This window comes from Trifolium pratense, linkage group LG2 (assembly GCF_020283565.1).
Source record: "Trifolium pratense cultivar HEN17-A07 linkage group LG2, ARS_RC_1.1, whole genome shotgun sequence".
In the NCBI taxonomy this organism is placed as follows: domain Eukaryota; kingdom Viridiplantae; phylum Streptophyta; class Magnoliopsida; order Fabales; family Fabaceae; genus Trifolium; species Trifolium pratense.
In genome coordinates, this window is record NC_060060.1 from 70,600,599 (window position 1) to 70,661,546 (window position 60,948).

Consider the following 60,948-nt stretch of genomic DNA (forward strand, 5'->3'; position numbering starts at 1 on the left):
TGTTTTGCCACCCGAACAACCTTTGGGTTTGGGTTTGGGTTTGGGTGATAATTTCGGGTGTGGGTTTGGTAAGTGTCAAACCCGCACCCGTGGGCACCCGTTGCCATCCCTATTTGTTGATTTTCGTGATAGTCTCAACATTCGTCAGCCTCCCGTTTCGACTACAGGGGTGTATTAGAATATTATCTGTCATTATAAGAATATTCTGGTTATTATTAGTCATGATTGTATAGCAAATAAATATAGAAACAAACATTGTATATATATCATTGCATAGTCAATAAAAAGGCAAGGCCTATTATTCTTACAAAAATGAACATTAATAATGCAAAGGCTAAAATGCATTTTTGGCCCCCTAACTTTTTCAAACTTGCGATTTTGGCCCCCTAACTTTGAAAATAGCAGTTTTGGCCCCTTGGGTTTAGCCCATTTTGTAAAAGATCCGAGTCAATGCTGACGTGACAAATTACTTAAGTGACCCAGATGCCCCGTCATGACTGCTTGCCACCTAATAACTAACAAAAAAAAAAAAAGTAGCAAGTGCATTATCTATTAAGTTCATCATCATCTTCTTTCCCAAATCAACATCTCTCCCAAATCAACTTCAATCAATTAAAGCAAAGAAGGTGTTTTGATCGTGATTGTGGTGTTGAAGTGTAGAACAGGAACTGAGAAGCAGAGATTCTTCCACATCTTCTGCCATTGAAGTTGAAACGGGTTACCTCGTTGATTTTGAGATAAAGGGGAGAAGATTTTACGGATTGGTTTAGCCAAACTCAATGTTCTACTTCATCACTGAGTTTAATAATCGCAGTAGTAGATTTGTCCACACCACAAGATTTGTGATGAACCACTAACTTAGAAATATCATGCAACAACAAATGAATGTTAAGCCACATTGAACACAAAAGGACTTATCCTTTTTACAATTCGGACTTATAAACCAAAATTGAAACTTGAATATATTGAATTTTTTACATGAATTAATTTGCCATAAGAATTAATAGCTGAAGCATAAGAATTTTTTGAATGAAATAAAAGATTACTGTTCTCACATTGGTTTATATTACTGCACCTAGTATGAGATTTGAGCAAAGTTTTTTTTTTTTTTACGGAAGTATCGTCCTTCAATTGCTTTTTATTTATTTTTTGTCAAAAAAAATTGCTTTTTATTTATTGTTATTATTAGGTGGCAAGCAGTGATGACATGGCATCTGAGTCACTTAAGTGACTCTCGACGTCAACGTTGACTTGGTCAAAATTGGTCTTTTGGAAAATGGGCCAAATATAGGGGGCCAAAAGTTCTATTTTCAAAGTTAAGGGGTCAAAATCGTAAGTCTGTGAAAGTTAATGGGTCAAAAATGCTGTTTAGCCTAATACAAAAGAAAGTTAATTAAAATGCAATTATGATACAAATATGGACCGTCCCAAATTATCTTTAGCGTCTAGGAGCCCTAGTGTGGCTGCCTCAAATTGTAATAAATAGATCTATTTGCAATGAATAAAGGCAAGAATTTTCAGTCATTATGTAGTAGTAGTAGTCTTAGATAGAATTCTGTGATTTAAATCATATAACAAATTATATAAAATACATTACTAATATTATACATTTTTTAACAAGAGTAGAAAAGAGGGTACACTTTGACCATTATTATACAATTTATTGTAATGGGTAGTTAAGAATTTAACTTTATTTATCCATGACCCTCTTTCACTAAGCCACCCAAATACAAGGAAAATAAAAGTAGAAAAGACTAATAATTTTCATTGAATTTAAGAACTGCTTTTTCCAACTTACTCCACTTTTGCTCCAATGTTCCAATATATCCAACAGACATCCTTATTAGTCCAGGTGTGATTCCAGCAAGTTTTTGTTCCTCCTCATTCATCTCACTACTTGTGCTACTACCAGTGCAAGACATTAGGGTCTCATAGTACCCTAAACTAACAGCCATGAAACCAAATTGACTATAGTTTTGCAAATAGCTCATGAATTTGTTAGCCTTCTTCACTGTCCCCATGTCAATGGATAGAATTCCACCATATCCATAATCTTTGTTGCCAATTGATTTCAATAGTTCATGTTGTGGGTGGTCTTCAAGGCCAGGGTAGATCACATTCAATCCTAAATTCTTAAGTCTGGTTGCAAACTCCAATGCACGGTTGCTATGTTCTTTCATCCGAAGACCTAAGTGTGGGATTCTTTGTGCTAGATCAAAGGCCACATTTGCATTCATTGTTGGACCCAAAAGCATTATGGTCCCTTGTTGAGAGTCCATCAAGGAATTTACAAAGCTTGCAGACCCACACACTGCTCCTGTTAATTTCAAGGAATAAAATCAAATTTGTATACCTATAATTATTATAAATTAATTAAAATTGTGTATTACATAATGCATAGTTAAAAATATAAGGTCAGATACTTCTAGAATTAGGCGTGTGTTGATGTCGAACACAAGGGGAAACATGCAGCTATGTGCAAGGTTTCCTACAGAACTCGGCCTCCGTTTTATGTTTGGCAAGTCATAATATTGTGGTTATGATTATGATTATGTGAAAGGAAAAAGAGAAAAGGAGGGAAACCTGCAATAACGTCACCACCACCACTGATAAACTTGGAGACACTATGAACAACAACATCTGCACCAAGACGAGCAGGAGAAAGCACCATGGGAGCAAATGTGTTGTCAACAACCACTGTCACTCCCTTTTTGTGTGCAATTCTAGCCAGCTCCGGAGTATTCGCCACCTTCAAGCTTGGATTCGCAATAGACTCAAAATAAAGCACTTTTGTCTTCCCTTCCACAATCACATTCCCCACCGCTTCTAAATCCGCAATATCAACAAATGTTGTGGTTATGTTGCATATCCTTGGTAACAAATGTGTGAGGAGTGAGTGGGTCCCACCGTACAAGCTACTAGAAGCCACCACGTGTCCGCCGCTACTTAAGAGTTGCAGCAGAGAAGACGCAATGGCAGACATGCCGCTGGCCGTACAGTAGGCGGCCTCAGTGCCTTCGAGTGCCGCCATCTGACGGCCGAGACTGAGGACAGTTGGGTTAAAATTGCGGCTGTAACTAAAATAACCATTTTCTGGACCAAGCTCTTTGGCGATAATTCGGCTGAGAGTCTCTGGTTCCATGACGGTGAACATGACGGAAGCCTCAATCGACATGTTGACACCGCCATGTTCACCGAATTCGTGGCGGGCATTGTCCAGTGCGTTGGCTGGATCCACGCCATGGTGCCCGCCACTTAATTTCATCAGTATTTTCTCGTCGTTGCCATTGACAACCACGTCTCCGTTGCTACTTATGTTGTTGGAAACATTAATAACCACTGTATCCGCCATTTGCATGTGTTGAAATGAAAAAATGGATAAAGTGAGAAAAATGGATAAAACGTAGAGAGAGAGAGAGAGAGAGAGAGAGGATATTGTGAGCAAATGTGCAATGGAGTACTAGGAATATACCCCTATTTATCTTTAGTTTGAGAACAAACTGATGAAAACCAACACTTGATAATCCAAATGGAACGTTGGTCCCTGATTTCATTATCTCGATGCTTACCCATGTGAGTGAAAGAGATTGTTTTTGGCGAGACATTCATTCATCTTGGTTTTAAGCATTATGATTCACATGACGCATTCATCTATAACATTGTTTAGTTGTGTAATACTAGTACTTTTCTCAATCATAGTTTTTAAATCAAGTATTGGAAGACACAGAAAAACAAGGACAATGGACCACAGCTATTAAAATGGTCCATGGTGTTTTCAATACCTTTAACAAATATCACGTTACTCCCTGTGAACACATCATCAAATTTAAGCAAAGACTTAGACTTTGAAGCATTGCCTTTACATAGTTAGAGGGTTTTCTAACAAGATTAATAGCAGCATAAGATGATTGATCATCAGGATTGTCTAAACCATTAGGACTTTCATGTTGAATAATTAACCATTCCAAAAGTGGAATTAAAAGCGGGAACCGGTTCCATTAACAAGATATGTGAGTGTAGCATATAGTGATCACTTAAACGAGTGTGAAAGAGCAAAACCAAATCCTCTTCTTTTAATTTCTTGGAATTAGGCATTACATATGACAAGAATTCTACGATGTTTTTATATAGTTTTTAGGTTAGTTATTAGTAGTTTTTATAAAGTTGTATCAAAGGAACGAAGTTACTTGAAAAAGAAGCAAGAGTAGAAGAAATTACATAACTTGAGGTAAGACTATCAGATTGAGGCTCGTGACCATGCATTGGAAAGCTAAGACAAAGAGATACAACTTTTATGTTGGAGCCAAGAGCCAATTCTGAAGTCAGCATCGTGCCACGATGGATTACATCATGCCACGATGAGAAGAGAACTTAGTTGCCAAGAAACAGAAAAAGTGTGTACTTGTTAAGCAAGAAAGCTGAAGCCATCGTGCCACGATGGCTAGACGTGGGAAAGCCCAAACTATAAATATATCTCTCATTCTCCACAATTATTCATTCCTCTCATTCCACAACAAAGCAACTCTCATGGAGGGGGAATCACTTCAAGAGGAGAGGAATGAGGTCTGAAGGGAGGGAAACTCCCCACCATAGGGAGTCCTTACTCTAGCGCGTCAACGAGGTTACGATTTATGTGTAATTTCTTAACTCTTTTGTTTTGTTAATTATGCCTAGATCAATTGATGAATTGTGATACCATAACAAAGAACACAAACTCCATTGATAAAGGAGGAGAAGCTTGAAAGGAGAAAGAGATAAAAGTGAATTTCTATAGATTGAAATCAAAATTACAAAGTAGTTATATAGATATATAGATAATCTAGCTATTGCGTGGTAACAAATAATTAACTCATCTATTCTAGAATCAACAATCATAACTAAATTGAGTTACAAGATAACTAACTAATTAACTAACAATAAAAAGCTAGTTAACTAAGATCAATCTATATTTTGTCACTAAGGGGGTAGTGAAGAAGAAGGCTGGAGAAGATGGCAAGTAAAGATGAAGGAAGTGATTCAAATTTCATATCAGAGTTTAAGGAGATGAAGACTAATTTAATTTGTTTTATTGATATTTTATTTTATTTAAGTAAAGTCAAATTTGGTCTTGTAGGTAGATTTAGATAGTATATCTAGATTCAAATATCATAGACTACGATGTAATAAAAATATTATTTAAGAAATTAAAAATAATAATTAAATATGATTTTGTAGTCACATAAACATATAGTTCACAGTACAACATCATTAAAATTGAACTGTCAAAAAAAAAAAAATCATTAAAATTGAAATTGCGGATTTTACAAAAGAGAGTGATGAAATCTGAATTTAAACTTATTTTTAATTAATTTAAAATTAATATAGCCAACCAACATAATGTGCTACATGGAATATCAGATCTCCCTCCCTCCCCCTACCGAGCTAAAACAAAAATAATTATTTTTTCCTTATTCATAATCATAACCCCATTTTGTCGAACATCTTTCATCATCACTAATTAAGCCACCTAAAAGCATGAAAAATGAACTAATGTTTTTCATTAATAAATTTAAGAACTGCTTTTTCCAGCTGACTCCACTTCTGCTCCAATGTTCCAATGTATCCAATTGACATCCTTATTAGTCCAGGTGTGATTCCAGCAAGTTTTTGTTCCTCTTCATTCATTTCACTACTTGTGCTACTCCCAGAGCAAGACATTAAGGTCTCATAGTACCCTAAACTAACAGCCATAAAACCAAATTGAGTATAATTTTGCAAGTAACTCATGAATTTGTTAGCCTTTTCAACTGTCCCCATATCAAGGCAAAGTATTCCACCATATCCATAATCTTTGTTGCCAATAGATTTCAACAATTCATGTTGTGGATGGTCTTCAAGGCCAGGGTAGATCACCCTTAATCCTAATTTCTTAAGCCTAGTTGCAAATACCAATGCACGGTTGCTATGTTCTTTCATTCTAAGACTCAAATGTGGGATTCTCTCTGATAGTTCAAAGGCTACCTTTGGATTCATTGTTGGGCCCATAAGCATTATGGCCCCTTCTTGAGTGTGCATCATTGAATTCACAAAGCTTGCAGATCCACACACAGCTCCTGTCATTTTCAAGGAACAAAATCAAATTTGTATACAAAATTATCTATTAAGGATATACTCCCTATGGACTCAATTATAAGCAAAAAAAAAAAAAAAATCCATTTTTAGGTTCATTGAAAAAGTAATGTATTTGGTCAATAATATAAACAGGATACATTATTATCTAAAAAGTATTTTTTACTTATCATTGTGTCCGGAGGGAATATATATTAGTGTAAGACGGGACAATATATGCCCATAAAACATTAATAGTTCAGTTGGCAGAGGAGGCCATAGGCCCTCGGCATATTCCCACATCTATATCCGATACATCAACTTTTAACAACAAGGAAATATTATATTTTTTTAACAAATAGTGAAAGGAAATATTACAATTTTAACAAATACTAAAAGGTAATATGTTTGGTAATTCATAATTTTGGTTATGATCGTGTGAAAGGAAAAAGACAAAGAGGGAAACCTGCAATAATGTCAGCAGCACCACTGATAAACTTGGAGACACTGTGAACAACAACATCGGCACCAAGACGAGCAGGAGAAAGCAACATTGGAGCAAATGTGTTGTCAACAACAACCGTCACTCCCTTTTTGTGTCCAATTCTTGCTAGCTCCGGAATATTTGCCACCTTCAAACTTGGATTCGCAATAGACTCAAAATAAAGGACTTTTGTCTTCCCTTCCACAATTGCATTCTCCACCTCTTCCAAATCCGCAACATCAACAAAAGTTGTGGTTATGTTGCACGTCCTCGTAAAGAAATGTGTGAGGAGCGAGTGAGTCCCACCATAGAGGGTACTCGAAGCCACCACATGTTCGCCATTGCTCAAAAGCTGTAACAGAACAGCCACAATGGCGGACATGCCACTGGCCGTACAGTAGGCAGCCTCGGTGCCTTCGAGTGCTGCCATCTGACGGCCTAGATTGAGGACAGTGGGGTTGAAATGACGGCTGTAAACAAAATAATCATTTTCAGGACCAAGCTCTCCGGCGAATATTCGTCGGAGAGTATCTGGATCCATGACGGTGAACGTGGCGGAAGCCTCGATCGACATGTTGACTCCGCCATGTTCACCAAATTCATGACGGACTTTGGCTAGTGCGGCGGCTGGGTTGACATCATGGTGGGTACCACTCAATTTCTTGATGTCTTTGTCATCAACAACGTTGTTTTCGTGGCTACGTATGTTGTTGGAAAAATTAACCAATGTATCCGCCATATGTTATTGGAATGAAAGACGCAAAGAATGAACTGAAAAAAGTTAGGGAGAAAAATGAGAGAGAGAAACAGAGGAGAATGTGCAAATATATTGGAACAAACCCCTATTTATGTTTTTCTCCTAGGTTCACGTTTGGTTTCAACGTTCTGAATCTGGACGTGATATTTGTGTGTGGGTGAAAATCTTTATCAATTTTGGTTATATGGAAATTTTGTTAGGGATAAGTGTAACCATCAAGGTGATTAGGATCCAACGGTTCTACAAGGTGTGTCCGATGCAGAGAATCATGACTTGATTGTTTTTCTTTTTTTCCTCTTTTGAAACATTCCTTATATGATAAAGTTGGATTTTTCTTTCTGATAATTAGTTGGTCTTTTTAACTTTTCTTTCATATATGTATGATGTATCACCTAAAAAACAATACCAGTTGGTTTTTCTCTCTTTGACAATTAGTTGGTTTTTTTAACTTTTCTTCTATATATATTTTTTTTTCCTATCACTACCAGTTTAATCTGATTCAGGGTCAGTTCTAACATCAAGTAGTTTCAGCCCCTCCCAATCACATCTCTTTGACAATTAGTTGGGCTTTTTAACTTTTCTTCCATTCATTCAACTAAAAAAGCTACATAGTTTTTTTTTTTATATTTTTTCTTTCATTATCAACCGCTCTATCTTTTCTATGCAAGTAATACAATCAAAATCAAATTTAATTAGTTCTCGTCGTCAGTTTTTCTCCACACGCCTCAAATCCATAAAATAAACACAAATGATATTTAATAAGAATTTCAATAAATTTTTTTAGAGAAAAGTTGGATTTGGAAATGGATTAAGAATGGGCCAACCCGCGGATTTAACCCGCATAATCGACGGTTTTAATTAACGGGCCAACCCACCCAAACAAAAATATAAACGGACCAAAAATAATTGGTCTTAAGTCCAAATTTAAACTATTTTTTATAAACAGCAAGGTTTTTTTAAAATAGTGTAGTGGCTAGAATTCCACCTTAAGATAATTGGGATGATCGGGTTCGAACTCCGACCCCTTACATATATAATGTAATGTCCATGCCAACTGAGCTAAGTTCACATGACAGTTTTTGTTTTTATCCAAAACAAATATTTGCACAATGTTTTGTATAAAAAAAAAAAAACAAGAAGAAGATTTGAATAAGAAAATGATCTACGTATTCAAAACCAATTAAAACTTGGTAGCCACTTTTTTCTCTTTACAAGAAATAGATAGTCATTTTGCATAACAAAATGTGTAGCTTGTTTCCATTTCTACGGATTAAATAAACACTCAAGAAGAAATCATGAAAGTTTCTGAACATTTTTGAACATTTAGCAAGATCATTTAAGAAAAAAATAAAAAAGGTAAAAAAAATATAAAAAAAATTAAAAAGTAAATGAGACATAAATTATTAAATTTATTGATGAAAATGTAAAATAAAAAGGTAGCTTTGACTATCATAATAAAAATACTAGTGCATGCTTTTCCTTTATTGAATTTTGAGGCACCATTTCATCACCCCTACATTTTTTCTTATAAGAAACAAAAAACTAGAACATAAAACTTTAAAGGTTTGAAGCTATGTTGCTCGGGTGCGGGTGCGGGTACGGTATCGGTATCTGATACGGGTACCGGTACGAGATACGTCATTTTTAGAAAAATTAAGGTACGGGTACGTCCCTATAATTTTTTTTTAATATAATTATATATATTAAATAATAAAATTATATTGTAAAAACAAATAATTAAACGTAAAAAGTATCACACCACACTTTAAAAGTAATTTAAATTGTTCAAAAAATCAAAATATGAAATTAAAAAGCAATTAGCTCAAAAAAGTCAATTGTTTCCTCTCCATCGTCACTAAAAAGAGCGACCTCTAGTTAGGTTCATCGCGAGAAAGACTAGCAATTTTAAGAATATTAACTATATATTAAATAAATCTCATTCATCTCTACAAATAACGCACATTTTTGTTGCACTTTAATTATAAGTATTACTATTTCTCTTTCTCGAGAGAAGACGAAGATTGGTATGAATAAAAATTAGATCTTCATCTCTCTTTAAATTGACCCTATTCATTTTTAATGAATGAGTGAATAATTTCGGCGGCTACTTTGTTATTGTTTTTTAGCAGTAGTTGCTACCTTTATATTATAAACAAATAAACCACACTTTATTCTCTCAAGTGTAAACTACACATGAGAGAATTCATTCCCTATTTATATTTACAATAATATATCGTAAGAAATTGCAATCTAAATTAACGTGTGTTGGCGTTACAATAAAAGAAGTGGAAGATATAATGTTGTTGTACTTTGAGAAACATAGAAATGAAGGCATTGCATCTAACATTAATATTGCCAAAAATGTCTTGCATTTGATATATATTGATATATAGGTCTAGAGTCGACACTTCCAACAAAACGTTATAACTTTAGAATAAGACAATATGACGAGAATGATAATGATAATGATGAGAAAATACAATCATCCGATGAATAATTTAAAGTCAATTATTTTTTTGTGGTTTTCAAACCCCGATTATTCTATTTATCCACTTTAAGTGTAGAATTTCTAACCTATTGAAGGAAGAAAAAAAAAACTATATACACAAATTTATAAGCAAAAATTACTTTTTAGATTTATTGAAAAATCAATGTATCTAACTTATATTTAAGCTAAATATATCAATTGTTCAATAAATTTAAAAGTATTTTTTACTTATATATAAGGCTGAAGAGAGTAGATTGAAGGGTGTTTTGGGTACTGACAGAAAAACAAATTTTGTAGTGGGGACTTGGCCCAAGGAGAAAAAGGATTGGGCTACAAATGAGAACACCTGCAAAAGATTTACACATGGAGTGCATGCGAAACAAAATAGGGCGGCGGCTTTGTCTTTTCTATGACCATAATACAATGATACAGCTAATGCTATCCTCCGTGTGTCAACAAAACTGTGTGCTTTCAGTTTCAAGTTTCCAGTGTCAATTTCGACGCGCAAATAGGAAGGATCCCAATATTTTTCCATCAAAGGTGGAAATAAATTTGTTTTAGCCGACTATACTTTTTTTTTTTTTTTTACGAAAGCCGACTATACTTATAGGTGAATTCTTATGATAGTAAATGAAATACTTCCTTTGATAAGTCATTAAATTTGATCTAGATTTAACCCACTAGGTTTGATTTAGTGGTGAGAGATTTGGATAGTATGTTATAGATTCTGGGATCCATCCGCAACTCAAAAAAAAAAAAAAAATTGATCTAGTAAAATACACAAGTTCGATCCCCAGCATGATGTGTTGGATTCGATTCTCCGCTCTTTTTTAAACCAAAACAAATACTTCATCACCAAACTAAAAAAACAATAGAAAAATAAAAAGTTACTTGTTGGTTCCATTTCCGCAAGTCTAGTTCAATTGATATAGACATCCCTTATATATGCAAATGTCGTGATCCAACTCAGGCACTCAATTATGATAGTCTTGATTTGTTTTAGTTTTAAAAAATATTATTGATCGTCATTAAAAATTTTAATAATTTTAAATATTGTTCTACATTGAATTGAACCATTTATAAAAGTGGTTTCTCGTAACATTATAGTAAAATACACAAGTTCAAAAATACACAAGTTCAATACTTATTTACTTTATTTAGTTTCTTAATTAGTACTTTAAATAGTTCACAAATTTTATTTCAACTAAAAAAAATATTAAAATTATTAGTTTGCCAACTCCCTAATACTTTGCCTTTTTCTATTTATTATTAGTGCAGGATTCTAGAAAAGAAAACCGTGGACAGATTTGAGACTAAAAAATTTGAATGGTGCGGTCTGTGGGCGGGGCTAGGCTGTTAAATAAATACTTGCTGCTGTTTTTGGTTTCACACTGCAAAACAAAATAAATATTCCAATTTCATTCTCAACCATCAATCTTCTTCTTCTTCACAAAGCAAGCACAACATGTGTAGATCTATCGATTATCCTGTTGGAGATAGAAACCCATTCACAATCACCAACTTTGATTTTGATGAACTCATTCCAATCAAAGAAAACACCATCTTAGTCACAAAGATAAAGAAAACCAAACACAAGACCAATAAGTGTATGTTGGAGAACATTCCAGAGGAAACAGAGCTATATGCTGATAATGATAATGAAGATACTTGTTCAGAAGAAGAACTTGAAGAAGCTTGTAATCACTTGGAAATGGATTTGCAAGTACTTAGAAGGTCCCTTGATATGGGACTTTGTGTACTCTGTCTTGGTGTTGGTTACATAGTTTCTACTAAATTTCGACGACGACCCATGTTTTCTTCATTTTTATCTGCATCCTCTTTCTTGTTCTTATAACATAGTGGATAATTTATTTAGTGTCCGTTTGAATTCACTTATTTTTAACTTTTTGTGTATTACTTTTGTTAAGGTAGTTTACGAAAACTTATTTGTTTACCTAACCTCAAAAATAACTCAATCCAAATTCCAAACGAGTTCATTGTACTACTGGTTAATTTCCTTTTGTGCATATATCCATTTTGTTACAATTGCTTACTAAACCCAAAATTAAGTTTTGTGACTTAAATGAGAAAGAAATTTCAAACAACACTAAGATGAGAAAGAAAAAAAGTTGTGACAAAAAAATTAGAATAAGATATAGTTATGCTTCCTAAGAGTTGCATTATCCTCTTAAGAAACAAACTCAGATGTAGCATGCATAAACGTAGTTAACCAATGAAAAAATAGTAGATTTTGTAGAAAAGGCAAATATAATAATGCATCAGTTGAAGAACTATGAGACATGAAAATATTTGATTGTATCAGACAATATTTGATTGTATCAAAAAATATTCTATAAAACATGCAATATAACAGGTTCATATCACAAATCAACACAGCAGTTACCAATTGATTGTATCACAGACATCACAAATTCTGATCAATAAACCAACACAGAAGTTCCCAATTGAAACAAAACCATGATAAACTAAGCATAAATGTGTTACATTATACAAATTGTTAAATAAGAGGCCGAAACAAATCCACAGAAACAAAAAGAGACAGAAAGAACAACAAGCCTTTTGGTCTCACTGGTGGAACCAAAGACAAAACATACTGCAAGAAACATGACAATGTTGAAAGATACAAGTATTCTGTTAGGAACCCAGAGAATTGAATTCAAAGGAAGAATTATTTCATTGAAAGATTAAGAAACAATAAAAGATAGAGTGAGAATAGGATAAAAATCTCTCCTCCCAGTATTTCCCCTTCTACAATAGTCACTACTCTATTCACAAAATTTACAATTCTCAATAATAATCTGTATCCTATTTATACCAATATTCCTCTAACTAACTGACTAACATATTCTCTGACCACTCTTACCTACTTTAATTCTCCTTAATTCTATATTCTAACATAATCTATATGTAATTTCGTTTTAGGTCACGTGAAAATGGAATTAATTTCAATAATCTCAGACCACAGCAAGACCCTTGAAATTTAAACAAGTGTAATCCATGTTAAATATACATTTTCACACTATGCTTGAGATTCTTAAGCTGCAGAACCTAAGATATTCACTTCAAATGATTTATGACCATATTAAACTTGTGAAAATGCTACCAGTGGTCAGAACAAGTACAGGTCCCATCACGAAAATGATGGAACCGGCTAGCATCTCTAACAATTATCAACCTGTTTGTGACCTTTGATATTAGTTTTACAGCAGTGTGACAATCATCACATATCCGAAGGTTTTTAATTACGTGGATGGGTGCCGGAGAAGGTATTTTCATGAGGCCATATGCTATGGCGAGCTTCTCACTGTGATAATTAAGATAACTTTCCTTCTGTTCATCTTCCACATCATGCAGTACAGCTTCAATATTCGGCACATATCCCAATTGCTTAATCATTTCCAATAATATTTGAACCTTTTTGTAAATTTGAATACACTCTGGATGACTGCTTCCATCTGAAGCAAAGACGTGGACAACATTTCTTATCTCTAACCAACTTACTCCAGGTTCCTTCTTAACATTTCTTTCCCTCATCAGTTTCCTAATTGTTGTGACCCCGTCCCAGCTACGTGCCTTTGCATACATATTTGATAGCAATGTATATGTCCCCACATCACGAGGGTCCATCTGTAAGATAGTTTCTGCAATTTGTTTCCCCAAGCTATAATTTCGATGAACATTACATGCATTAAGCAATACTCGCCAGGAAACAACATCCCACTTCACTTGTGTTGTCTTCATGAAATTCTCAGCCTCTTCAAGTAGACCAGCTCGGCACAAAACCGCGACCACACAGGTGTAGTGCTCCAAGCCTGGCTCGATCTTAAAATGTTTCATTAGCTGATTCAAATAGTAAAATCCTTCTTTCACAAGAGCCAAATGAGCACAGGCGGATAGAACACCAACAAAGGTTACATGGTTTGGACATTCTCCAGTAGAAACCATGTCTTGAAACACTAGCAAAGCTTGTTTACCAAGTCCATGTTGGGAATACCCACATATCATAGCATTCCAAGTGATAATATTTCGATGCATCATATCAAAGAACACATTATATGAGGAATCAATGCTGCCACTCTTGGAATACATATTTATCAAAGTGTTTCCGACAATTACATGATTCTTAAAACCTAACTTCTCAACCCTACCATGCAATATATCGCCATGTTTGAGTGCTGCTATACCTGCACAAGCATTAAGCAAAACTGCAAAAGTGAACTCGTTGGGCATAGTACCTTCTTGATCCATACATGTAAGAAGATTCAACGTCTCCTCAAAATCGCCATTCTGCAAGTAAGCGGTCATGACGGATGTCCACACCACCACATTCCGATTTTGTAAACCGTCAAAAACTTTCCTCACATTCAAAACATCGCCACATTTTCCGTACATGTCTACCAACATGCTACCAACAAATACATCAAACACCAAACCTCCTTTCAACAACTGTGCATGAAGTTGCAAACCCAATCGCAAATCTCTAATCTGACCACAAAGTCCCATGACACTAACATATGTAACATTGTCCCAAACCGCACAGTCATCCACCATTCTCCCCAAAACATCCACGGCTTCGGCCCAACGCCGAGACTCCACAAGCGCATTCAACACAGAGTTATAACAAAATGCATCATTATTACTACCATGCTCACTATCCAAAACCTGCAATGCTAAATCAACATGAAAACACTTCGAGTACATATGAACAAGAGCGCTTTTCACATAATGATGAAAAACCAACCCAAATTTAAACAAATACCCATGACACTGCATCCCTTCAAAAACTCTCCGACTATGAGAACAAGCAGAAAGAACAGTGGTAAACACATACTCATTCGGTAAAACATCATTTTGAAAGGACGAAACCATATTTTTGAAGAGTGAAATAACTTCCAAGTGTTCACCACTATGTAAATAACCACCCATTAAAGCATTATAAGAAACAACGTTTCTAATTGGCATTTCATCGAACAGGTAACGTGCCAAACAGAGTTTGGAACATTTAACATAGAGATTGATTAGGGAGTTAATTTGAACAATGTGAGATTGGCGGTATGAAGATTGGTTGCGAATGAGCAACTGGGTATGGATGGTTTTGCCAAAGTTTAGATATTTAGCATCAGCAGAGAATTTTAAGAGGTGTAAAAGGTCTTCAAGTGATGCATACCTTGAATAAGAAGCGACTGCCATAGCTATTATGCTACTTTGTGTTATTGGCAATAGGTGAGAGGATAATGGTGAACGCGAGTGGAGTAATGATTCGCCGGCGAAGTGTTGATGGTGGCTCCCAACCAGGAAACGGATCTCTGACTTGAATTTGCGGATTGGGAAGGCCGGAAGGTGAACCACAAGCTTGAATATTTGCGCTTTCAATGACGCAACGATGACGAAGCTCGACGGCGACGATGAAATGACCGACGAGAAACACGGTCGGAGGGGACGAAGCTCAAAGGCTACAACGGCGACGATCAACGACAATAACGAAACTGGAAGTAATGGATTTTACAGTTTTTGTTTTCTTTACACGCCGTTTTTTTCAGTTATTTTCTTTTTCAACTATTTTGTTTTTTTTCAATTACTAGTTGACCACGTTTCAACTAGTCAACTATCAACTATTCCCTCTTGTAATTATTATAAGGAACACTTTGAAAAAATCACACAGATCAATGAAGCACATTTAACATAGTTATTTTCATTTCATACTCTTATAAATTTTAATTTATTTCATGTATACCCTTATTTAATTACTCTTTATTCAACTAACTTACTTATTTTTAAATTCTCTCTCATAATAAATAAGGGCATAAGTGAAATTAAACATTTAAAACATTTGAAAATTGGTCAAAGTTTCTTATAAAAAAGACCAAATTTTTTGCCCTAAGTGTTACTTATAAAAAGGACCGAAGGGAGTATAATCTATACTAATCTATCTATATCTAGCTATTCTACCTATACTAATAAAAATGATAGATGAGTTTGGGCTGAATTTTTATTATTGTCAATTTTATCCTTCAAAAACTTCCACCGATCAATAGTGAAAAAAAAACTGCTCTCAAATATCAAAATTAAAACTAACTTCGGTGCTGTTTACACTGATTTTTGGTAAACAACCGCTAGTTTTATTTTCTTTCTTACTGATAAGTGCACCCAAGAAGAAAGTTAAAAATATCCTAATGGAACCACAAGTGAGTAAAAAAACTCAAAACATTGAAAAGAAATATATCATAAGAAAAGACGTTTAGAATTGGTATATGACATTAATTCTTAATTTTCCTTTCAAACTTTTGGTTAGGTTCTTAGGAGTAAAGATGTCAGCTCAAAGGTAAAATAACATGTCATAAAATCTGGATTGTAGATATTTATTTTAAGTAGTTAGAAATATTTTATGATATAAAGATGTGGTTGATATTCAAAAAAAAAAAAATTTAGACAAACAGGAAATAATGAATAATGTTTTTGCTATATTATTCACATGGTATATTGGTACAATGAGGAGTGCTAGTAACACACTCTTTAACAAACACACTCTAACACACTTTCTTCTATTGGTTAAAATTTATATGGGTCCCACAAAAATTATATGGGTCCACATTTTTTTATGGGACACATGTGAATTTCAACCAATAAAAGAGAATGTGTTGGAGTGTGTTTGTTAAAGAGTGTGTTGCTAGCATTATTCTTGCTACAATATATAGTTTTGTTTGTGCCAAAAAAAATAAACAAAGGAAGAGGTTTTTCTTTTTTACAAAAAAAAATAAAGAGGCTGTCTGAAATCAAAATCATTGCTTCCTATAATTATTGTTTCATTTCCACCAACTAATTAAAATTTGATTTCATTATTTGACCCTAAAATAACTGTCATTTTTAATAGTGAATCTCATAATATCTCTTAATTTGAATGTTTTGATCTTGTAACCTTAACAAGGTTGCTGGGAGGAAGTTCTCAAACAATAGGTAAAATATTTTCTTAAAGTTGTTAACCAGTAATGTTTTTTGTTAAAATTATATTTCATCTTTTTAATGATATTTAAGTACTTAGGTTGTTGCGACTGAAGATGTTAGCTCAAAGGTAAAATAACATCTTATCAAACCTTTATTCTAAGTACTCTTTTTATAGGGTGTTAACTTAAGTTGTTTTTGTTGATATATTAGGCCGACAAAACTTTCGATCCTGTTAAAAAAGTTACCAACAAGATGGAAATTTGGAGACTAGGTGTGCTTCTCGATGATATGTGGATTGTATACAAAGGAGAATCTGAAGATCACGTTGATTTGTTACTTAGGAATGTCAAGGTACTTGACAATAATCAAGTTTTTTATGACGAATTTAAAATTTAACTCGGTATAATGATTTTGTAATACATGCAATGTATTTATTTGTAGGGAGACATTATCCAAGCTACGATTATGCAGAATGACATTAAGAAGTGGAAATCAAAACCCACACAAGGAAAAACCTACTACATGCATAATTTTAGAGTTGTTGTGAATGATTCAGCATATAAAATGACTCCACACAAATTTAAGTTAACATTTGCTGGTGCGACAATGGTTGATGAAGAAGACATACCTGGAATTCCCTTTACTGCATTCAACTTTAAGGATTTTGCGGAAATCCAATCTGGGAAATATGTACCTAATCAATGTGTTAGTAAATAGAATTAGCTTTTAAAACATGCATGTTTCATTTTTTTATGAGTATTTAGTACTTTATAATTAATATTTTTTTTAGATGTCATTGGAGTTATTCACACTATAGGGAAGTCTGTATCTCAAAGTTCATCAAAAAAATGAAATATTGCATTTACTCTGAAGGATCTACAGTAATAGGTTTATAATTTTGTTGTAAATTTATTTTTAATAATAATCTATGCCACTAATTCTTTGTTCACTTTTTTTTTACAAAATTCTTTCACTACAAGAAAACAGCCATTTATTGGCGGCCAAAAGCCCTCAGGAAGAGGCAAAAACTGCCAGAAACTGCATAATTAGTGGCAGCCTACTGGCGGCCACGTTACGCCAGTAAATAAGGCGTCGGTAACGTTCTTGGCGGCCTAAGCCGTCGCAAACCGGCATGGCGAAACATACTGGCGGCCCAGACCGCCACAAGTCAGCAATGGTCAATTCAAGGACCAAAGCCATTATTGGCGGCCTAGACCGCCGCAAAATAATAGTGTCGGAAAGGACAGTTCTTTGCAGGTTGCAGCAGAGCTACTGGCGGCCTGGATCGCCACTAACATTTCCCATATTTTGACCAGTTAGCGACGGCCTGAACCGCCACTACGGCCTATTCGATTTTTTTAAAAAAAATGTTTTTAATTAATTATTTTGTTTTAAAAAAAGTTTTTTTAAATATTAATTGCTTTAAAAAAACATTTTATTTTATTTAAATATAAAATTTAATAGTTTTAATTATTTTGTTTATATTTATTTTTTTAAAAAAAATTTATTTAATTTAAAAATAAGACATGCATGTGGTTAAGTTAAATATTAATAACTATTTTTCTTTTTACACGATCTAATAATTTTGTTAAAAAAAAATTAATAATATAACTTTTAAACATACACGATCTAATAATTTTTGTAAAAAAAATTAAAAATATAACTTTTAAACATACACGATCTAATAATTTTTGTAAAAATAAATTTAAAAATATAACATTTAAACATCACATTAAACATATAACCGGCGAGAATAACTTCAAAAACATCACATTAAACATATTAACCAACAATATATTTTAATAATAACAAAACAAATACTAAGCTTAAAAGATCACACAAACATATATATTATACAAACCAAATAATATTACTTACTTGTTGTGCCGGGTAGTGTCTGACTTTGAGTTCTTTAGACTAAGCTCTCAACCACGACAACCGACGAACCAACCATGAATCTCTAAATAAAAAACAGAAAAACAACTATTAATAAAAATATATATAACATTAAAAAACAACTCATAAAGTTTTTAAAAAAAAAAATTGAACTTACATTATTATGCTGAGGAAGAGTGATGTCTACATTATACTCCTATGTACAAATCGCCAAACAAAATAACACTTGCTACATTAAAATTTTAAAAATATCTATTAGCATAAACACAATTTATTATATCAATATAAACATAAAATATTAAACTTTTAAACTTGCATAAATATTAGAGAAATACTTACCAAAGTGAAGAAGAACAAGAGTGAAATGATAAAGAGTTAGAGAATTTTTAGAGAGATGTTGGAGAAATTTTAGATAGAGAATGGATTGTGGGAAATGAGAGTTGTGAAGTGAAGGAAGATATATATAGATGGGGATGAAATTCGTGAAAACTGGTCTTGGAGCTTATTGGCGGTCAAAGCCGCCACAAAGCCCAAGGAACATCTTCCAACGCTTCCAACGGTCATATTTTTTAAATTCCCAAAGAGTTTGTGGTGGGACAGGCCGACAGTAATGGCTGGCCAGATATCAAGGAGCTTATTGGCGGTCAAAGCCGCCACAAAGCTCAATGACGACAGCCAATGGTCATTTTTTTTAAATTCCCAAAACCTTTGCGGCGGCCAAGGCCGACAATACTGACTGGGCGAATTTTAAGGCGTGTGACAGCTTTCTTTTTTTGGATTCTTGCATAGTTAGTGGCGGCCTGGGCCGCCGGTAATTGAAAAGACAATTACAGACGGCCAGGACCGCCGGTAATGGTTTTCGTTCGCATACGTTTATGGCGGCCTGGACCGCCACTAATAGAAAACCCAGTTTCTGGCGGCCAGGTCCGCCAGTAAGTTTTAATTTTGTTGTTTAAATAATATTTGTTTATGTTGTGGTGGTTTTTTATACTTATTGGGGGCTTAGGCCGCCAGTAAGCTACAGAGGGCCAAAATCGCCAGTAATTTCCGCCGATAAATGAATGTTTTCTTGTAGTGTTTGTTCACTCTATGTGACTATAATAACATACCACATGTACAAAATTCTTTGTTCACTCTATGATGGATTGCACTCTATGGGAGTCTCTTTCTATTCAATTTATAGACTTTTACAACAAGCTGATTGATATCGGTCATGTGGTTTTAATTATCAAACATGTCCGTGTGAAGGAACCACAAAGGTATACTAATGAATTAAAATGTTAGTTAACACTTTTAATACATTTTTAATAACTTTTACTTTTTTTCCTAATTGTAGGGAACTATCCATTACAACTCACTAATGTTTGGGCTGAAACTCGACTTTTTTTTATCAGACTATTCCTGAGATCAAAGCTCTCTTGAGCAGGTTTAACATTATAACAATCGATGCATTTCAATTATTGAGTTATTTCTTACGCCGTACATTTTTGATTATGTTGAACTTATAATACAATATATTTCCTTCATGCAGTTTGCCAAAGGACATTACTTATTTGACACAACATAGTGGAGTTTCAAATTCATCTCAGTTCTACACCCAAAATTCTTTTGCCTCTCAATTTAATTCTGATGAAAACTTCATGGAGCAAGCTCGTGTTCTTAGTTTGGGGGTATGAAAAAATTGAAGCAAGTTATGGTATTAACTCAACAAAGTTAATTAACAACAATTGTTGCCTTACTAATCCTTGATGTATTTGGTATCTTTGTTGTAAATTTTTTGTGCGACTGTTGTTACTGAAGGAAAATCGTAGCAAAACAGAGATGTAAAACGCAGCGGAAATTAAAATTTTCCTTCGATGGATCCTTGCGAATGGACATGATCAGGGTTTCGGTTATTACCTTTGAAGAACAAATTCCTCGATTCTGAGTTGATCACAAGCACTGCACGATCGCAGCACCTATAGTCGGTCCACACGAACAGTTTCCGTTCACCTCTTAGTGCTAGCTGCAAGACGACGGTAGAGGGAGATTTAGTGCGGTTAGGGTTTTAGAGAATTTTAGGGTTTCTCCAAAATTCGGATTATGTGTGTAACCACCAGACTGAATTGCATAAGGCTCTATTTATAGAGCTTCTTATGTTGTCTTCAGGCCAAAACGGTTATTGGACTTCGCAAGCCCAATAACCTACTGTTACTAATCGCACCCCACCAATAAGTCATGCTTATTTCTCCCGTCATTAACTGTCCTTATGTGTGTGACCCTGTAGGTTTTTATGACGTTGGCAATAATATTAATCTCAATATTATAAACAGTGAGCGGTATCTAGCAACACATCACTGCTACCCAAGTCACAAGAATGTCACGTGATCTGACAAACCTTTCAGTGATAAATATCTTGTGTATAATTACCCTTTTACCCTTATGTCTATATTGAACACAAGGCATAGTATGTCAACCTTGCTAAGTTCAATATGTTGGTGTAAGCCCTAGACGCCAATTATTTATGATTGCATGATACTTGTATTGAATAATTCATTTATTAAAGGCTTAATTAGTCTTTTGGTCCCTTAAAGACATTTTAGGTTTCACAATGGTCCCTTAAAAAAAAAGGTATGGATTGGTCCCTTAAAGACACATCAGTTTCTCAATTGGTCCTTTCTGTCAATTTTTTACAAAAAATGTTAGTTTTAGTTGACTGGATTGTGAATGTCATTAAGTGTAAGTGGTCCACCAAAAACCTTATTAATTTTTAAAAGTTTAACCATTGGAATTTTTTGTTATAATTGAAGTTAAAATTTAACGGAAAGGACCAATATGACAAACATATATGTCTTTAAGGTACCAATCCGAACCTTTTTTTCTTTAAGGGACCAATCCGAGCCTTTTTTTCTTTAAGGGACCATTGTGAAACCTAAAATGTCTTTAAGGGACCAATAGACTAATTAAGCCTATTATAAAGGCTCTTCTTTATTATTTTTATGTGTTAAAATAATAAAGTCCCTAGAATAGTTAGTTCGTTAAGTGGAACGTTAAGTATGACTTAATCGTGAGAATCCATTAAACATAAGAACACTATTCTTAAAGCATCCGTAGTCAAGCTTTAAAGTGAAATGGGATAACATTAAAGCATAGAGGCTATTATGTTGGTAGACTGATGATCACATCTCACGGATCATGGATAAAGAATTATCAAGTCTTCACATAGATATAAATGTTAAGGGTAACATTTTTATCGGATTGACCCACCGTGAGAATACTACATAGTGTGTTATGAAATGTCATAAGATATTCTCATAGTGATAAGTGGTGTATTCCACCCTTCGACCTGAAATCACTATGTACCCTGTAACGACCCGATTTTTAGTAAATCGATATTTTATATATTTGCATATATTTTGGGTTAGTGTTAAATATTTATTTACGCGACCTATAATTATTTATCGCGAACATAAGTTGTGAGCGAAACCTTTGTCGTGTTAGTGGGCTTTGGGCGTGTGATAGGGCTTAATGGGCCTAAGCCATTGGGCTTGGTTCATGACAATAGAGAGTGGTATAAGTAGCAAGTCAAACCAAGGAATAGTATCACAATTCATTTTTCATGAGAAGTTAGAGTTTGTGAGCTTAGAAGCAAGAGCAAACCCTAGGAGAGCTAGAAGAAGAACACGAGCAAGGAGAAGAGATTTAGAGGCCAAGAATCATCGTTCAATCTAAGGTGAGAGTGGTTAAGCATAAGCTTGGGTGATCCAAGAGAGGGGAGGTGTCTAGCCTCCATTCCTGAACTCTCTCATCCAATTTCTTTGGGTTTTGGGTGGAGTTTCTTTATCATAAACATGTCTTTTCATCTTAGTATGCTTAATGAACATCTAGGAGGGAATATGTATATGTTTGGTGATGGTTTTGCATGTTTATGCAACTTTGCTTATTTTGCAAGAAATTGACATGATTTTGTATGTGTGATGTGTTTTGGTGTTTTTGATTGTTGATACATGTATATATGTATGGTATATACATGATTGATCACTTATTATGCATTTATAACATGTTATGATGTATTTTGGATGGATTTAAGTGTTAAACCGCCTTTGGGAAACTCAAGAACAGATATTTTTCTGGTGTAGTTCGCTAAGCGACCAGGAGTTCGCTGTAGCGAACAGGTTCGCTGAAGCTCGCCAAAGCTCGCCATGAGCAGGTGACTTCCTGGTGAGGTTCGCCAAGTCTCGCTAAGCCCTCGCTTAGCGAAGGCCTCTGCGACAGCAATTTTTGTTGATGTTAGTAAGTGTAATTAGGCACTTGTATCATGGTTTAAGGGTATCCTTACATGATTGTTGATACACGTTGATGCTGTTAATGCTTATGGTTAATCGTTATATGATTTGTACGTGTATGCAATAAGTTGCAGTTTAAAGTATGTTTAATAATTGTATTGTGTGATGGCATTTATATAAAATGTCAAAGAAGTATATGTATTTTTGTATATCGGGTTGTCCGATAAAGAAGAATATCAGTTTGTCTGATAAAGAAGTTTAATGGATTATGTTATCCATGTAGTGAGCAGTAGCTTCGTGCTAAGTGATTATCATATGTTTGGTAAATGCATGGCATTCATAAATTCATGCATTATTTAGGGATATCAGACTTGTCTGATAAAGAAGGATATTGGACTTGTCCAATAAAGAAGGATATCAATGGTAAGTTCCTTGATAAAGAAGATGGTACCACATGCATTAGTCGTGTCTAGGTTGGCATGACATTGAATGTTTGGCATTAGTCGCATTTGAGTAAATGTGCAATTATGTGTTATGTGTTATGTGAGTTCTTTGTGTTGTCCGAAACGACGTGAAACTATCTGGTTCTGTATTTGTGAGTATGTGTTATCTGGTGTATTACTTATTGAGGCATGTGTGTGAGTTAGTAATACGTGATATGTTGAATATAGGTGCGTTTCTATATTCGTATGTATGTGATTATGTTTACTAACTCTCTACCTAATTGTTATGTGCTGGACCTTTGGGGGTTCAGGTATTCAGGTCGAGGTTTCGATCGAGCATTAGCTGTAGATCGTTTTGGTGTGGAGCACTTTTGGTGAGGAGCTAGTGTAGGCTACCTTTGTATAGTTTTGTTAAGTTTAGTTGGGCTGTGATGTATATTAGTGCTCTGGTATTCTGTAACATCGAGTCGGGGATCGTTTGTATTCCGTCGTATATCGATGTGAACATCTTAACTTATGTTTTATGTAAATGAATTATCTTTTGAACTATTTTGTTCATTGCTTTGAAAATCCTTTATTTAATTGTTTTTCCGCTGCGACGTTTCGTGTCATGTGCACGATCGTTTAGAAAATGTTTTCCGTAGCGCTCCGGCTACTTATCTTTAAAAAGTTTTTAAGATCACGTTTTTAAGGGTAGTTAGTTCGGGGTGTTACATACCCTAGATGTAGGAGTGTATTACCTTGTTGTCATTCAAACGTTATCCGTAACAGGATTACTATAAAGTTGGTTGATGGGTATTCTACGAATCATGCTGAGGGACCTAGATGGAATTTGCCCCTCCTACATAACAGAAGATATGTCTATGAGCCCAATATTGCACTTAGCAAGGGTGACATATTATGCCGTGTGTTCAATATAGACATAAGGGTAAAAGGGTAATTATACACAAGATATAGTTGAATAGAAAGTTGAAATACAATCGGATAAATTGGGGTTGAATCTTTTCAACCGTTGAAGAAGCAAGTGGGTGGGGGAGGGAGCGGGTCCCCTTCCTCCACTTGACAACCTATTATTTGTTGGTGTGATTTTTAGATTCTTATCATATCGTTATCATTTGGGGTCAATTATTTCGTATTAAATTATTTTTTTTAAAAAAAAATTCACCAAAATTCATCATTTTTTTTTTGTCTATAAATAGAGACTTGGTTCGTTTTATTTGGACACAAAAAAAATGAAATTTTCATTCTAATATATATTTGCTTCCTTAAATAGTGTCAGGGGCACTAACATTTTCTTAATTTAACTAGTCAAGTCTTAACTATGAGTTCTTGATTGTATGTAACTAGTGTGGGTGCCCGTGCGATGCACGGTTCACGTAAGAAAATTTTGTTTTTTTTTTTGTGGTAATTATAATATTGATAAATAGTTTGACTGTTGTTGATAATAATTAATATTCGTTGAACGACACAACGGTGGATTATTCCACCCAACCGAATTTTATCCATACGATTGAGTAAATAATCAAACCTCTTAGCACATATTTAACGAATTTCAAACACTTACTATTCGAAAGAATTATTGGTTGGATGTTTCAACAAACTTTTATCAAACAATTAATTAATTAAAGAGCAAATAATTCATAACTTGAGTAAAAACAAAACCAATAGCAAAACGAATTCATAAGACTAGTAATGTCTTTTGTTTGATAAAAGATCTCATACAACCATAAAACGATAACAAATAGTGGATAACATATATAAATCCTATCACTAATTCAATTTGTACACAAATGCAACATTAGTGGGATTGAACAGAGTAAATTTGAAATACAAGAAATCACCAACGACAAATTCGCCCCTCATGCAGAAATTGTCTCATCCAATACAAATTGAGGTAGTTCTAAAAGGTATATCAGTGAGAGCAATATCAAAGGAATATATTGTTCCATTATCACAACAAACTATAACAAACTCAAAATTGCAGCTCCTAAGTTAATCATCAAAAGACCCAAGAACATTTTGCACAAATCAAATTTGCAGTCAACACAATTATTAAGAAAATAAAAAGTCATTGAACAAAAAATTAAAACACATAAACACGTACCAATAAAAGTTTCATAATGTTGTCCATAGTGACATCAATGTAGAATTCCAATGTATAATCAGACTTGATAAATCGACTATGATACATTGGAACTTGACACAATTTTCCCATAATAAACAAAATCAATTTCGTAGTTATTTTCAAATCTAAAAACATCTTTCATTTCCCTCCAACCATGAGTAAGAAGAGGACGAATAGAACTTTTGTTATAGGTCATAACATGTAATTTGTCCTCATAATCAACAAAACTCCAACTTTCAAGCAAATCAGAATCCTACTCTTTGGCAAAAATATGATCCACTTCACCAAAAATCTACAACCATGATAGAAACAAACTAAAATTAAAATCAGACAATTACAGAATAAGAAAACACAATTATGAAGAATGTAAGTATTATACAAAACCGTAAATCATTGCTTATAATGATAATAAAAATACATGATTGCTTAGCTATATAGCAGTGAATGAAACCATTGGAGTGAGTTGAAGATACTTACTATAAAGATATATTTTGTTTAATAATGTAGAGGAAAAAAAATCAAATGACAAGTACAACCAAATGTAAGATAAAAACAAATATATATAGTGTATATTGTAGTTTAGCAATGAAAAAATAAACCAAAAAATCAAATCAATCATGAATTAAAAAAATAAATATTTTGGGAATAAGTGATACAATTTCTGACATACTTACTGCGGTTTTATTTCTTGTGTGTACCAAAGCTCCTAGCCGAAAGCAACATAAGAAAAAGTTGATTGCAATTGAATAAGCCAAACACAATAAATGCAACAAAGAAGTCTTAAGCTATTAAAAGTCCACAAACATTAAATGAAAATACTTTAGCTTTCATAAAAAGTGAATTGTTAAGCTGATCCTATACACGAAAATGAGCTGTAAATGAAAGGAAAATATGTCCATCAAATCAATCTAATCTTGTCTAACTTTAAAAAACAAATATAAAACAAAAAAAAATTATGGATGAGACAATAAGTACCTAATTAATATTAATAAGACAACGAAGTAGTGTTAAAAAAATAATAGTATTAAAATATAAGAAATGATGAGATCGTGAGATAAATAAAAGGCAAAAAAAAATTGCAATATTAAAAAAGAAATGCATAACACAATTTATAATTAAATAATAATAAGACCTAAAAAAACAATTAAATGAAGTCGTAATTTTACCTTATACATATTTTTATAAGGGAAGTCAATTTTTTCTGAAAACTTCTTGATAAACAATATTGGTTGTTGAAGTTGACGAAATATCAAATTCATCAAGAGCTAAAACCTTGAGACCTTGTCTAGTTTTCACCCGAGAAACGGCAACATACATCTGTCCATGAGTAAATACCGGTATAGGCAAATAAACTCCAACATTTGACAAAGTTTGTCCTTGACTTTTATTTATAGTCATTGCAAAACACACACAAAGAGGAAATTGCAAAAGTGATACCTATAGTAGAATCAGACGGTGTTAAGCTAATCCGAGGGATAAACACTTTTTCTCCATGATGTGGTTTGTTGACAATCCCAGCACCAATAACATTGAAGCACAATTTCGTAACTATTAATCGAGTGTCATTGCAAAGACCAGAAGAAATATCTATATTCCTCAACAACATTACAGGGACACCAACCTTAAACTTTAATTTGTGATTAGGCGTTCCAAAACATTTAATATCATTTTAAAACTCTGTAGTGATCCATCATTGGTCAATACCAACATCTTCGTCACATCTAGAAACCGTATCACAGCTAAGATATTCTTTTTCTTCACCGAGTAACAAAGACATAACATAGTCATTAACTTTTTCTACCAAATTTAGAGTTGGAGTCAAAATAGCACGGTTTTGAAAAAAAGTGTAATCACCAACGTTGTTAATGAAGTCCGGAAAAATTGCATAAAAAATATCTCCAATATAATTTTCGGAACTTTTAACACGAAGATCTGGTATTTCAATGATAGCTTCACCATCTTCAGATTGACCTAGTTTACCATCACCAATATCTAGGATCCATTTACCAAATTCAACCAAAGCTTGATTCTGTTCTATGTCATTAGAAAATTGTAATCTCATATTTTACGATAATTTCAACACTATGCATCTACGCCACAAAATAGATGAATTAATAACGGCATGAACGATAACAGCTCTTCCACCCTTTGGTACCATGGGAAGAATTTGCCTAAAATCACCACCCAAAACAACAGTTTTACCCCCAAATGGAAGCCTCGAAGAACCCACCACAACTTTATCCATCACATCACGCATTAACCTCTCAAAAGATTCAAAAGCTATTAATCATTGGAGCTTCATCCCATATAATTAAACTTGCCATCCCTAGATGTTGAGCCTTCTTACCATGTTTGTCAATTATGCAACATTACTCTTCAGTTAAAACTAACGGTATTCTAAACTATGAATTCGCAGTTCTCCCCCCAGGAAGAAGTAAAGAAGCAACACCACTTGATGTCACATTCAAAACAATTTTGTCTTCTGATCTAAACCGAAAAGAAAGTGCATTCCATAAAAATGTTTTCCCAAATCCATCAACAAAAAACATGAGGCCCAAATTGTTGGTGACAACATCAACTATTTGATTATATGCCAATAATTGTTCCTCATTTAAACTCCTGAATAATTCCTCATGTTTCAAAACCATTTCGTTGGCAATAAAAAGATTATCATATATATCAACATCATCAAAAACTATTTTAGGAAAATACTCATAATCATTCAAGCATTTTCCATTCGCTCTAAGAATTTTATCTATTTCAATTAAACATAACCTTTTCAGTTCTTCGGAAGAAATAACCAAATCTCCACAAGAAAATAATAAAGATGAAAATGTGCTATTTAACATAAAACTCAATTTAGTAAATGAAATTATATTCAATATACGAACAAGTAATGAACATGTAACACTCAACTAACCTGGATTTTGGAGAGTTCGTCGTTTTGAATACATAATTCCATCTGCCATAATTTCCCGTTTTTTTTCAAAAACATTTAAAGGATTACTCATAGTTGAACCTAACAATAAAATTGTAAAAACTTTTCTAATATAAAACCCAGATCTAAGAATAGAAAGTTCATCTATAGCATCCAAAAATTGACGATCATCAAGAAGCTAACGTAATGCACCACAAGTTTCACGATATGAATCACATATATGTCCATTAACAGTTCGAATATCTTCAAAACATGTACAACCAATCTGATGATTCAATAATAATCTCAAATAAAATAACTCACGGTTGCTAATTGGAAAAAATGTCAATCTTCCAATCGATTGTTGTTTATTCCGCGGATGCCAACGACGAGCATCAGGATCGTACATAAACAAAGAAGCAAACTGAGTGTATGTCAATGAACGTCCTAAAGGGTATGTCTTGTTTGCCTCCATCCATGCACAAAACATAGTCTTCTTTTCCCTATTTCGAGCCACAACAGATGGAAGATTTGATTCATCGGTAAAAGTTATCCTCTGCTCATTAATAAGATGAAAAGTACATTGTGTAACTCCTGGCGACCGACAGTGAATATCAAAACCAAACGTCCTCCATATGGACTCCGATGGAGATAAATAACTACAATCATAAAACTGCTTAATTTCATCAACAATTTCTTCACCATCAACTTCAAGAGCAGCTGTCACTTTGTCAACTTTTGTGATATACTTAAACAAATACTTAATACAATTTGACTTGTTGCAAAATTCAATATCGACATGAGCCTGGTACTTCATAATCAACGATGGGTTATACGACACAACACTTATATTGTCTAGAAGAACACAAACACCTTTCTTCAACACAATAACTCATAAATCACGCCGACGATAAATGGGATATCCACGTTCATCAAAAGTTGTCCTGCTAATAAATTTCTTTGGGTAAAACTTCGAACATCGTTTATCTTTCATGCATGGACATGACAAAAAAAACTCAACCGACAAAATCCATGAATCATAAACTGACTAACCAATGCATATAACTTTGGGAACATATGCTCATCAGGCAACTCAACAGATATTACATAATTGATTGATTCGGGTGACTCAAGCTTGTTACATTGATCTAGCCATAACAATATATGCGCACGAGGCAACCCCAATTTTTGAAATTCAATAGTATATACACCTAAACAAAAAAAAAGACAATGTCAAATTAGAAATAAAACACGGGAATAACTTAAAGATAACGAAAAATAAACTTACCGGCGACAACTTTTCCAAAGAATTCGCCGTTCTTAAAATCCTGCATCATCTCCTTCAATTTAAGGAGGAAAACACGACAGCTAATATCAGGTCTATAAGGAGCATAATTCCTTGATTTAGACAAATACGTTGAATTTCATCCCACTTTGGATTACATGTGATTGTAAGTAACAAATCAGGGTAACCAAAGTTCTTACAAAGTGTCATTGCATCTTGACATATATTAAACATATATCTTTTTCCCCAAGTGAAAGAAGAAGGCACTGCGACACATGATCCAACAAAAGATCTATCAATATCACCACAACTTACAGCTTCTTCAACACAAGCCAAGAAATCGGCCCTAATCTTGCTTTGATTATTTCGAATATATGACAAGAGCAATGCTAGGGACACACTCTCACACACACTCCCACTAACACACTCTTATTGATTGGTCCACCTCATCTATTTTTTCAAATGTCTTACCTGTTAACCGGCTAAACAAGTTAACTTTTCTTTATTTTATTTTTCTCTTTCTTTTTTCTAATTGATTATTGACCACTGTCTTCTCCACTACCACCGCCAATACCCAATCAACCCATCAACAACCATTGCCAACGCAGAGAACCATGGGAATTTGTACAATTAAAGGAGTTGTTTCAATTTTTTGAGAGGCATAACCCAAACCCCAACCCATTTATACTTGGTTTTGTTGGAAGAGAAGAACAGAAAACTGGCGGTGAAGGGTACTGAGGTGTGACCAGCAGTGGAGGGGTTATGTGGTGCGACCAACGGTGGAGGGGTTACATGATGCGACCGGCGATGGATGGGTTACAAGGTGCGGCCGTCGGGATCGACAATACTCATTTGTCATTTGCGGTGGCGACAGAGAGAGGGTGGCTGTGGCCACAAACGGCGCTGGCAACAACACTGTCTTTTCTGATTTTTTTTTTTGAAGCATTCTCCTCTTTCAATCTCTAAATTTGTTATTGAATTTGCTTCTTCTTGTTTCATTCATCCTTTGAATTGATTTGTATTTTTGGAGTAATGAATTTTTTAAAAGGGGAACTAGGTTCTGGAAATAAAAAACATGGTGGAGAGTGGAGATGAAAGGTGAAAATTGGCATTTGCAGAAGAATCATGGTGAAATTGGTTGTGAGATTCATATGGTGAAAACTGGAGATGTTTGTGGAGGTGTTGCACAATCCAAGAAGATTAATTTTAATAAATAAATTAATTAAAATTACTCACAGATTCATAACAGGTACCAAGTTAGAGGCTTAAAAAAGTTGATGAGTTGGACCAATCAATGAAAGTGTGTTAATGGGAGTGTGTGTGAGGGTGTGTTCCTAGCGGTGCTCTATATGACAAACATTGTGATTCAATCATAGAGTACAGATCAACGACAAATTGCTGAACGAGACGCCTGCTCATAAATAAAACTGAATTTCAACTGATCTTTCTTGCAATCTAAACAGGGAAAATTAAAATTTTTCTAACAATGCTTCTACTCAGTTCCCGGGAACAAATCCTTCAACCACAGTGCTAACTTAGTCGAGTGAAGGTTCAGAGAAAGAGAGGGGGGCACGGTTGGCTCTTAGAAAATTAGGATTACTAATTTATGTTTAGGTTAGTTTTAACTTCTACACAAGGGTTCTATTTATAGAACCTCTTGTGTGGTCATCAAGTCACTTACTTAACCATATCGCACCTTACAGTTAGAGCTGTAAAAAAAGTGTCGGGTTGATGGACTGACCCATTAACCCACGATCTTGGATGGACTGGTCCTAAAAAACATGGCCTATAAAATGCAACTAGTGTTTTTTGGGGCCCAAGCTCGTCTAACCCACATGGACATGGGGTTGGGCCGGGCTAGCACATTGGCTTTCGGCTGACCCATTATAAACACATTTATGTCATTTTTTCTAAAAATATAAAAAATTATCATCTAATAGATAAATTATTATAAAAAATATATTTAATAGTGTAAGCTTAATAAAAGGGGTATATTTACCTAAAATTAGAGTTTAATTAATATTTAGCATTGATATAAAAATTATTTGCACTTACATGAAAAAATATCTCTATAAAATTGATAATTATGAGGAACTTTTTTGATAGAAATTATGAGGAACTGATACATCAAAATGACATAAAAAAATTGACTAAACCAGGAAAAAATAAAATGAAATGGGTCCGGCTAGTCCATTAACCCACGTGGCCCACATGGGTCGGGCCGAGCTCGATAATGTGTAGGCCGATAATAATTGAGCCGAGCCAACCTGACCCATTTATTTTGTCTGGCACACTGAGCTGGGCCAAACCAACCTATTTGACAACTTTACTCTTACGATGCATCCTACCGCACAAAATCACGTTTCTCTATTTAAATAGTTGTTCCTTAATTATTTAAATTTTAAATAATTCTCACTTTGTTCATTTATGTCATACTTTTGTCTTATGTGTGTGATACCTGTAGGTTCTGATAACATTGATAATCATATTAAATATTATAAACAACGATTAACATCTAGCAATACACCATTGTCACCCAAGTGACGAGAATGTCATGTGATATGACAAAAAATTTATGTGATAACGATCATGTGTGTAAATTATTCATTTGTCCTTTATATCTTTATTGAACACAAGACATAAATTAGGTTACCCTTGTATAATTCAATATTGTATTTCTTGATCTCAGTATATACAGAGCAACAAATAAACTCAATATTTTATATTGATTTAGTTCGACATGTCCACATATTTTATCAGTCATATTTCATCGATATCTCATGGTATTAAGTTAGTTCGACATAACAACTTTATAGTATATATATATATATATATATATATATATATATATATATATATATATATATATATATATATATATATATATATATATATATATATATATATATATATATATATATATATATATATATATATATATAAGTTGAGTTGAGATCAGCTCCATTTGTTTATCCTCTTTTTCCTCTAGTCTATTGCTCAGATAGTGACATGTGGCAAAAAAATAATTCAATGGTCCAGATTAAAATTAAATAAAACCCATTCAACTTGTAATCTGTATCTCATCATCTTCGTCCTGCTGAACACGGCCACGAAACAACACAGCAGCGGGAGAAGTCGCGCACCGTCGGCAGCGGCGTTGGGTCTCCCCTCTTCTTCCTTCTTTCTTTCGTTGAGAACTTTTTAAATAGGTTTGATTATGACTTTTTTAATTATATATATATATATATCAAAGATAAATAATTCATAATTCAGGGCCGTAACAATCAACTAAATTGAGTCATGAAATTATAGCAAGTTGTCGTCTTTTTGAAACAAATCTCCGTTGCCGTTTCGTTGAATCTCTGTTGCCGTCTCTTTGAATCGCCGCCACCGTCTTTAGTATTTCATTGAAGATTATTGTTATAAAATATTTAGGGGGAAAAGGCAGATCCAAAAGAATTGAAAAAAATTGCAGATCCAAAGAGGTGAGTTGGATAGAAAGAAGAGATCAAGAATCTAGACACATGGCTGCAGAGCTTTGGCATGGTATTACAGTGGTGAGTTGCAATGAGATGAAGCCGGTAAATGATGTAGCTAGGAAGATGAACAGTGATATGTGTAGGGAGGAAGGGGTGTGGTTATGGTGCATAAGCTTGCTTATGAACCATGCTTAAACAATGAAAAGTACTCAATGCACCCCCCATTTACTCTACACACCCCCATATGCCCCCTATTACTCACACACCCCCCATTTACTCTATGCGCCCCCATATGCTAACTCATTACTCGCGCGCCCCCATTTACTTGCGTGCCCGCCATTTGCTTAGCGCACCCCCCAATTTTTTTCCTTTTTCTCCTAGATTTCTTACGAGCCCCCCAGTTTTTTTCCTCCCCCAGATTTTTAGCGTGCCCCCAGTTTTTTTTCCTCCAGATTTCTAGCGCATCCCCCAAATTTCTAACGCGCCCCCCATTTCCAATTAAATAATAACTTTTGTTCCTTTGAAGTACATATTATAAGAATCTATTTTCAATTAATTGTGTTGGATGATTATATAGTTATATTTTAATTTAAAATTACATACTAAAACATGTACTGTAATTATGGTTTCATTTATTACAATTAACATAAATCATTAGACGAAACCGTTGGTTTTTTGTTTTATTACAAAATCATTAGACAATTATTTTGGTTTTACATAGAAAACTATCAAAACCATTAAACCATACTTATGGTTTCAGTAATAATCAGTATTTAAAATCATTAAACCATTTAATGTAAAACCATTTTACAATACAAATGGTTTCAGTGTATAACTATCTGAAACCATTTAACCAGCATAATGGTTTCTAGGATTTTTAAAATCATAAAAACACAATATTGGTTTCAGTAAACACATAAAACCATTTTACAATACAAATGGTTTCACTGTTTAACACTCTGAAACCATTTAACCAGCATAATGGTTTCAAGAATAATATTGCATAAATAGTATTTATATATATATATATATATATATATATATATATATATATATATATATATATATATATATATATATATATATATATATATATATATATATATATATATATGTATGTATATATATGTTTCTCTCACCTTAGTATTTATATAAAATCATTTAACAATACCAATGGTTTCAGTGAATAATATCTTGAAACCATTTAATATACCAAATAGGATGAGATTCCGAAAATACCAAATAGGATTAATATTAGTTTGTCTAGCTTTATCGTTCGATTATTCGAGGGATGAGCGGATGTAAACCCGTCGGTCCTCTTTTTAATCCAATTTTATTTATTAATTTTATTTGCGGAAGACAAAAAACCGGTAGATAAAGTGAATGACCAGCGTTCGGTCATTCGAGGGATGAACAGATGTAAACCCGCCGGTCCTCTTTTAATCCACATTTTATTTATTATAATTTATTTTTTAAGTTTTTATTATTTCATACTTTTTGGTTTAAATTAAACAAATTAATTAAAGGGTAAATAGTGTTATACCCCCCTGCAAAATAGCCGAGTTTTGCGTTACCCCACTGCAAAATATTTTTTTGAGATTACCCCCCTGCAATGTCAAGATTCTTTGCGTTACCCCCCTGGCTCAACAAGTGGGCATATGACATGGAAGAATCTTGACGTAGCATGACACGTGGAAATTAATTTATTTTTTATTTATTTTTAATTGCCAACTCATTAATTAATGTGAGTTTTTAATTAAAAAAATGGAAAAAAACTTAAAAGTTGTTATATTTTTATGAACTTACTTAAAAGAAATTGTTTTTTTTTTTGACTAAAAGTTGTTATTATATATATATAAAAAAATCTTATATACATATATAATAACTAATAATAGAGTAACCAAAAAAAAAACGAAGATGAAAAAAAAACTAATAATAATAATAGTAACAAAAAAACTAATAATAATAATAATAATAATAATAATAACTAATAATATTAGAGTAACCAAAAAAAAAAAAACTGCAATCACATAGTAACGCAAGAACAATCGCTTTGCCCTAACCCCCAAATTGAAATTGAAAACGAATAACAATCGCTGCATATGAACGGAACGAAAAAAAAAGTTTCTTTAAATAAAAAAATTTCTTTAAATAAAAAAGTTTCTTTAAAAAAAAGTTTTATTTTAAAAAAAAAGTTTCTTTAAAAAAAAAAGATTTCTTTAAAAAAAAAAGTTACCGTAAAAAAAAAGTTTCTTTAAAAAAAAAGTTTTTTTCATTTTTTTTAATTAAAAAATAAATAATTACTAAGTTGGCAATTAAAAATAAATAAAAAATAAATTAATTTCCACGTGTCATGCCACGTCAAGATTCGCCCATGTCATATGCCCACTTGTTGAGCCAGGGGGGTAACGCAAGGAATCTTGACATTGCAGGGGGGTAATCTCAAAAAAATATTTTGCAGGGGGTAACGCAAAACTCGCCTATTTTGCAGGGGGGTATGACACTATTTACCCTTAATTAAATTATATGAATAAATAAAAAAAACAAATAACATCGCTGGGGTGCAGAAAGTAATCAGGAGGGGTGCAGCTAGCAGTGAAAGAATACAGGCCGACCCACATCGTAGGGGTGCAGAAAGTAAGCAAGCGGGGTGCAGCTAGCAGGAGGGGCGCAACAACAAACAAAAATCAGGGGATGATATGGGTCGTCTGATTGATCAGACAGTCTTGATGAGATTAGAATGCTGCAGAATCGTGGCCGTCTGATGGAAATCAACGGCCTGTAACAAGAGTTCCGCGGTATGCGCGCGCACTGGATCCACGTCTGATTTAATTTTTTTTTTTGGCTTATGCACCATGCATAAGGAAATGCCATGCCTTATGCCGGGAAGAAGAGAGAAAAGTTTTCGTGTTTATTTCCTTTTTGTTTTGTTTTAATCTGGACCATTGAATTATTTTTTTGCCACATGTCACTATCTAAACAATAGACCGGAGGAAAAGGAGGATAAACAATTGGAGCTGATCTCAACTCATATAAGTTTCCTATAGAGATTAATTATTTGCTAACAAAAAAATTCTTTGTATTTACTCCAGTTAGCATTGGCTATGTTTGGATTGGTGGTACAAAATGGAATGGAGCGGAATGGAACATAATGGAATGAAGTGGAACGGAGCGGAATAGAGTAAAAATACCATTCCATTGTTTGGATATATTTTATAAGGGTCATGCTAAACAGTGCCCCAGGGGCACTAGTTAAGCATACTAAAAAAGGAAACAAATGATAAAGTTAATGATGAGAGATAATAACTTTTCACTTTATTAAAACATTGAATGCACAATTTACGAGATAAAACTTCTATATTTGTATCCTTAACTAGTGCCCCGGGGGCACTGTTTAGCATTTTCCATTTTATAAATATTCATTCCATTGCATACACCCCAATTTGGAGGGGAAAGTAGGGATGACAACGGGCGCCCATGGGTGCGGGTTTGACACTTACCAAACCCACACCCGAAATCATCACCCAAACCCAAACTCAAAGGCTGTTCGGGTGGCAAAACTACACCCACGCCCACACCCATTGAGTTCGGGTTTTTTCCACCCAAACCCAAACCCGCAACACATTTGAAAATAATTTGTACATTTAAGAAATTAAATTCCAACATAGACTTTGAATTAAATTACAACTAAAATTAAGGTCTTCCAAGGAAATTCAAACATAGACTTTCAAGAAATTACAACATAGACTTTCAAGAAATTAAATTACAACTAAAATTTAAGGGTCTTCCAAGGAAATTGAGAGAGACTATGGGGGTAATTAGGTAATTATAAAATATTTCGGGTGGGTGTATGGGTTTCGGGTGTGAGTTTCACTGATACCAAACCCACACCCATATTATCGGGTGTCACCCAAACCCAAAGCCAAACTCAGTCAAATCGGGTTTCGCCGGTTGACTTGGGTTTGGGTTCGGGTGGGTCTCTCGGGTTTGGGTTTTTTTGCCATCCCTAGGGGAAAGAAAATTAGAAGATTGGATGGTATGGGATGGAATGAGTTCCATTGTGTTCCATTCCACTCCATTCATTTTTTGCAAATCCAAATAATGAAACTTAGTTAATTACCACTTCATTTCATTTCATCCTTTACCACCAATGCATACATAAAGTAAAAAACCAAAACTCAACCTTGTAACCAAAAAAAAAAAAAAAAGAAACTAACTCAACCTAGCCAAACTCTCTCTCGCGCTCTCTTCTAGACACTAACATCATTACATTTCAATCTCACTCTCCTCCCAAACCCTACTACACTTTTCTGCGATCACTCTCTCCCTCTCTCTCTGCGGTATGTCTTTTCTTTCATCCTTTCAAATCTTGTTCATTTTTCTTCCTTCGCTAACTTCATTTTCACGTTCAATCGCCTTCTGTGTTCCCGATCTCATTTATCAACTATTCACAAATCCATTTTCCTTGATTTTGTTTTTGCGTTTGATTTTCTGTTGCTGTAGTTTTGAATCGAATCTTAACGTATGTGAATAACCTAAACCCTCACAGCTTCCTTTTTCTATTTTAGTTTTTCATGTAGATATGTATTAATACTTAGACCTTCATTTCATAAATCTTACTTAGGAATGTGTTAATTATTCGCTAGAACTAATTAAGAACTTCATTTGCAGTTCTTAACCTACAACTACTGCTTAATGTGTTTTTATCTTTTATTGATTTTGTTGTTGATGTAGTTTCAGTTATTGTTTTTAGGTTTAGATTTGACTTTAGTCCTGCAAATATAGCACTTTTTGGTTTTAGTCCCTGTAAGTTTATTTATTTGGTTTTGAGTCCTTGCAAATTCAAATAAACTGTTGTTTTTAGTCCCTAAAACCACCTTGTTGGACCACTTTTTATTTTTATTTTTTTATAAGCAATGTTAGTGGTTAGTATTACAATGTAATGTTATGTTAGTTTTTTCTCCTTTGTCATGACTTGAACCCTGGACCTTCTGCTCCTTAACCCTTAGCTCAACCAGCTCAACTGGCTTAACCAGTTGAGCTACCCATCCCACCCTACCTTATTGGACCACGTGAAGGGTTATAGTGGGCCACATATGATTTCATGGACCAAAGCAATAATTTTTTAAGGGACTTAACCGAAACAGAAAAACTTACAAGACTAGAACCAAAAAACGCTATATTTGTATGGACTAGCGTTATGTTTAAACCTTGTTTTTGATATGTAGTTTATGACTGATGTTGCTGTTATTATGTTTTAATAAAACAAAGATACCCCTTTTTATGATTGGTTATTTGACGAGGGCGTATTTATCTGTGCAGGTGATTACATCCGAGTTCCCACAATGGCAGTAAGTTACTTGCTACTAATCTTGTTATTTTGTATTTTGTTTCCTTTCCCACTTTTTATTCATTATTTTGATGATTTCTGGTACTGTGAATGCTACAGATTGATAGAATTTTTAAAGATGAAGCAAGTGAGGAGAAAGGAGAGCGAGCAAGAATGGTGAGCTTGTGTTATGATTTCGTTTAGATGTGTTCACTTTGGAAATTTTTTCTTTTGGATAAGCAAATTTTAGTAAGTTAGTGGTTATGTTAGTTTTTCGGGTTTGAACCATGGACCTCCCTCTTAAACTCCTTTGGTGTGGCTTAGCTCACCAACCGAGTTGTATCAGCAAATATTTCAATATATTATCCTTTTTATGTGAGTTTGGGGAAAGTTGGTTAATTCTAACTAATTGCGTTTTATGATTTCGTCTTGCAGTCATCTTTTGTTGGGGCCATGGCTATCGCTGACTTGGTTAAGACTACCTTAGGGCCAAAGGGAATGGTAAAATTTCTCTTTACTAGTGAAATGTGCTGATAAACAATTTTGTTTTCTGCTGCCATGTATTAACTAATTCACTTATCTCGGATGATAAACTGCAGGACAAAATTTTGCAGTCAACGGGTAGAGGCCGTGAAGTTACTGTCACTAATGACGGTGCTACAATCTTGAAGTCCCTTCACATTGATAACCCAGCTGCTAAAGTCCTTGTGGGTATCCTCATATATTTTTGTTATTGTTGTGGTGATATCGGCTTAAAAAATTATTTGATGGTATGGTACAGGTGATATAGGGAAGACCTATATAAATAAAATGCTGACTTCCATATTGAAAATACAACTTTGTTTAAACTGTAAGTAGATATTCAGAGCTTTCAATTGTCTAGCCTTGGGATATAGGTAATTGGAGTTCGTGTTCAAATGCTTCAGCATTTTTAGAGAACCTAAATTACTATTAATCTTGTATAAGGTATAATTTTTCTCAAATTTTTCTTTTGCCAATGGTACTATGTCAAATTCTACATGTAAACAGTGATGATGACAACACCATGTTGGTATGGCTTATTTTATATACACTTCTATTCCCTCCATCAATGCCTCTATTTCTTTCTCCCTAATCCTCAATTTTGTGACTTTCCAAGTCTTTTTTGTAAACTGAATATTATCAGTTTCATTTTGCAGTTTTTTATGCTATTTGTGTGTTTTTATATCCACTGTGCTTTCTTTGTAAGTGACAGCGCCATCTGCCATAGTATCATGATGAATTTTTGCTTCCCACCTTATCTACCATTGGTAACATTTAGGGTGGCAAGAATTTTAGTACTTGCAGAGCATCCACATACTGATAAAAGAGTTGATGTGGATATTTTTTTTGTAATGTAAATATCTTAGTTTAAATCAGAAGTTAATCATCCTTAATGAAAGTTAGACATTTCAAAAGTTCAAGATGACGAAGTTGGCGATGGAACAACCTCTGTTGTTGTATTGGCCGGGGAACTTTTAAGGGAAGCAGAAAAGCTGGTTGCAGCTAAAATTCATCCAATGACTATAATAGCAGGTTCATTTCTTTTCTTTTCAAATAATGGTTCAGATGCCCTTATGATATGGATTTTTTTGTTTGTTTTCACATTGACAAATATCTAGCGACAACTTCATATATTAGCATACTGAGTGTTTTGAAATTAACCTTGACGAGTAATTGAATTGCTGAAAGCTACATTTTCCTTATTGTCTACCCTATTATTTTTATGCATATTATAAATAAGGTCTTTCTTTGGTACCTAACAACTTTGAAGGTTTATATTGAGCAAATACATGTAAAAAGCCTCTAGTTTCTGAATTTAGTTGTACCATCTTTGTAATTAAATTAAGGACCAATTTATTGATGGATGTGATCAAATGGCGGTAACAGAAGCAGTAAAAAAAATTCATTTTTTTCTTTCCAAGGCTGCCACATCTATTCTTCTTTTAGTTTGGTTCCATTGTCAGTGGACTCTTCATCCTTCCAGAAAGATGAGTAACAAGGAAAAAAAATGTGGGAATCATTAGAAAGATAATGTACAGAAGTTTGATAATGGTGCTTTAAAGATCATTTATAATTCTAATAGATTTTGCATGATTCTTGCCCCTCTCTGTAGTACAGCTCTCTGTCATGATTTGTTTCTAATAATTTTCTTTCCAATGATGCCTATGTGATTAACATCATTGTAATTGACATTATTTGTTATGATTTTTAGGTTTCCGAATGGCTGCTGAGTGTGCTCGTAATGCATTGGTCGAGAAGGTTGTGGACAACAAAGAAGATTCTGGTATTTATTTTCCCTTTTGAATGTTTCTTTTGGGGGATGGTTTACCATTGACTCTGTAGCCTTTGAATACATTGTTAATGTTTACAGCAGGATCAGATCCATTGTTAATGTAGCCTTTGAAATTTGAATACATTGTTAATGTTTACAGCAGGATCAGATACAAATGCAATCTTTTGTCATAATATCTTATACATGAATTTTCTGGATTGTGCAGAGAAATTCAGGTTAGACTTGATGAACATTGCAAGGACTACTTTGAGCTCCAAAATTCTCTCACAAGACAAGGAGCACTTCGCAAAATTAGCTGTAGATGCTGTAATGAGACTAAAGGTGAACAGTGACTATCCTACTAATAATGAGTCCAGTTTTGGTGGATTTAGCAAATAGTGTATGCACTGTTGCCGTGTTTTTTCCTCTGGTTCATTTGTAGAAAAACTTCAGTTAATAAAAGTTAGATACAATTTTGATCTTTATACTTTTCTACATGCTTGGCTAAATACTTAAAAGTGTTTCATTAAGAAGTTTGGTTACAATGCTTTTTTATGATTCTACAATTTATATTCTATTCTTACAATATGAATATAGCCTTTTAATTTCTTCCAATCCTTGAACCAGTTTTTTCAGTTTTCTAATATAACTTCATGATAGCTAGTTGTGGCCTCAGAATGCTTTGTATAAAATATTCACTGAAATAAAGGATTGGACTTCGTTGTATTTTTACCTGGATATAGTAGTATTTCTGTTGTGCTAATGTTTTTTGGTTTTGTTCTGATGGTATAAAAGTACAGAATGTTTGCAGTTTACATTTTATATAGTTTATATTTTGTTCTAATGCTATGTTAGGAATTTTTTTCATAGTGATCTCTATTGTTATAAAATTAACTATATAATTTTTCATGTTTTCATTTCTGTATTTATATTACAGGGAAGCACAAATTTAGAATCTGTCCAGATTATAAAGAAACCTGGAGGATCATTGATAGATTCGTTTTTAGATGAAGGGTAATATTACTGAAAATTTAAAATCTTTTTTAGTTTGATTATCTGTAGGTAGTTTTCAAATAACTTGAATAAACTGAAATGATTGTCAACTTCACCGCTATCCTGTATAATGAACCATTTTCTTTAGTCTGGGTACAAAATAAACTTCCTGTTTCTGAGTTGGATTATATTTTTGTTTAGATTTATTCTTGACAAGAAAATTGGTATTGGGCAACCCAAACGCATAGAGAATGCAAAGATACTAGTTGCAAACACTGCCATGGACACAGACAAGGTGAAGATATACGGAGCCCGTGTTCGTGTCGACTCTATGTCTAAAGTTGCTGAGATTGAAGGAGCCGAGAAGGAGAAAATGAAAGAAAAAGTGAACAAGATAATAGCTCATGGCATCAACTGTTTCGTCAACAGACAGTTGATTTACAATTTTCCAGAGGAGCTCTTTGCTGATGCGGGAATATTGGCTATTGAGCATGCTGATTTTGATGGTATTGAGCGTCTGGCTCTTGTAACTGGTGGTGAAATTGCTTCAACCTTTGACAACCCCGAGTCTGTTAAGCTTGGGCAATGTGAGCTTATTGAAGAGATTATGATTGGCGAGGATAAATTGATTAAATTCTCTGGTGTTGCAATGGGGCAGGCATGCACAATAGTTCTGAGAGGAGCTAGGTACTTATTCAGGGATTTTAAAGTTGATAACATTATCACTTCAGTTTTATTTTTTCTTGAGGTTTTCTTATTCTGGCAGTATTTATTTGTAATATTTCACTATCTATTCATGGTTGATCGTAGTATTAGTATTTATTTGATAGGAATTGCTTACAAATGACCTTTTTATTCAATTTCTGTGCTGGTTTATTGAAGGTTAATATGTATATGCATAGGATTCTGTTTTTATTTTATTTTTTATAATTTTGTTAGTGTTAAAATATTTCATAAATTGCAGCTTATAATTATTGAGTCCAGTGATTTAACCAGCCTGCTGAAATGTTGGATATTCATTTCTTTTAACCGCACATGTTCTATGATCATACAAAGTTAGTTTATGTCGTTATATTGCCCCGCTCCTTATCACTTTTGTTGCATCAGTCAGTGCATTTGGGCTGGACATCTATGGACTTTGTATGCATTAGTAGACAACTGTTTTTTAACAAATTTGTTTGAATTTTTTTATTTCTAGTTGCACTTTTAGCCTGACATCTGTTTTTGTGGCAGCCACCATGTTCTGGATGAAGCTGAAAGGTCATTGCATGATGCCTTGTGTGTGTTATCTCAGACAGTCAATGACAGCAGGGTGTTGCTTGGAGGCGGGTGGCCTGAAATGATAATGGCAAAGGAAATTGATGCATTGGCTAGGAAAACACCAGGAAAAAAGTCTCTTGCAATGGAGGCATTCTCCCGGGCACTCTTGGCTATCCCAACAACCATTGCTGATAATGCCGGTTTGGACAGTGCTGAGTTGATTTCTCAGCTCCGTGCTGAACACCAGAATGAGGGATGTACTGCTGGAATTGATGTCATCTCTGGTGCTGTAAGTATACAAACTGAGAATTACATAGATTTTGGTATTTACTCTGGTCATGATTTTTAAATGCTACATCTTGATCACTGCATTTACTCACACTGGTCATATTATAGTGATTTTGGTATATAAAATGAAGTCTCATTGAAATTTACAACGAGTTTGTATTTATTTCATGCAGTCATTTCTAATTTTGATTGACTCCCTGGTAGACATGGGAGAGTTAGGATATGTATGATAGGGACTTTGGTGTGCCTATGGTATTATGTGGTGCCTAAGTCCCGAATTGAATTGTATGAGATGCTTGGTGGAGTTTACTCAAGTGACTTGGTTCTTCCCCCTTGACAACTTAGTTCTTAAGGAGTGCTTGAGTGCTTATCAGTGTAATCTCTCCTGTCTCGTATATAAGGAACAAAAACTTCATAATCGCTGGTCTCATACGCAGAATTCAACTACCAATACTAGAAATAATGCAGTTATTCCCAATTTACCCTTTGATTTTTTTTCTTCAACTTTTTGATATACCAATTGGAATTGGCATGTTTCCCAAGTTCTTTTCTCAGGACAAGGACAGAATAGGAAACATGGTTATTTTTTTCATCACTTAAATGCAATTAACCAACTTTCTTAAAAGGATTTTTTTATCTGTTTAAATACAAGACCGGAGGGGGTACCATTTATTCATTGACTATATCTAATAGTGATTTTATCATGGTTTATATTGTATTTTAAAAAAAGCATCCTGTAGGCTACTAGCTCAACATGCTTCCTTTCTATTTTCAATTTGACGAATTTACATTGACCGCTGTGTATTTCTGGTAGGTTGGAGACATGGTTGAACGTGGGATTTGTGAAGCATTCAAAGTCAAGCAGGCTGTATTGCTATCTGCAACAGAGGCAGCTGAGATGATCCTTAGAGTTGATGAAATCATAACTTGTGCTCCAAGGAGGAGAGAAGACAGAATGTAGTAATCATCGAACTTCAGATGCTTGCAAACCTTGGCAATTTTTTGGCAGATTACAGAAATTTGCAATCCAGGACAGCAACCAAAAGCAAACTACTCTTATAACAGTTTAAAACAACTCGTCACGATCGAAATTTTTGTGCTTGTTTAAATTTTGATTATTGTTATGTACATCTCTGTTCCCCCTCTGTGCTATCTTTTTCTTTTGAATTATTGTCTTTAATGTGTATGAGTTTAGCTGCCAATTGGAATTTTGCTATTTAAATCTTCAAGGATTGTACTATGGCTCAGGCTACGGTGAGAGAGTCTGGCATATCTCTCACCATTGGCAACTATTAAAAGCCTTTAGATTAAAAGGGTCTATAGATTTTATGGTAAGCTTTCTATATCATAATTTTTTTTCTTTAGTCTTAAAGTTATTTTTAACCTTGGTTCTTTTCTTTCTACGTTTCCGGTCTTATAATAAATGATTCATTTGTTATAATATTTTATCTCAAAATAAATATTTTTAATATAAAATAAATACAATAACAAATACAATAAAATTTTAACACAAAAAAAAAACAATTACAGTATGCGTTTTTTTTAAAAAAAAAAATAGACTTGCTAACTGATACTACCTCTGTCACTTCCAAGTAAATATTTTTCATTTTGTTTTCATGTTAATACTTTATCACAAAATTTAGTAATATTTTTATATTGATTTATTTTTATTATGAATATTTATTTTTAATTGATTTTTATTATGAATAATTGAGTGGATGCTCATTAATTTCACCAGTCCATTATATTGTCATATAAATAGGACTTATTATGTAAATACTAAATATACAGCTTGAATAAAATACAATTTTTTTTTGTCCCCTCGAGCTTAAAAAAATAAAATAAATAAACACATTTTATTTTGCTTAGATCCCAACTAAATTAAATTGGTGGTGAAAGAAAAATAAAATAAACATATTGTACCTTGCTTAGATTTTTTTTTTTTTAGGAACCTTGCTTAGATCTTATGTCACCGTTTCTCTATCACTCCAATTATATCATGGATCTTACTGTCATGTCACAAAGTCTAGGCGTTTGAGATCAATTAAAACATGTATTTGGATAGCACATTAATCGCTTAATATTTATTTATTTTTTTTCATTATGGTATTTAATCTCTCAAAATTTGTTTTTTTTTTTTAACAAATCGCTCAAAATTTGTTAATCAAACAATAATTGTGTTTTTTTTTATAGGGTTTAATTACGATTTTAGTGTTTTCTTTTATAAAAAAAAATTGTACTGTATATGTGATGAGCTTGACATGTGAGATATATATAACGGTTTAAAAACAAACATAATTTCGCTTTGTTTTTAAACATATCCCAGTTTAAAAACAAGCATATTTTTTTTTTTTTACACAAATCAAATCAAAGTTTTTTATTCATAATTATCATAAGAGTAATACAATCCGGGATTACAAACATAATTTTTTGTTTCTTGTTTTTCAGGTAAATTTTCTCAAGTTGTCTTTATTATGTTTTTTTTTTTTTGTTTACAATGAGTTGTGAATCGAACCTAGAACCTATAATGTACTATCCAAATCCCTCATCATTATACCAAACCTAGTTGCTTGTTTTTATTATGGTTTTCTTCACAAGATGTCCTTAATCCTTATTATAGTTTTCTTACTTCTTTATTGATTACTTTCAAATATTTTGTTGTGCAAGTTGGTTCCACCAAGTTTTCATCTAAGAATTTCTCTACCAAAATTAGAGGGTAAAGAATTAAAAGGAGAAAGATGAAGAATTATTTCAAGCAAAGAAAAAATTCTTTCAAAAAGCCATCTAAATCGAAGAAAAAGAAAGTCACCGCTGAACGTCCCAGTAAGCAATCCCATCTCTACTAGTTGTTGTAACATAAATAATGATATATTCTATGGTTAGTTATAAAATTATACCAATGGAAGATTATTATTATTATTATTATTATTATTATTTGTTGATTATAGGATTTTATTTAATTATTTTCAGTTGGTCCTGACTATAGTAAGGCAGAGATGATGCTACGGCAATTTGACATGAATATGGCATATGGTCCATGCTTTGGAATGACTAGAGTAGAAAGATATGAACGTGCACTAAAATTTGGTTTGAACCCTCCACGTGGAGTTGGATTGTTTTTGAAGGTTTCCAATGTTGATCAAGAGTGCTTGTTGAATAATCGCTTATAGAAGTTTATTTTTTAAAAAAAATAAAATAAAATTGTCAATGTTAATTTATTAGTTTTTTGTCGAGATGATGAAACCCGATACCACCCTTATAATTTTACTAATCAACTCTTCCACATCAACCACCGAGTCAACCTCTTATCACCCTACTTATAGAAGAGTGTTGTTTGAATTATTAATATAGCTTAGTTCCAATGCATTTAAAGGTCTGTTTACTACGGCACGAAGAATCAAATTATCACTATATTTATTCTTTTTATAGTTCTTCTTCCAAGGGTGAGATAATCCCAAAGAGTTGAGGGTTTTTTCCCACCAATTGGGGCCTTCCAGACCACCCCCGTGTGTGGATGGTCTATGAGGTTCATAACTACCCGTCTTATTACAGGACGCTTACCTAGCCAACATTTGTAACAGTCAGATCATTTATGTTTTTTAGGTAACAAATAGGTCATTTAAGTTTATAATTTGTTGCACCGTTATCGAGAAATATCTTCCCATAAAATTTGCACAATCAAGAGATATTTTCTGATAAATTGGAGGCTGTGGTGGGATTCAGATCAATTTAGGTGGGCGAAGAGTAATATCATGATATAAGCCTTACACCAACAATTGTAAGCTCATTATCTATTTTTATCGATTTTTTCTCTCTCCCCCATGTTTTCTTTATACCCCAAAATCACAATTTTGCCATTGGATAGAAGTTTCGGAAAATAAGATCAGATCAAATAAAAGTTCGGAAAATAATTTCCATTCCTTCGTTTCAAAAAATATTTTCCGAAAGTTTCCTTTATACAGGCAGATGATGAATCACTTCTCCATCTTCTTTACTCAACCAAAATCTCTCTAAAAAAATATGCGTTTTTCCTTAGAATGGTTGACTAAAATTAATATTGGAGGGTTGATAAAGACTTTCTACACTCTTTGAGGCTTAAACACAAGGTAATATTCGTTTTCAACCGATTATTTTCTGCATTAGTACGTTGTAGGTTAGTAGCCCTCTGACATTGGTTTTGATCGGAAAATATTTTCCAAAATTTTGCTTGGAAAAAAAATTATAAAATACGTTCTAAAATTTCCCTGACCTCCAATTTTTTTTTTGTAGGTTTTGTATTTGCTACTTTGGTTGTGTCTATGTTATATCTACATAATACATATACTTGTATACATAATAATACATAAATACATAATACATATAGTGCTGCATGGTTGTGTATGTCTTTTGCATAATACATAAACCATAATACTAATTTTTTGGCAACTACTAACAATAATTGCACTGAAATTATCTGTCTCAATTCTTTTGAGCACATGGAGTCCCAACTTACAAGTTTGTATCACACATTAGTAGATGAAGACTTAAAAGCTTACAAAATCATCTATATGAGACTTACATCATAACATTTGAAATAGAACAAAAACACTCAAAACACAACATTATTTACATCTTATAGAGTGATTGAATGAAGGGGAACTAAATTTTAAAGCATGAACTTTAAATACAATGTTGATTAAGCTAACCAATAGTAACTAAACAATGTACATTTAATTCTAATTAAGTGAAAAGAGGACAACCTTGAACCTCAATTCCTTTAGCAGTTGGACAATGAGCTAAGGGACAACCATCAAGATTATTTCCCCACCAATCAATACTAATTTCCTCTAATCCCAAACAAAAATATAAAACCACACCCATGAAAGCAAGACCAGCATCCAATGCACCAGATAACACATAATTATGACGCTGCCACCACTCCGGTTTATACCGATACACAACAAAACCAGACAGAAATCCAACAATGATCCAACTAGTAAAATTCACTGCAGTAGCTGGTGGCATCATTCCAGTAGCACCTATCAATACAGGCATGTTGATGAGTTTAATCCATTCTTGTTGTGGAAATGCCTTTGTAGCTAACCAAACTAGTAAAGGAGCAATGGCTCCACCTAGGAAGAACCAATTCACATTTTGGTAGGTTCCTAAGTTTCCAAATATTCTTCTTGGACCAATTAAACCCCAAATAACTGATGCATCATAGAACACTGTGTCACTTGGACATGTCCAAACTGAGGATGTTTCTTTGCATATGTCTGGTATGCTTTCCATTAACCACCATGCAGTACTCAAATACACTAGACCCGCAATTACAGTTCCGACAACCTAATAATTAAGTTCAAAGGAAGTGAGTTTAATTAAATTCATCTTTTTAATAGTAAGTAGGTTAAATTGCACTTTTGACCCCCTAACTTTCACAAACTTACGATTTTGACCCCATAGCTTTCATAATAGCACTTTTGTCCCGTTAATTTTAACTTCTTTTGGAAAAGGATGACCCCCCACTGAGTTTGACCAAGTCAACGCCCACATAGACAGTTACTCATATGTCACGTCAGCAAGTCAACGCACATATGGATAGCGACTCACATGATATGATGATGTGGCATGTAAGTCACTGTCCACATGTAGGTTGACTTGGTCAAAACCAATGGAGGGTCAACCTCTTGCAAAAGGGGCCAAAGTTAGATGAGCCAAAAATGCTATTATGAAAGTTAAGGGCAAAAATCTCAAGTTTGTGAAAGTTAGAGGGAATAAAGTGTAATTTAGCCTAGTAAGTAATGTAACACGTGTCAGATGAACGTATTTAAATAAGTAACTTGACCTGTGCCATGAACATGGTTCTTGGCGGGATTTTCATGTAGTGACCGAGTTTGAAGTCTTGCAAGAAAGTGATGGCTTGTGACATACTAATGTAACCATAAACCTTGAAGCACATGTTAGCTACAGGATATCCAGGGTAGATATATCCTATGATGTACTCTGTGATTATGTTCAGTCCTGGACTCTATAATTATAAATTGAGTATAAGCCAATGAAAATAATAATTATTTTATTCTATTGATGTAGTAGTATCTATATTATACTAACCTGGTTTGTGATTGCTGTTATTATACCAATGGGGAGGGTGAAGAAGATTGCAATGCCACATGCTAACAGAACACCCCACCAAGGCAATTGAAGCTGTTCATTGTAATATTCACAAGCAAAAATGGTAGTTGCAATGGTTGCTATGAGTATGCACACAAACCACCACTCAGGAACTTGTTTGTACCTCCTCATAAGCTTTGTGTGGATGTCCATGCTCTTTTCATTAAAACTTGATTTGCTTTGCTCCCATATTTCTCTGTTTTTTTTAACAAGTATTCCATTTCATTCTTAAATTGTCTACATGACATATAGATATGCATAGTATAGAAGTTCAAATTAATATTTATAAGTTTATTGTTTAAACAAAAGGTATGCAAACATCGGACTAAATAAGCCGGTTCAATATTTTTTTTTGAAGAAGCTAAATTAACCCACTTAAATTTGGTTCAATATATTGAATCATGAATTGAACAATTGGTCACTAATTTTAATTTGAGCTACATTATAGTCTGGTTGAATCATATTGAACTGGTTGAGCCGCGGTTCAACCAATTTCAACCTTAGTTGAGCCACATAAATCATGTTAATATTGAATCATATTGGATTAGTCCATACAGAGAAAAAAAAAAACTTGAGGAGTGCTAGCAACACACTCTTTAACAAACACACTCTAACACACTCTCTTCTATTGGTTAAAATTTATATGGGTCCCATAAAAGTTATATGGGTCAACATTTTTTTATGGGACCCATGTAAATTTCAACCAATAAAAGAGAGTGTGTTGGAGTGTATTTGTTAAAGAGTGTGTTACTAGCATTATTAAAAAAACTTTGGCTTTAGTCGGTCCTAGCCCCTAGGGCCGGATACTGAGTTTTAGATAGTAGATACAAACAAGACATACCTTCCATGAAAGAGAGCAACATGCACAATAGTAGCAGTAAGTGCAGCAAAACCAACACCATAAGTCATGGCAAAGAAAGTACTAAGGTGGAGTCTTCCTTGTTTTTCATAAGCAGCAAGGTCCATATGGAAATTAGAGTCAATTATATTCGTAATGTTATAAATTTCACCTTTTGAGGTAAAAAGTTTATTAGAGAAAATAGGAAAGGTTTTAGCATTGTAAACATTGAACCAATAGCACAATGGAGTGATAATGTACATAACAAACACAAATCCAACTGCAACATTTGCAGTTGCAAACCATGGGCTTGCAAGTGGGCTTCCAAGATAAGCTGAAACGGCAGACCAATCAAGTCCAATTGCACCGATGCCGAGACCATTTAGGCCCGACCCGAGTTGTTGGGCCAATACACTATTGGGAAATACCCAACATATCCAAGAGAGTGAGGTTAACATTTGGAAAATGTAACCAGGGAAAACATAGTATGCAAAGCTGCATAAGAATGAGATAACGAAAAATTGAGATCTTGTTAAGCCTCCTTTTGTTCTTTCCTCCTTCTCGTGCAGGGCCCTGAATGAGTGCAAGGTAGTAACAATGAATTAGAGCATGTAATGTAATAGAAGACTTAATGAAGAGTGAATATAAAAAGTAATTTATAGGTACCAAAATATTTGAGTAAGTTTAGGACTTTAGGTGGATATAAGGAGAAAATTAAAAGATGTAATATATGCATGCAATTTCAAAAATTGGTTGCTCTTATACAAAAATGAATTTATGTTGTGGATTATAAAAATTTAAAATGTTTAGTCAATTTTTTTTTTAAAAAAATGTGAGGTTAATTATGAGTTGCAAATATATATATATATAAACAATCACCATTACTTCATTAGTGTGTAAGAAGAAAAAGACAATCACAATTAAAGTCCTATGACATTTTAACCCCACATATAAAATGTTAGTTGGGGTCTGTTTTTTTTTAGTAGTTTAGTTAGATTCATTCAATTTTAAACGTGGAGGAAGTGAAGAATTTGAGGTTTCAATCCAAACTACTGCATACGAGCGTTCATATAACTATCAACTGAATTGTATTCACATGATTGATTAGCTATTATATTTATATTATATGTGTTAAGAAGTTTCACATCGGCTGCGATATGGTCTAACTAAGTATTTAATAAACTAAAGACAATCCTCACTTTATAAATGAGGTCCAACCCGGGCTAATGCATAACTACCAACTGAATTGTACGGCTATTATATTTATCTTATATGTTGTATAAGAAAATATAATTTAATTAGTATATTTTAAAGTTTTTTTTTTTTGTACAATTTAAATGAAGTTCTATCAAAATTTAAATGGAAACACTTGTTCAATTTTTTTTTTAAATGGAAACATGAAAATATCTGAATTTAGAGACGGCGAGATACCAACAAACAAACAAAACTATTAAAGAATCTGGTACAGTACAGTGCCTCAAGAAAAGAAAGAAAAAGAATCTTGTACACATACGTCCCTTTCAAGCATAGCATGGTTAGGAAAAGTGCACGTTACCCACATCCCTTTCAATTATATTTTGACAACGTTTTTTTTCCTTTCAAAATTAAAGAAATATGTAAATTTTGAAAATCCTTCTCATTGAAATTACAAACAGAATATACGGTAAACAAAATATATGTTATTTCAAGCCATAGGTTTGGTCTAGTTGTGAAGGATTTTGGTAGTATGTATGAGGTCCTGGGTTTGATCTTCATTGTAACAAAAAAAAATGTTATTTCTTTAGTAAAAAAAAAAATGTTATTTCAATGGTGCAGGAAAAAAAACAGGGAGTATATGATGTTGAAAATTAAATTCATAAATAGAATTATACTACTAATTTCCAAATTTAAAATCAGAAGTAGCGTATATTGGGAAGTTTGGACACCACCAAGGTTGAAAAGGATATCATGTTCATGCATGTTCTTATTTGCAACTTGCAATTCTAAAATGACTTAAGAAATAATATACGTGCAAGTTAGTTGTTACAACTTACAACCATTGAAGTGTACTGACAATATTGAAAGAAATGAATATATGCATTTTTTTAATAATAAATGTATGTGGGTACTAGGTATAGATATTTTATGTGAAAATAATAATAATAAATGTAATATTAAGTTTTTCTTTCGACGGTCCTCATGAGTTTAGTTCAGTTAATAGAGATATCATATATATTATGCAGAAATCGGAGTTCAAACCTCAGACACTCCAATATTCACTTTTAAGGTGAAATTTTCAGTCACCAGGCTACTGGACCATAAAAAAAAAACTTTCTTTCAATAAAGTAGTAGTAGGTACATAGTTTTTTTTTTTTTTTTTTCTTTTCATTATAGACATGTATATGATTTATAATATATAAACTGATTACTTAGTATTTATAATTGACATATAGATCAACATATAGAAATGTATTTATATATATGCAATGATGTCATTGGTATAGGTATAGCATATAGATCAACATTATATGTATTTATGTGAAAATAATAATATACCTAGTAGTAAGTCTTCCTTTTGACCAAGTTTTACTATCTCTATTTCTATTATCTCTTATAAAAATGATAGGAGAAAATATCATTATTATTTACCTGAAGAGTGAAACTTGAACTAAATTTGCTGGCCACCACATTGCCGCTGGCTCAACCAAATATCTTCTAAATATACCAGCCCATCCGAAACCCAATACCTACCATTCAAATTCAAATGCAAATTAACCACCTTTTTTATAATAACAATATTCTTATACTAGTTTAGTTAATTAATTTGAAGAGGAAATTTAAAAAGTTGGTAAATTAGGTAAGGTTAAAACTTGAATCATATATAGCTACATGTCAATCATATAAATTTTACTTTGCAGAGATATTTAATATGTTGAGGTACGATTTTTTTTTTTATTTTTTAACAAAATGGTGAGGTACGAGTTGAAACTAGTAATTTGGTACTATTTATCTAACCTTAATGTGTGAATTTTACCGTTAATTTTTTTTTTTTTTTTTTATAGAAAAAACAACTATAAGTCAAAGTTAAAAAACTATGTACCTGAGTGGTGAGGACTACAAGCAAAGAAACAGCAAATGAGATATGCTGGTGGTAATAAATTTTGACAGCGGTAACAACATGAATGGCATAAACAGTGCCAGCACCAGAGTTAGCAAAAATAGTAATAAGAACATGTTCTTTGACATTGAAAGGACCAGGATTCAATGTGAATTCCCATGATTTTCCTTTGAAGAAAACACGTTTTGTGATTTTTGAAGCCATGAGTTGACCCAAAGGAACAACAGCAATTTGAGCAGAGATTGCTGTAATAGTAAGAGGTTCCGTTCGGTACCAAAAAAATTGGTTGAGGAATGATAAAAGAACACATGAAAGGGTTCCTAGTACCCACATTCGAAACGTGAGAACCGGTAGAGAAGGGTCGTCGGTTGTTGGCACCGTTAGAGCCACTTGTTTGATCGGAGAGTTTTCTTCCTCCGTTTCATCCTCCTTAGATACTACAACGTATAAGATTTAATTAATAAATATATGTAACAAATTAATATGTTAATGAAAAATTAAGAGATTATAAACTAGAAATGAAGATGGATATATGGATATATGCATATATTTTTGCTTACGGAGAGGGGATGTGATATGATCATTTTCTTCGTGTGATGAAGATGCTTCCATATTTGATGATATCTACAATTTGGATTCTAAATATTTGTGTTCTATATATTTTGTTTGTATAAACAATGTTTTTGATTTTTCAAGAGGGTTAAGCAAGCTATGGAGGAGGGTAGAGGAAGAGGAATTAGAGGAGGCCACGACTAATTCACAAGGACAATATATAGATAGGTAAATTGAAGATTCTGAATTAATGGCTAAATTAAGAAATGTCTGGACCACATCCCAGCCTCTAGGACATACAGTCCAATGGATGTCTTTTCACTAAAATAGTTTTAAAATTTAAATAAAGCGTGACATGTAGGAAAAAGAAGTTAAAATGAAGAAGTAATAGTAATCAAATAAGATTAATAAGAAGTTCTGTGAATTTAGCTCAGTTGGTAGTGATATTACATCATATATATATATATATATATATATATATATATATATATATATATGTAGGAATTCTGGTTATCCCACTTATCCACCTTGTGGTCTTGTGGATGAAATTTCTAGTCACTAGACTACTTAACCAAACAAAAACAAGTAATCAAATAATACACCGATGTTTCCCTTCTTAAAGGATCAAGCCAATGAAATGTCTTGTCTCCCTCATGTCGTTCGCACAAGGAAATGGATCGTCTCCTGCCACCTCTCTCATGTTATTTATCATGTGTTTATCTTAGTCGTTCATCTACCAATTAATATCATTGAGCGCATTGTTGAAAGCTGCAACAAATGACTCACAGTTGTGACTTAACAATCACAACACTTTTATGGTTTCTTAAACTCTCTCCCTACTTAATTGAAAGTTTCCCGGGCTGTGGATTGTGTTAAATCAGAAGGGCTATTGAATTTGAATTTATGCAGGAAACAACCGTCATTGACAAAATTTGACCTTGACACCATCAGAATATATAGCTACAAACAACTTCTCTAATATAAATAAGCTTGAACAAGGTGGATTTGGACCAGTTAAACAATAAATATAGCTTTGTTACAATTAAACAAATTCTCTAGACTAGACTATTTACATGCACAAAACACAATTGCATGATATTATAGGGCTGAAATTTGAACCCCAATGTATAAAGGAGTGATTCGGGCCACATTCATCTCAGTATTTTTTTTTTGTGGTGTTACAAAATAACAGGAAAGAAAAAAAAGAAATAAGCATAGACTAAATTCCAAGCTTATCTTTCAAAATGAGGGACTCGAAGCCAGGTGGGGGGGGCAAATCCAGTACATTCGTACAAGACAAGCATATTTAATTCTCATAACCCCATTGGCCTCATGATAGCTCAACTATAGTCGGACGCTTTTTGGAATGGCGATTTCTTTTCTGTTTTTCATGGTCAAAATCCTTATTAGAAGTATGTTTTTGATCAAGAGACGAAGGCTTTTTACCATCGTTTCCATAATCACATAGATCAACATTGCTATCAATTTCATCATCTTCATCAACACTGCTTTCTTCTTTTGAGTCTATTTCACTACCATCAGCAGCCAATGAAATCATGGGCTGGCAACCTGAAATAGCTGACTCTGCAGCAGCCACAGCCTCAGCCTCAGCCTCAGCCTCAGGTGTATGAAGATCAGCAACACCAAGCATCAAATCCTTGCAGAAATTGAAACCGACAATAAATATAATTTAATAATCCACTATTACAAATCACTAATATGACTATAGACATGTAGGTGGAAGGATTATTGATATAAAAAGAGATATAAAACATTGACTGACCATTTCAATAACTTCGGATTCATTTTCAATATCATATTCCTCTGGATGGTCCTGCATATATTTGAATCGGAGATATAAGAAAAAAGGAGGAAAAAATGGTTACAAAACAGTAAAAATTATTTATATCTTCAATTAGAAATCAAGTTTTATTGTGGATCCGTTACTTGCTGAAGCTTTGGCCATTCGATGGTGCCTGCCTGCAACTAGCGAAGGACCAAAATTTGAATGAAACTATTATACAGTCAGATGCTTTGGTGGTGGTGGAATGTATTAGAGGATCTAATTTTATTGCTATTGCTAGTATTGAATTGTGAAGAATTGCCTTGAGAAATGATGAAATGATGATCCTGGAGCTTGAACCACGCCGGGGGCGTGGCAATGTGGCATCTTGGCGCACGGCGTAATACGGGAGGTTTTGGGGGTTGGTTGGTCTGCTGGCTGCGCACGGCGTGAGAGCCTTTCACGCGCGGCGTCGCAGCATCATCATATATGCTCTGTTTTTGTGTTTGCCCCGCCAACTTGAGAGAGAGAAGGAAAAGTGGTTTTTTCTAGGGTTCTCAACATCATTAAGGCTAGATAATTAGAGTGTGTCTCTCTTGGGTATTATCTAGGATTAGAACTCATCTCTTTCATATTGTAAACATTATATTTGAAATCTCTTGGTCACGGAAAGAGATTTGGGAAAAAGGTGGATTTAGGGAAACACTAAATCTTGTAACTCTTTGGTTTGTATCTCTTTGTAATCAAGAAGGAAGTTTGATAGTGGAACGGAGAGCTGCTCCCTCCCCCAGACTAGGTCTTTTTGGACCGAACTGGGTAAACAATTTTCGTGTCTCTTTTATCGTTTTTTGGTAGTTTTAGCTTTTGTTGATTTATTGCTTATTCTCATTCATTGTTGATTTGATTGCTTCAATTCATTTGTCCCACACACTAAATATTATTGGTGTGGTTTTCGCTTTGAATTCACAACATGAATCAATAGTCACAAATTGTAAACTCCTTATGAGTGTCTTTAGTAGGATTTCTATTAATTATGTTTGTAGAGATTTGAATGTTTTGGCTCATAGACTTGTAGGTTATGCTATGCTAGTTGGTTGTAAGACTTGGTTGGGTTATGCTTTTCCTCTAGATGACTCTCCTGTATGTGGTAACTCTTCTATTATTATATGATATGAATGAAGATGTTTGAAGTTTAAAAAAAAAAAGTTTTAACCTTAGCATCATTCTCCAGCCGCTTACTTGCTTCTGACATAACTCCTAGGAAGTCCTTAACTTTCCCTAAAACTGCATCGAAAAATATTGTATTGTTGTAACGTTGTATTGTTAAGCTTTATAAAATTGAACCTCGATTTTACAGTTTAAACTAAGGGCATGTCGATAGTAAAAAAATAGTCTCCCATACAGTCAAACTGTGTTGCCACGTGACGTGGGAGGGAGGCAGCGACATGGCTAAGCCAATCAGAATTTTTGGTGAATTATATAAAAGGGGGACATTGTTTGAAAAAAGTTCACACCAAATATGTCATTCTCCCTCATTTTGTCATTCTTTTAAGGCTTAACATTTGGTCATTTACGTTTATTTTAGGTTTCAATTTAGTCCCTTACGTTTAAAAATTATCAATTTGGTCCCTTACGTTTATTTTAGGTTTCAAGTTAGTCATTTCCGTCAATTTTGTCACATGTGGCAGTCAATTGGCACATGTGAACAGTGACGGATCCAGGAATTTCACTATGTGGGGTCAAAATTATTATTTTTTTTTTTAATTGGAAAAAAAATTATTAAAAATTAAAATCCAAGCACAGGACGTTCTCAGATGAGAGGAAAATATTATAAATCTTATACGAATAGGTAAAAAGGAATAAAACTTAACAAAAAGATAACAAAAAATACACCAATTAAAGTTCTCTAATAAACACCAAACTCTTAAAAAACAACCAGAGAACTAGTAGGGCACCAAAGTACTACAACACAAAGATCGATAACAAAAAGTGCACCAATATGAATTCAAGAATTACAATTGCCCTCTACGGGACTGCATATTTTGAAAGTATTGCATGATATTTTCATTTTCAACACTATCAAATACCTCACTCTCTATGTATGTGACTAAACAATTATTCAGAAAGTCATTCCCCATACGGTTGCGCAATTGGTTCTTCACAAAATTCATTGCTGAGAAACTCCTTTCAACTGTTGCAGTTGCCACAGGCAAAAGTAATGCCAACTTTAGAAGTAAATAAACCATTGGATAAGCAATGTGTTTTTTAGTTTCCACCATCATTCCTGAAAGATCACTAATTCCATGTAAATTAGAAAATTGTTCACTAGAACGAACATCCATGATATAATTTTCAAGTTGATTGTCGAGTCCAATAAGCTCCACAGAAGAAAATTCCGACGGATAAAATCGAGCCATATTAATCAATTTTTCCTTGTCAAATGCAAAAAATGAATCTTGTGGATTTAAGCTTGCTACACAAATAAGCAATTCACTATTCACCTCTGTAAATCTGTTATTAAGCTCTTGAAGTTGTCTATCAATCACTTTATAAAATACTTCAACTTGAAAGTGATGCAAGTTTGAAACTGTTTCAACATTACGCTTTGGTTTCCCATGTAATGTGAATACATCATCCATATTTACAATTTCAATATCTTTCTTCTTACAAAACAATGTCACTTCATCAAGTAAATTACACCAACCATCTTCTCTCATGTTTTGCAATCTTGCCTTTGACACTTTAACAAATGTCATAGCATTTACAATATCTTGATCTTTTCTTTGCAATGCTTGAGACAAATCATTAGTAATTCCCAATATATTTCTCATCAAAAGCAATTTAAAAATAAACTCAAAAGATTGCAAAGTATTCTTCAATAGACGGGCTTCAACTCTTTGTTCTGCTTTTGAGCCTTCTTTCACAATTGTATCAAGCACATCACACACAGAAGGAAACAAAGAAACTAACCTCAATAATGTACCATAATGTGAACCCCATCTAGTATCTCCAGCTCTTGTTAGTGTGCTTTCTTGATTCAAGCCACGACCACTAGAAATTTCTCCACTTTCTAATCCTTCATTTACATTAAGAGATTGATTTTCTCTAAAAATATCTCGGCGCTTGCACGATGCTCCAACAATATTAGATAAATTGTTAATTTGAATGAAAAACCAAGCAATATCATCATCCTTTTTAGCAACCGCCACAAGTGCCAATTGGAGTTGGTGAGCAAAACAATGAACATAGAATGCACATTTATGTTCTTTTAAGATCAAACTTTTCAGGCCATTAAATTCGCCTTGCATATTACTAGCTCCATCATATCCTTGTCCACGAACTCTTGACAAGCTTAAATTGTACTTTGCAAATAGTGACTCTAATGATAACTTTAAAGATATAGCACTTGTATTTGCAACATGGACAACACTAAAAAACCTCTCAATGACATGCCCTTTCTTGTCTACATAACGTAAAACAAGAGACATTTGCTCCTTAACCGAACTGTCTCGAGATTCATCAATTAAAATGGAGAACAAATCACCATTAATATCACAAATAATAGCTTTTGAGGTCTCACGAGCAGCGGCTTTCACAATATCTTTTTGAATGTCAGGTGCCACTAATTTGAGATTCCCACGACATTGTCTCAATACTTTATCAATCTCTTCATTATGACTAGTAAGAAAATGTAGAATCTCGAGAAAATTACCTTTTCTCTTTGAGTTCACTGATTCATCATCACCGCGAAATGCTATCCCCAACTTCAAAATAAGTCGAATACAATCAACTGTTGCAGTTAAATGAATTCGATATTCCCTCTTGATCAAGTCAGATTGTTTGTTAATAGCAACCTCAATATGTTGTTTTTGATTCATCAGTGCATTACATTTTCTCCAAGCATGATTGTGAGCACTATTAGGGCCTCCAACATGGATGCTGAGCCTCTCTTTCTTTTTCCAGTTTGAAAATCCTTCGGTAACAAATGCATCCCAACCTTTGTTTTCTCCTATCTCATATCTCATAAGATAACAACATAAACAAAACACAGCATCTTTTGATACACTATATTCCAACCAATTACCAAATTCAAGAAACCAATCAGGATTAAACTTACGTAAAGACGACCCAAATTGTCTTTGCGGAAAATTATGCTCCTTTGGTTGGCAAGGCCCTTTTTGTAGATAAGCTCTTCGAATTTCATCTCGATCGTTTGGATGATAACACAACATTTGATTCCTCTCTCCAGGATCAGCAGGAAGATTTTCCAAATCAACATCTAAGAATGATTTTTTAAAGGATGGCCCTATTTGTTGTGTTGATGTATTTTCCATTTCATTAACTTGTTGAGATTCTGATGTTGATTTTCTTTTGAAATATTTCTCCATTTCTAACCTATTAAAAAATATAACCTAATCAATAACTTGATAAACATTTTTCATCTCTAATACAAGTAAAATGTTAAAAATAAAATAAAAATTGAGGCCAGAAATGTCAAATAACAACAATAGTACTATGTAAGAGTAAGACAAAAATAAGAATGAAGGGAAAAAAGACTTACTTGGATTATTGTCTCTTAACCTAATTGCAATAAAGGACAAGAAGAACTAAGATTTAGAAAAGGAACACACTTGCAGTCACGATGAAGAAAGAAGGAGTAGGACACAAAGGGTTAAATTATTATTAATTTTCTATTCTTGATTGTGTTTGTGTGTGTAAATGAACAAGAAAGAAAAGAAGGGTTTCTTACTTGCTTTTACTGACACAATTGGAACTTTGGAAGAGAGAGATACGCTACACAACACAATGCCTTTTCATTTTCTTTTCTTTTTCTAAAATAAAAAAAAAACAATAAAATTAAAAGGTCATTTATGTTCTCAAATAGACTATAGTACAGAAAGTTAATATGTGGTGTGGGGACATTTGTGTATTTCATGTGGGGGCCATATGTCAAAATTACATATTATTGGTTAAAAAATAAGAAGTGAGTGGGGTCAGCTGCCCACATTTGGTTCCACTTGCATCCGTCCCTGCATGTGGACTGACACATGGCACTTGGACACACTGACACGTGTACTGTTCAAACGGTGTTAGTGACAAAATTGACGGAAAGGACTAACTTGAAACCCAAAATAAACGTAAGGGACCAAATTGATACTTTTTAAACGTAAGGGAC

General features: G+C 33.6%; 7 protein-coding genes and 1 pseudogene across 7 annotated transcripts; 1 reads left to right on the forward strand and 7 right to left on the reverse strand.

Moving 5' to 3' along the window:
- Positions 1-1,579: 1,579 nt before the first annotated feature.
- On the reverse strand, positions 1,580-3,448 carry LOC123911140 (methionine gamma-lyase-like). Its single transcript, XM_045962499.1, has 2 exons — positions 2,584-3,448; positions 1,580-2,317 (listed from the first exon to the last, which is right to left on the reverse strand). The coding sequence occupies exons 1-2, from the start codon at positions 3,356-3,358 to the stop codon at positions 1,755-1,757; spliced, it is 1,338 nt and encodes a 445-aa protein (XP_045818455.1). The 5' UTR covers positions 3,359-3,448; the 3' UTR covers positions 1,580-1,754.
- A 1,726-nt stretch (positions 3,449-5,174) lies between these two features.
- On the reverse strand, positions 5,175-7,650 carry LOC123911127 (methionine gamma-lyase-like). The gene is made up of 2 exons (XM_045962481.1): positions 6,554-7,650; positions 5,175-6,092 (listed from the first exon to the last, which is right to left on the reverse strand). The coding sequence occupies exons 1-2, from the start codon at positions 7,308-7,310 to the stop codon at positions 5,527-5,529; spliced, it is 1,323 nt and encodes a 440-aa protein (XP_045818437.1). The 5' UTR covers positions 7,311-7,650; the 3' UTR covers positions 5,175-5,526.
- Positions 7,651-12,274: 4,624 nt separating this feature from the next.
- LOC123911157 (pentatricopeptide repeat-containing protein At5g39680-like) lies at positions 12,275-15,353 on the reverse strand. Its single transcript, XM_045962514.1, has one exon. The coding sequence runs from the start codon at positions 15,025-15,027 to the stop codon at positions 12,937-12,939; it is 2,091 nt and encodes a 696-aa protein (XP_045818470.1). The 5' UTR covers positions 15,028-15,353; the 3' UTR covers positions 12,275-12,936.
- Positions 15,354-26,699: 11,346 nt separating this feature from the next.
- LOC123905345 lies at positions 26,700-29,242 on the reverse strand (annotated as a pseudogene).
- Positions 29,243-37,369: 8,127 nt separating this feature from the next.
- Positions 37,370-44,703, forward strand: LOC123911158 (T-complex protein 1 subunit beta). Its single transcript, XM_045962515.1, has 12 exons — positions 37,370-37,529; positions 38,512-38,540; positions 38,639-38,695; positions 38,954-39,019; positions 39,118-39,229; positions 39,944-40,072; positions 40,752-40,823; positions 41,038-41,153; positions 41,749-41,825; positions 42,006-42,491; positions 43,038-43,353; positions 44,167-44,703. The coding sequence occupies exons 2-12, from the start codon at positions 38,535-38,537 to the stop codon at positions 44,311-44,313; spliced, it is 1,584 nt and encodes a 527-aa protein (XP_045818471.1). The 5' UTR covers positions 37,370-37,529; positions 38,512-38,534; the 3' UTR covers positions 44,314-44,703.
- A 3,197-nt stretch (positions 44,704-47,900) lies between these two features.
- LOC123911159 (oligopeptide transporter 7-like) lies at positions 47,901-54,294 on the reverse strand. The gene is made up of 7 exons (XM_045962516.1): positions 53,998-54,294; positions 53,420-53,874; positions 52,969-53,066; positions 50,344-50,913; positions 49,443-49,698; positions 49,177-49,359; positions 47,901-48,677 (listed from the first exon to the last, which is right to left on the reverse strand). The coding sequence occupies exons 1-7, from the start codon at positions 54,047-54,049 to the stop codon at positions 48,072-48,074; spliced, it is 2,220 nt and encodes a 739-aa protein (XP_045818472.1). The 5' UTR covers positions 54,050-54,294; the 3' UTR covers positions 47,901-48,071.
- Positions 54,295-54,994: 700 nt separating this feature from the next.
- Positions 54,995-57,308, reverse strand: LOC123905346. Its single transcript, XM_045954953.1, has 4 exons — positions 57,287-57,308; positions 56,986-57,056; positions 55,773-55,823; positions 54,995-55,646 (listed from the first exon to the last, which is right to left on the reverse strand). Exons 1-4 carry the CDS (start codon positions 57,306-57,308, stop codon positions 55,320-55,322), a joined length of 471 nt encoding a protein of 156 aa, XP_045810909.1. The 3' UTR covers positions 54,995-55,319.
- Positions 57,309-57,483: 175 nt separating this feature from the next.
- On the reverse strand, positions 57,484-60,594 carry LOC123911160 (zinc finger MYM-type protein 1-like). Its single transcript, XM_045962517.1, has 2 exons — positions 60,334-60,594; positions 57,484-60,167 (listed from the first exon to the last, which is right to left on the reverse strand). The coding sequence occupies exon 2, from the start codon at positions 60,158-60,160 to the stop codon at positions 57,785-57,787; it is 2,376 nt and encodes a 791-aa protein (XP_045818473.1). The 5' UTR covers positions 60,161-60,167; positions 60,334-60,594; the 3' UTR covers positions 57,484-57,784.
- Between the last annotated feature and the right edge of the window lie 354 nt (positions 60,595-60,948).

What these genes read in the sequence shown, in the direction of transcription:
- LOC123911160 (XM_045962517.1), bottom strand. Translation starts at nt 60,160, where the DNA reads ATGGAGAAATATTTCAAAAGAAAATCAACATCAGAATCTCAACAAGTT.
- LOC123911127 (XM_045962481.1), bottom strand. Translation starts at nt 7,310, where the DNA reads ATGGCGGATACATTGGTTAATTTTTCCAACAACATACGTAGCCACGAA. An exon ending in TGCTGCTGACATTATTGCAG is followed by an intron (nt 6,093 to 6,553) that starts GTTTCCCTCTTT and finishes TGAAAATGACAG; the next exon opens with GAGCTGTGTGTGGATCTGCA.
- LOC123911158 (XM_045962515.1), top strand. An exon ending in GATTCGTTTTTAGATGAAGG is followed by an intron (nt 41,826 to 42,005) that starts GTAATATTACTG and finishes ATTTTTGTTTAG; the next exon opens with ATTTATTCTTGACAAGAAAA. An exon ending in TTGATGTCATCTCTGGTGCT is followed by an intron (nt 43,354 to 44,166) that starts GTAAGTATACAA and finishes TATTTCTGGTAG; the next exon opens with GTTGGAGACATGGTTGAACG.
- LOC123911157 (XM_045962514.1), bottom strand. Translation starts at nt 15,027, where the DNA reads ATGGCAGTCGCTTCTTATTCAAGGTATGCATCACTTGAAGACCTTTTA.
- LOC123911159 (XM_045962516.1), bottom strand. Translation starts at nt 54,049, where the DNA reads ATGGAAGCATCTTCATCACACGAAGAAAATGATCATATCACATCCCCT. An exon ending in GTTGCTCTCTTTCATGGAAG is followed by an intron (nt 49,699 to 50,343) that starts GTATGTCTTGTT and finishes TAAAAAAAACAG; the next exon opens with AGAAATATGGGAGCAAAGCA. An exon ending in GAACCATGTTCATGGCACAG is followed by an intron (nt 48,678 to 49,176) that starts GTCAAGTTACTT and finishes CTTAATTATTAG; the next exon opens with GTTGTCGGAACTGTAATTGC.
- LOC123905346 (XM_045954953.1), bottom strand. Translation starts at nt 57,308, where the DNA reads ATGAGGGAGAATGACATATTTG. An exon ending in GGCTGGAGAATGATGCTAAG is followed by an intron (nt 55,824 to 56,985) that starts GTTAAAACTTTT and finishes AAATATATGCAG; the next exon opens with GACCATCCAGAGGAATATGA. An exon ending in AATCCGAAGTTATTGAAATG is followed by an intron (nt 55,647 to 55,772) that starts GTCAGTCAATGT and finishes AATTTCTGCAAG; the next exon opens with GATTTGATGCTTGGTGTTGC.
- LOC123911140 (XM_045962499.1), bottom strand. Translation starts at nt 3,358, where the DNA reads ATGCAAATGGCGGATACAGTGGTTATTAATGTTTCCAACAACATAAGT. An exon ending in TGGTGGTGACGTTATTGCAG is followed by an intron (nt 2,318 to 2,583) that starts GTTTCCCTCCTT and finishes TGAAATTAACAG; the next exon opens with GAGCAGTGTGTGGGTCTGCA.